The sequence below is a fragment of the Rhamphochromis sp. 'chilingali' genome, assembly GCF_963969265.1.
Source record: "Rhamphochromis sp. 'chilingali' genome assembly, chromosome: 8".
Classification (NCBI taxonomy): Eukaryota; Metazoa; Chordata; class Actinopteri; order Cichliformes; family Cichlidae; genus Rhamphochromis; species Rhamphochromis sp. 'chilingali'.
The window spans coordinates 298,349-368,064 of NC_137935.1; the positions used below are offsets into that span (position 1 = coordinate 298,349).

Here is a 69,716-nt window from a genome sequence, read left to right on the forward strand (position 1 = left end):
TGGATGAGTCCGTGTGTTTGCTGGATGTCCTCGCCGTGGCTCGTCTGGGATCCAACGTGAAGAAGACGGTCCTTCTGTGTTCGCCGGGGCCAGACGCCAGGGTCTGCTACACGTCGCTTCAGTGGAGCGGGATGATTTAAACCCGGGGGACAGGACAGACGGCGCCCGCCGGCCCATGTTAAGGCAGGTCCGCATCCTGCATCTAAAACCTGTTTCTGTAAGTTTGAGGCTGAAGAACAACTGCAGGAGGTCATGTGACTGACAGGACGGAGCAGGGCCGCGGCCTCTAAAGGACAGTAGAGCGTGATCGGTCTGCTCTTTGTTTCTGCGTGGCGAGCGTCACAGAGACAGCTCTCTGCAGCTCAGACTCATCCACGCGGTTTCTCTGATGAAGCCTGCCGTGCAGCCGAGTCCAGCTCTGACCTCCGAGCCGTTCGACAACTTTGTCTTAAAGCAGCGTGCTGGAGGTGAAAGGGCCCCGACAAACCCCGCCCACTTCTTTATTTCTTTTCATTAGTGTCAGTGCGAGGAAACAAAGGACAGCTCTCCTTTTTTCAAAGATTGTATTTTCTCAGTGAGTCATTGTGTTGAAATAAAAGTGATGTGGCATTGATCTGTGATTTCTGCCCTGACCGGCAGACCTGCTGTGAACACGAGCCACACGAGGCAGTGACACTGAACAGAGGATGATCTGATATCCTCGTGTTGTTCCCACATCATCATAATAAATGTTGTCCCAGGTTCAACATTGCAACTGACCAATCACATTGTTGTGATGTCATACTTTTGCAAGCCAAGCAATTGATTCATTTATGACATTCCAGTGTTGCAAGGACAGCATGTGTAATGCTTACGGTTTATTAAAGAACAGTATCCTGAAATGCAAAGAATTACAGCTGCTGGATCGGCGACAGCGGCGGTTTCTCGCAAGTTCAGTAGATTTTTTTTATTTTTTTTTTCAGCGTTTTTTCCGAAGTCACAAAAGTATGACGTCACAACAATGTGATTGGTCAGTTGCAATGTTGAACCTGGAACAACATTTATTATGATGATGTGGGAACAACACCAACACGAGGATATCTGTGCATGAACAGACGTGATAAAAGGTAACGACGCCAACAAGGATCAGAGCCGAGAGAAAATCAAACACACCCAAATTTACTGCAAAGTTTATAATAATAAAAAGCTCTGGGAGAAGGTAGGGCTCCTCAATTAATTGAATTTTAATCACGATTACAATCTGGGCTTTCAACGATCATTAAAAATGACTGAGCCGATTATTAGCCCCTCCCTCGTGCTTTACTCTCACGCTGCTCCGTGTGGCAAATCGAGCGCACCTCTCTGCATTTCGAACACGCGTCACAACAATTAAGAGGACCCGAGGGAAGCTCGGAAAGCTAAGCAGAAGTTATTTGGAGAGGAGAGTGACTGCTGTTGGTTGAAGAGGTAAAAAGCTTCAGTGGTGTGGAAACATTATGGGTTCAGTCAGACGTGGATCAAGTAGACACAGTGTGTAAACTTTGCTACAGTAGCTGCACCACAGAGCAACACTGCAAAGTTCACTAAACACAGATGTTTACATTTTTCATTGATTTCTTATATTGCAAACATTTGCACTGTTATCAGTATTTGCACACTATTTTATATTATTTTTTAAAGTCATTATTCAACACATTGTTATTGTTAAATAAATATCGTCAAATAATCGAGATCTCAATGTCAGTGAAAATAATCGTGATTATCATTTTTGCCATAATCGAGCAGCCCTAGGAGAAGGTATTGATCAGTCTCTGTGCACTTGACCCCACCCACACCAAAGTGATCACATCTGTATGTCTCTGTTTCACGCATCATTCTGTTATCAGCAGCTGAATGTCAAACAATCACCTGGATCCAGTGATGATCAATAATTATAGATGTTTTTAATCTTCTCTTCTTCTTCAGAGTATTAGAAATAATTTACAACTACCTTTGATGTCACAGTCTTTATGATAAGAACCAATCGCAGCAGCTCTCCCTGAAGTCATCAATGACCTGAGGATCAATAATTTTTATTGATCTCACTGTCGATGATGTTCTGACTCAGGTGGTTACCAGGTTAGGCTCCTGATTGGCTCGTACTGCACGGTTACTGTGTAACCTTGGTTCTCTTAGTGAGAGAATATCTCTCCACACTGTTACATATTCCATATGTACGGGGTACCTTGGTCGTGGTGCGTGGATACTTCTTTAAGATGCTTCGGCACGCCTGGCCACGCCCCACAGCTCACGTATAAAACAGTTGTGCAGACGTCACGCCGGTGATAGAACGCGTCTCCCAGCAGCCTGATGGTGGAGAGATAGGCTACGTTCACTCTGCAGGTCTTGATGCTCAATTCTGATTTTTTGATCAAATCTGATTTTTTTTGTCTGCTCGTTCACACTACAAATAAAATGCGACAGCAAACGCGCTCTAGTGTGAACCCTCAAAGCGGCCCGCATGCGCAAAAGAAGACGTCACACACAACGCGCTCTGTTTAGACCCATAGCAAACAATGTTTGACTGACGGCCTTAATATAAAGACTTCGGACTTTACATTTCCCAATTTTTGCTTTAAGTTATTTTGTTATTTACATAATAATGTAAATAACCTAATAATGATCCTTGTTGCTGTTTTAGAGGAGCGGTGCTTCAAAGGATAGCTGCAGATTTCTGTCAGAATCTGCAGATTATACAGTACAAATAAAATGTTCACGTTGTCTTCCCAACAGTTTCACTGACATCTACCATGGATGTCCAGGAAGCGTTCACCATGTCTGCTCCACCGCTGATAATTGGCGTCTGTCTTGTGTCAGTGACGTAAAAGACGGATTTAATGCGACATGACCATCAAACAGCAGGTTTACTAACAAAACACCATATTTCTGTCATTATTTTAAGGATGTGGAAATGTACATACAATCAATATCAGACTCCACCAACAAAAAGGCTCTCAAAACAACTTGTGTATGTGGATTTTTGCGTGTATTCTTATAATTGTTACCTTTTTCTTTTACCCCTGGCTTTGTGTGTTCATGTTCTGTTGTTTTGTATACTTCATCTGTTCGTATGTTTTTGTTTTTGTTTTGACACTTTTTATTTGTTTAGGAACATTTTTATGCAACAAGATAAAATAGAAAAAGAAAAAACAGAAACAGTATGAGGTCATGGGAAGATAACATACACCTGTACATACATCTGCACATCCACACATACATACGTCAACAAGTCTGCATTACTAATTCTATGCATCAAAGGGTGCTGCCACAAGCTGTAAAGTCCAGCCATTTTCTCCACCGTCTCCTTCCCAAATCTCCCTGCAGTCGCAGAGTGAAAGTCATACAGTCCATCAATTTGACGTCTTCCACTATAGAGGTAAAAAGTGTTACAGTGGGAGGATCTCTACAGAGCCAGCGTTTTGTTATGGCCTTCTTCGCAGAAGCCAAGAGAACTTTCAGAAGGTAAACATCATCTGCAGCTAAATCGTCTGTAAAACATCCCAGATACAATGAGGTAAATGTACAAGACACGTGGAATCCCAACACCTCTGTAATTATCTTTATAACTTCCGTCCAGAAGGGTCGTATGAGTGGGCAGGACCAGAATATATGACCGTAATCAGCCATGACTTCCCCACAATTCCTCCAGCAAAACGCAGGTGTAGCACTGAATTTAGACTTCTGTTTAGGCGTTATGAAATAGCGTATAATGTTCTTCCAGCAGAAGTCCCGCCACATGTTGGAGTTAGTCGTGGTAAACTGTGTCTCCCAGATCTGTGCCCACCCATCTTCTGTAATCACAATGTCCATTTCTTTTTCCCATTTCTGCTTTATGTAAATCGTTGAGTGCCCTTTGAGCTTAGTCAGACATTTATACAGTTTACTTATCAAGGCTCTGTTACTCCCAGAGTCATAAGCATCAATGAAAATATTAACAATCGAGAAGTCTCCACGGACACAGCTCTCCAGTCTTTTGCCAATATAGTCACGGAGTTGCAAGTATCGAAAAAAGTCTTGTTTCTCGAGATCGTAAGTCTTGCATAGGGTATCAAAAGCCATAATTTTAGATTTTACAATAACCAAACACCCAGCAGTGATTCCATGCCACACCCATTGTTTAAATCTACTATCGTGGGAAGCAGGTAAAAAATCAGGGTCATACGCTGGCCACCTCAGAAGTTTTATCTCTTCCTGGAGTTGCGCCTGCTTGACCACTCCCCTCCATATTTTTAATGTAAAAGTGACCCAGTGGCTGGGCGTCAAGGTATCGTCCAAATCAGAAGCTGCGTGACCAAGTCTAGACTGGATCGGCGTGTCTGAGAGAGACATCTCAATCGTCTTCCACCTCGCACAAAAAGATGGATTACACCAACACACCAAGGACCTCAGCTGAGCAGATAAGTAGTAATTCCTTAATGAAGGTAGAGCCAAGCCCCCTTTGTCTTTCGGCAACTGCAAAGTAGAGAACTTCACCCGTGGTCTTTTGTTAAGCCAAATGAATCTCGAAATCTGCTTATTCCATTCCCTGAATTGCTTCTCTGGAATTTGAATAGGTAAAGCAAGAAAAAGAGTAGTTTGGGGAGAATATTCATTTTAATTATCTGTATCCTGTTGCCAAGGTCGAGAGGGAGCAAGGCCCAAATGTTGAGATCGCTATATATTTCTCTATTAATACGACTGTAATTAATATCGTACAGTTGTGTCAGATCTCTAGGCAGAAACACTCCCAAATATTTGATAGCAGTTGCCTCCCAATTAAACTTGAATTTTGCCAGTAGTGTCTGGTCCGGAGAAAAATTAAATGACAGAACTTGAGTTTTTTTGACATTAAGGACATACCCTGAATACAGGCCATATGTTTCCAACATCCCCATTAACACTGGTATACCTGAGCTGGGATCCATGATTGTCACCAAGACATCGTCTGCGTATAAACACACCTTGTACTCGTCCCCTCCTATTACAATCCCTTTCAACGATGTTTCCTGACGTATAGCCTGGGCTAGAGGTTCGATAAACAAGTTGAAGAGGTAGGGGCTTGCTGGACACCCCTGTCTACATCCTCGTTCTAAAAAAATAGTATCGGAGAGGCTACCGTTAATTTTTATTCTGGCAGTAGGGAGAGAATAAAGAGCTTGGAAACATCTTATAAACTCGCTACAGAAACCAAATCTTTTCATCACTAGGAAGAGGAAGTCCCAATTCACTGAATCATATGCTTTTTCAGCATCTAAGCTAAGAATAATTGAGCTTTTTTTCTTATTATTAATGTGTTCGATGATGTGTAAAGCTCGTCTAATATTATCGTGGGTTTGTCTATTTTTCAAGAAACCCGTTTGGTCTTCATCAATCAAAGAAGGCATTACAGCATCCATTCTTCGCACCAAAATAGTTGTGTATAGTTTATAATCTGAGTTCAGGACACTTATCGGCCTATAAGATTTGCAGTTTAGTCTATCCTGTCCCCCCTTTGGCAAAACCGATATGAAGGCCTCCTTCCAAGAGGGAGGTACCAGACCTCCTTTCAAAATGTAGTTAAAACTAGTTTCCAACAGGGGAAGAAGGCTTTCCCTCATGGTTTTGTACCATTCGGCAGGGAGCCCGTCGGTACCTGGTGATTTATTGGATTTAAGGCTGGAGATAGCTTTAATTATTTCTTCCCGAGATATTAAGGACGTTAACTTACTATTTGCTTCTCGACCAATCGTAGGCAGGTCTAAGGAATTCAAAAAGTCAGTCATCTTATTTACATCACCCTGAGTAGATTGACTATATAAGGATTTGTAATACTTTTCAAACGCTTTTTGAATTTTATCCAGGTCAGTTACAACATTGTTACCAACCGTGTCTCTAATCTTATAAATATTATTTTCAGCTTGCTGTTTTCTAATCCGCCACGCCAACTGCTTCGCCGCCTTAGGCCCCGCCTCATAATACCTCTGTTTCATGAACCTTATGTTTTTCTCTACTTCTTCGCTCAATATCTTATCTATCTCCTGCTTAATCTGTCTGATCTGGTGGGTTACTGTAGTATTTTTATCCTTTAGACCTGACTGTTCCAAGGCCATTAATCTATCCTGCAGTTGTAACAATTCTTGTGACTTTTTCTTTTTAATCATGGTCGACCACGCAATTATTTTTCCTCTGAGGACAGCTTTGGCTGCATCCCATACAATACTGTGATTTGTCTCTCCATTATTGTCCTGCAGGTACAAGTTAAGATCGGCTGTCATTTGTTTCACAAAAGCGGGGTCATTTAACATACCGGTATTTAGTCTCCACGAAGTTGTCTTCCGTGTCCTGTCCAAATGTAACGTTATATAAATTCCACTGTGGTCAGAGACATCTCTTGGACCTATTCTGCAATCTTTTATCCTGTGTAAATCCCTATTAAACATAAAACAGTAATCTATCCTCGAATACACTGAGTGTCGAGCAGAGTAAAAAGTGAATCCTGACGCTGACCCATGGATAGATCGCCACACGTCAATAAGCCCTAATTCCGTTAACATTCCTTTAACCCGTTTCCCTCCAGACGTGCTTTTCTTGGCCCTATTATTTGAGTCTAATCTGGGATTTAACAGTAAATTAAAATCTCCTGCACAAATAAGAGTTCCCACCGTTTCCTTAGAGATCAAATCAAATATCTTCTTAAAGAAGCTTGCGTTGCTTCCTGGGGGTGCATAGACATTTAATAGTGTCACCGCCTTATTCTCTATTCTACCTTTTACTAAAACAAACCAACCTTCCTTATCACTTATAGTAGATATATGTTCAAATTTTATTTTATTTGAGATAAGGATAGCTACTCCTCGTTTTTTCCCGGCCCTATACGATGAATAGAATGTATGTCTGAAACCCATCTTTTTTAATTTCTCATGTTCTGCATTATCTAGATGAGTTTCTTGCCAATATGCCAAATCTACTGTCTCCTTTTTCAATTTGGCAATTAATTTGCTTCTTTTAATAGGGCTATTCAGGCCATTTACATTTAGTGACAGCATTTTATAGAAATTATAAGCCATCAAGTGGATATGTGGAATACAACATAATCCTCGGCAGCTTGGGTCACGGTATTATATAGGACATTGCCTGACGCATAAAACACTCGCATCTTACTTAGTGGTGTCTGGAAGCGGATCCCGCTGTCCTTCAAAGCCTTCTTAACTGGGATATATTCCCGTCTCCTTTTCTGCACTTCCAGGGAGTAGTCATGATCGAAATACACCCGTTTGTTTTGGATATGTACCCCTTTGTTCCACGCCGTGCGGAGAATCTCTTCTTTAACAGAGAACCGGAGGAAGCGCACTATTATTGAGCGTGGTGGGGCGTTCGGGGGTGGTTTTGGTCCCAACGCGCGGTGTGCGCGCTCAATGCTGAGGGCACGGTCCGGGCCGAAATCTTCGCCTAGGTGTTCTTTGATCAGATTTTCGACAAAGGTAGTCACCGACGAGCCCTCCGAGTTTTCCGGTACGCCGTAGATCCGGATGTTTTTGTGCCTAGCGCGGCCCTCCATATAGGACACCTTTTCCTGAAGCGCCCGTTGATTTTCCAACAGCTGCACAAGTGTATCCCTAACACCAATGTCCCAGCGTTCCGAGTCAGCCATGTTGTCCTCGACGTGCTTTAGCCGACCAGTCATTTCCTCCACCTGATCCGCCATCTCGTGTAATCTTTGATTCAATTCCTTAGAGAGTTCGGCCATTTGCTTCTTTATATCCTCCCGAAATTCCGTACCGAATGCTTTGAAGTCACTTTTCAATTCGGTTCGCAATGTAGCCATTTTGGCCACCAGTACGCTACTCATAATTCAATTCAATTCAATTCAATTTTATTTATATAGTGCCAAATCACAACATAAGTTGCCTCAAGGCACTTCATAGATACAGAGAAAAACCCAACAATCATATGACCCCCTGTGAGCAGCACTTTGGCAACAGTGGGAAGGAAAAACTCCCTTTTAACAGGAAGAAACCTCCGGCAGAACCAGGCTCAGGGAGGGGCGGGGCAATTTGCTGCGACCGGTTGGGGTGAGAGAAGGAAGACAGGATAAAGACATGCTGTGGAAGAGAGACAGAGGTTAATAACAGATATGATTCAATGCAGAGAGGTCTGTTAATACATAGTGAGTGAGAAAGGTGACTGGAAAGGAAAAACTCAATGCATCATGGGAATCCCCGGCAGCCTACGTCTATTGCAGCATAACTAAGGGAGGATTCAGGGTCACCTGGTCCAGCCCTAACTATATGCTTTAGCAAAAAGGAAAGTTTGAAGCCTAATCTTGAAAGTAGAGATAGTGTCTGTCTCCTGAATCCAAACTGGAAGCTGGTTCCACAGAAGAGGGGCCTGAAAACTGAAGGCTCTGCCTCCCATTCTACTTTTAAATACTCTAGGAACAACAAGTAGGCCTGCAGAGCGAGAGCGAAGTGCTCTAATAGGGTGATATGGTCCTACAAGGTCATTAAGATAAGATGGGGCCTGATTATTTAAGACCTTGTATGTGAGGAGCAGGATTTTGAATTCTGGATTTAACAGGAAGCCAAAACAGGAGAAATCTGCTCTCTCTTTCTAGTCCCTGTCAGGACTCTTGCTGCATTTTGGATCAGCTGAAGGCTTTTCAGGGAGTTTTTAGGACTTCCTGATAATAATGAATTACAGTCGTCCAGCCTGGAAGTAATAAATGCATGAACTAGTTTTTCAGCGTCACTCTGAGACAGGATATTTCTAACTTTAGAGATGTTGCGCAAATGGAAGAAAGCAGTCTTACATATTTGTTTAATATGTGCGTTGAAGGACATGTCCTGGTCAAAAATGACTCCAAGGTTCCTCACAGTGTTACTGGAGGCCAAGGTAATGCCATCCAGAGGAAGAATCTGCTTAGATACCATATTTCTAAGCTTTTCAGGGCCGAGTACAATAACCTCAGTTTGATCTGAATTAAGAAGCAGAAAGTTAGCGGCCATCCAGGTCTTTATGTCTTTAAGACATTCCTGCAGTTTAACTCATTGGTGTGTGTTATCTGGCTTCATGGACAGATAGAGCTGGGTGTCATCTGCATAGCAGTGAAAATGTATGCTATGTCTTCTAATGATGCTGCCTAAGGGAAGCATGTATAATGTAAACAGAATTGGTCCTAGCACTGAACCCTGTGGAACTCCATAATTAACCTCAGTGTGTGAAGAGGACTCTCCATTTACATGCACAAACTGGAGTCTATTAGATAGATATGATACAAACCACTGCAGCACAGTACCTGTAATACCTACAGCATGTTCTAATCGCTCTAATAGGATATTATGGTCGACAGTATCGAACGCTGCACTGAGGTCTAGCAGGACAAGCACAGAGATGAGTCCACTGTCAGAGGCCATAAGAAGATCATTTGTAACCTTCACTAAAGCTGTTTCTGTGCTGTGATGAGCTCTGAAACCTGACTGAAACTCTTCAAATAAACCTCTGCAGATGATCTGTTAGCTGTTTGACAACTACTCTTTCAAGGATGTTTGATATAAAGGAAGGTTGGAGATTGGCCTATAATTAGCTAAGACTGCTGGGTCTAGAGATGCTTTTTGAGTAAAGGTTTAACTACAGCCAGCTTGAAGGCCTGTGGTACATAGCCGATCATTAGAGATAGGTTGATCATATTTAAGATCGAAGCATTAATTAATGGCAGGACTTCTTTGAGCAGTTTTGTAGGAATGGGGTCTAAAAGACACGTTGATGGTTTGGAGGAATTATTGAAGTTAACTCAGAAAGATCAATTGGAGAAAAAGAGTCTAACTTAACATCAATGGTACTAAGAGTAGCTGTAGATAATATTACATCTGTGGGATGATTACTGGTAATTTTTTCTCTAATGATAAAAATTTTATTTGTGAAGAAGTTCATGAAGTCATTACTAGTTAACGTTAAAGGGATGGTTGGCTCAACAGAGCTCTGACTGTTTGTCAGCCTGGCTACAGTGCTGAAGAGAAACCTGGGGTTGTTCTTATTTTCTTCAATCAGTGATGAATAGTAAGATGTTCTGGCTTTGCGGAGGGCTTTCTTATAAAGCAGCAAACTATTTCTCCAGGCTAAATGATGATCCTCTAAATTTGTGACACGCCATTTCCTCTCCAGATTACGAGTCATCTGCTTTAGGCTACGTGTTTGAGAATTATACCACGGAGTCAGGTACTTCTGATTAGAGACCTTAGTTTTCACAGGAGCTACAGTATCCAGAGTCGTACGTAGTGAGGAGGTGAAATTATTAACAAGATGATCGACCTCTGTTGGGTTCAGATAGCTGCTCTGCTCTATGTTGGTACAGGGCATTGGAGATGATAACAGTGGGTGGATTATATTCTTAAACTTAGTTACAGTGCTTTCAGAAAGACATCTACTTTGATAAAGTCTACTCTCCACCGCTGTGTAATCAATTATTGTAAATGTAAATGTTATCAGGAAATGATCAGACAGGAGAGGGTTTTCAGGAAACACTGTTAAATGTTCAGTTTCTATGCCATATGTTAAAACAAGATCTAGAGTGTGATTAAAGTGGTGGGTGGGTTCTTTTACATTTTGAGAGAAACCAATTGAGTCTAATAACAGATTAAATGCCATGTTGAGGCTGTCATTTTTAGCATCTACATGGATGTTAAAATCACCCACAATAATTATTTTATCTGAGCTCAGAACTAAATTAGATATAAAGTCTGAGAAATCAGACGGAAACTCTGTGTAAGGTCCAGGTGGACGATAGATGATAACAAGTAAGACTGGTTTCTGAGTTTCACAGCTGGGGTGGACAATGTTAAGCATCAGGCTTTCAAATTAATTAAAAGTCTGTCTTGGTCTTTCATTAATTAATAGGCTGGTGTGAAAAATTGCTGCCACACCTCCCCCTCGGCCTGTGCTTCGAGGTTTCTGGTAGTTAGAATGACTCGGGGGTGTTGATTCATTTAAACTAACATAATCATCCTGCTGCAACCAGGTTTCTGTAAGGCAGAGTAAATCAATTTGTTGATCAATTATTAAGTCATGTACTAACAGAGACTTGGAGGAGAGAGACCTAATATTTAATAATCCACATTTCACTGTTTTACTCTTTGGTTCAGATGTGGATACTGTATTGTTCTTTCTTTGTAATTGTTTATGTTTAAGTTGTTTGTTGATGGTTTTTAGTTTGTTTTTTGTCTGTTTGGGAGCTGACACAGTCTCTATGGAGATGGGTTTTTGGGGGGTAGCAGGAGGAGAGAAGCTGCAGAGAGGCGTGTAAGACTCCGACACAGCATCCCGAAGCCAACCCAGACCTTCTCCTCGGTCGCCATCTTGTCCCGATGCGAGGCTTGCCTCACTAGCCGCGGCGTCCTTCTCCATTTCACAGTCAAGAATGTTTTGTAGCCCGTATCCTCCCTTTTTAGATTTATCCCCACTCATTCTTGCGTCGAAAAATGGCAGTGTAGCCCCAATACAGCTCTCGAGTCCGGGGAAACACACGGTTGGTGCCGGAGGTCACTCTCTATGCGGCCATGCGGTGCTACGAGCCACCGGAAGTCCCCATCTGTTCGTATGTTGTATACTCATTGTTTGTTAAATAAAGTTTATATAAAAAAACAAAAAAAAACCCCATCAAACAGCAGTCGCTTTCTAAAACATCGGATTCAGCACCACGTACGAAAGTGACCCAGGTCGGATTTGAAAATATCGGATTTGTGCCGTTCACACTGTCACACCATGATCGGATATGGGTCGCATAGAAATTCGATGCGCTTTCGCCTGCAGTGTGAACGTAGCCTAAGAGGACCCAGGTTACACAGTAACCGTGCGATCTCTAGCTGGTCGCATAAACCTATGACATGTGGGAAATACGCCAGATAGAGAGATGGCGCTACAGGCTGGAGAGCTCTCACTCGCCACAGCGAGGGCCGACTGACAGAGGAGCCTCAAGAGTCAACTTGAGGACGATACACTCGTGCACAGCTGGCGCCGCAGGCTGGAACACACACGCTCGCTGGCTGACGTATCAGACACAGCGTGGTGCGGCTGGCGCATAAACCAGCAAAGTTCGGGCAAGACGCCAGGGGGAAACAGCATGCAGTTGCATGAGCAGCAGTAATAGCAGTGGCTCAAGCTGCAGAGGCGAGGAGCCGCCCCACTCGAGCAATGACAGGAGCCCCGCTGGTCATGTGAACCACGCACGTGAGCTGTGGGGCGTGGCCTGGCACGCCGGAGTGTCTTAAAGAAGTATCCACGCGCCACGACCAAGGGAGATCGTACCCCGTACATATGGAATATGTAACGGTGTGGAGAGATAGTCTTGATGTGCTAGAGAACTCCAGGGTTGAAGTTTTCGTGTTTCAATCAGCCGCGTTCGAGCTTCTCGGGTGTCGGTCCGTCCTACACACAGGCAGCTCTGATCACTGCTGGCTGAAGCTTTTAGACCTGAACAGAGTTGAGAGGTCGGAAAGTCGGCTCTGAAACACAGACTCAGGAACCTCGAGCTCACTTTAGTCACCAGAACTTTTGCCTGAGAATGTTGTAACCTTGGATAACTCCGACATTGCTCCATGCTCCCGTATCCAGCTGCTCGGTTTACTGTAACGCTGTTTCATCTTCAGACATGTGACCACAGACCTGTGGCCACGGTGCTGAAGGCCCTTCTATCCTTTGTGTTGGCCCCAGTGTGTTGATGCGTGCTGTATAAATACAACAGTAATGTGCAAAAGTCTTGAGTCAGATGTTCTTGTAGTTTTTAAAGTGCCCTTGAGCAACAGCTCTCCAGCAAAGAAGCCGTTTTAAACTGTCTTTAGGCTCTTTGTCAGCAGCAGCCTGTCATGCCAAAGGTAAAATCAGAGGAAGCTGATCATGTTCACTGAAGCCTCGGACGGCTTTCAGGAAGCCGTGGGCCTCCTCAGAGCCGGACCTCACTGAAGCAGTGTGACAGGGAACAGAAACCTCCAAGCCCGGAGATCACACCAAACAAACACAAGTTTCCATGGATGTTTAAACATGAGTCAGATTTATTTCTGTTACATTTCAAAGGAACAGAAGACTTTCAGCTAAACGAAGATCAAACAATTTAAGATGAGGACACGAGACTGAAACATCATCAAAGACAAACACCAGTTTGGTTCAAAGGTTAAACGTTGGGCAGACGTGACGCTACTACAGAGCCGCCTTCAGCTTCACCCAGAAACACGGAGACAAGAACAGGAAGTCGTCAGGGTCTGATGACAGAGACGAGTCCAGAGGACAGCAGGGAATAACGTGAGATGCAAACAGGCTGGAGTCTGGATTCATTTTACCTCCAGACGCTCTGTTTGTGCTCGGCTGTGTTCGCTGATTCGTCAGTGACCACGGTGACCTCGCCAACACCTCTGGTCCGAATCATCAGTGGTTACTGAAGACGTGAGGTTCGTAACGGGACTTTTAACATCTGGTTTCCTATAATGGTAAAAACAGTCGGGAGTGCTGTGACGACCGCAGACCAGTGTTTGTGGTGATGTTCAGTAGAAGGGGGAGGTGCCGTTCCAGGCGATCACAGCTCCGTCCCACTTGGTCCTGATGGTCATCTCCAGTGAGGGAAACCGTTTCTCTGGATCTCCTCCATCTCTGGACGACGCCTCCCAGTGGTGGGAGTGAGTATCTGTACAGGAAACAGGAAACAGATGGTGGATGAAGCACGAGAGGGATCCCGGTCAGACCTGCAGACGTGCGACCGCAACGCTCACCGACTGTCAGCCTGGCCGTCACTGTCTGCGAGCTCTGCCCACAGTAGTAGTACAGCTGGAACAGATGCTCCGCCCTCCAGTCTGACAGCAGCGAGCGTGTGGCGCTGAACAGGACCGAGCAGCTGCTGTTGATGCTGCAAACCCACACCGGGAACCTGGGAGTCTTCAGCATGCTGCCCACCTGCAGACGGAGGGAGACAGGCAGGGGGCGCTCTTCTGACTGTAAGAACTCAGCTGTTTAACTTAAAGAGCCTCGTGGAGAAAGTCTCTGATGTAGGTGGAGGTGGTTGGTCAGTGCCTAATGGCACCTGTTGGCTAATATTAGTTTTTGGTTTTGTTTGAAGGTGGAGAGGGTGGAGTGCTTGGATATCAGCTAACAGGGAGTGTTTAGCAAGCTGCATCCATAAAATGATGAAATCCTAGTATCGCTCTCACCCAAATTAACGGTACACCCGCATCAACGAGGCCACGCCCCTAACAGAATGATCCAGGTGGATGAGTGATAACACATTATCCACAGGTCCTCAGTCATGGTTATCGTGGAAAGAAAAGCATCTGGACTACTTGGAGGCGTTTCATCTGAGAAGCTTCTCCAGCTCTGAGGCAGAGGATCAATAGGGGATCCACGACCCTCTTAGGGACACTCCCCATAGGGCCACCATCTGCTCTCAGAACTGAAGAAGCTTCTCGGATAAAACGTCTTCAAGAAGCTTAAAGAAATCCAGACGCTTTTCTTTCCTTGCTCCTTAGATCCACCCTATTAGAGCACTTCGCTCTCGCTCTGCAGGCCTACTTGTTGTTCCTAGAGTATTTAAAAGTAGAATGGGAGGCAGAGCCTTCAGTTTTCAGGCCCCTCTTCTGTGGAACCAGCTTCCAGTTTGGATTCAGGAGACAGACACTATCTCTACTTTCAAGATTAGGCTTCAAACTTTCCTTTTTGCTAAAGCATATAGTTAGGGCTGGACCAGGTGACCCTGAATCCTCCCTTAGTTATGCTGCAATAGACGTAGGCTGCCGGGGATTCCCATGATGCATTGGGTTTTTCCTTTCCAGTCACCTTTCTCACTCACTATGTATTAACAGACCTCTCTGCATTGAATCATATCTGTTATTAACCTCTGTCTCTCTTCCACAGCATGTCTTTATCCTGTCTTCCTTCTCTCACCCCAACCAATCACAGCAGATGGCCCCGCCCCTCCCTGAGCCTGGTTCTGCCGGAGGTTTCTTCCTGTTAAAAGGGAGTTTTTCCTTCCCACTGTCGCCAAAGTGCTGCTCATAGGGGGTCATATGATTGTTGGGTTTTTCTCTGTATCTATGAAGCGCCTTGAGGCGACTTTTGTTGTGATTTGGCGCTATATAAATAAAATTGAATTGAATCCACAGAGCCCAAACGGTGTGTATCAGGCTGTAATATAATGGGTAAACCAGTAAAGGACACAGTTTTACTGGTTTCTGCTGTAGTGAAACGACCTCACAGCACCACGAGCTGCTTCCCAGCCTCAGCTCACAGCTGCCGGCCGTCAGCTGTTTAAAATGAGAAACTGAAGGACTGAAGACTGATGAGAGCAGCATAGACGGATGTAACACACACCTGAGGCACACCTGAAAGGTTACTGTGAGTATCCTGATTACATCAGCTGTGCTCTGCTGCTTCCTCATGTCACCGAAAGACCTGTAATCAACACATAGCTGTGAGTGTGTGTGTGCCATCGGTGCTCGGTTACAGGTCTCTACCTGCGGCAGCGCACCGCGCTCCATCTCCTCTCGACTCCAGCGCAGATATCCTACATCGCTGCGGGACAGGACGCCCTGCAGGGGGCGCTGCAGAGGCAGGCCGTCCTGCCCGAAGTGCCGCATCCCGTTGAAGAGGTGCGGGCTGGCTCTGCCGGTCAGTAGCAGGTTCAGCAGAGCCTGCATACACAAGCAGAGACCTGGAGGCTCCTCCCACTTTGCACTCTACAGGTGCGCACTCTCGCAGACGCTCTCAGGCTAACAGAGACGCTCTGATCGTTGAGCGGTCAGCACAAGAGCTGAGGCTGACGGAGGCGACATCAGCAGGAAACACAAACGAGCATCCATGTCTGATGATGTCACTGTCAGCTGTTTAGCCCCCCCAGCAGATTTTTACTTCCCATGGTGCTCTCTGATTGAGACATTTTTAGCTGAACACAGAGCGACGAGGAAGCTGCTGAGTGAATGACATGAGTGGGCGGAGCACGCATGTAAAACGACACACCTGTGACAGGTGCGGGCCTGGTATCTGATAGTGCACAGGTACAAACGCCTTACACAAAGATTTCTAAATGAAGTCTGGCAACATGAGTCAGGTGAGCTCTTACCTGCCGACAGGCAGAGCTGCCCGGGCTGAGGTGCAGCAGGTATGACGTAGGAGAGTCTAGGTCCTGCCTCAGCCTGTGAGGAAGAGGACGCACATGGTCAACGGCTCAGTTAACCAGCGGGCTGTAACAGACTGTTTCCTGTCGGGGGCGCTAACATCGCAGAGCTTCGCTGTGTGGTTACCTCTCGATGGTACGGGAGCAGATGAGGCTGTAGAGGAAAAGGATGACGCCATGACTGCCCTCCTCCTGAAACTACAAGACAACAGGTCATACCCCATGCACAGGGCAAACAAATTTTATTTGATTAACTTATTGATATTATTGGCCAAATTTCATATACATAAGTCGAAATTTTCTAACGCAAAACCATCCTTTCGGTGCTTTTTAAATGAAACCAAACAATATGTTAAAACCATAAACCTATGTTCCCTGTTCAATATCATGTGATTCTATAATAGACTGTGTCTATTTTGCTTTTTTATACGAACCCCCTGACATTGTGTTTGCTATTTTGTATTTGTATATCTGTATTTTGTGCTTTGTCAATAAAAAAAACAAAAAAACAAGACAACAGGTCACGTCGCACGGCGGGCTCCAAACCACCCGAAACCTTTCCGACAGCGGGCCGACGGAGCTCCACGTCCGATCGCAGGCCGTATTTTTGTGTAGTCGTGTCACGTGCGTAAAGATCAGTGCTCGTTTTTCTCACCTGAATCCGCATTAATGCAACAAGCTGAAGAGTTAGCGCTAAGGTAAAGTGACCTGATTCTGGCGTCCTGATTGGATGCTGTACTCACGCACTGGATGTGGTCGAGGATGAAGTTGGTGATGGCGTCCTTCTCGCTGAACGTGAAGAGCTGCAGCTGAAAGACATGAAAGAACAGACGTGACGAGATGCTGGGGACGGAGCAGCGGTCACAGCGCTGTGAGGAAGGGCGGTACCCTCTCTGTGAAGGTGTCCAGTTTGTTGTCCAGGTGAGATGTGATGCAATAGTCTTCGGTTACCAAGGTGACAGTCGCGCTCGCCTCCTGGCCGGCCAACCAGAGGCTGTCGCTCAGGGCAGCCGCCAATGCTCTGTCCTGCTCCCGCCGTCCTACCTCTGTCAGACTGGAGGGTGGACAAAATAATAGAAACACATTAGAGTTGTGGGGAGCCGAGGACACCAAAGGTCAAAGGTGACGCAGGATGCTGGGTGCTAAACTGACGCGACTTCAGAGAACCGCTGGGCACAGAGAAAGACCAGTTACCGTCCCACTGTTCCCATTTTCTGTCATGTTCATTTTTCATCATGTGACATCTCACCTTTACCATTTCCACGCCAGAGAGGCCTCACCTGTGCAGCGTCTGTCCGTCTGAGGTGCTCTGTTGGGTGAACAGCAGGTGCTTAATGATGCGAGCCTGGACGACCATCTGAATGGCCCGAGCCCCACCCTGAAACACACACCTGACCTTAAAAGATGTAATATTCTGGGCGGGGCTTGATGCTGATGGGTTAAAACTGCCAGCCTATCAGGAGTGAGATGACGCTCTTAGTCGTGTCCGGGAAATTCTGGGCTTTTAATGTTTGCTTTGAACTCTTTTTGTTTACACTATAAAAACCAAGTTAACATTTATTCTGTATTTTCTCTGATCTACAGGGTCAAATGTAAACACCCACTCAGTCTGCTATTAAGTGGTGCTGAAGCTTCTGCAGCACAGAGGTTGGTTAGAGGACGTTTGTTCAAAAGCAACACGGTGAGCGCATTCTGTAGTCTACCTGCCCTTTCACACGGGACGCGGCACGCACCGCGCTCTGAAGCCCGTTCATTTCTATTGCTCGTGCTGCACAACAACGTTTTAACGCTGCGCTGAGCCAGGAGTGCTCACACAATCAGCGGGTGAATTTTGACCACCGCGCGCTGTGACGTACCTTCACGCAGCCAATAAAAACGAAGCCTACAGCTGCGCTACGTTCAACCACGCAAAGGAAAACGTTGTGTGGAGCTTGGTAAACTTTTAGGCCCAAGTGTCCGTGCGTTCCTTTCAGCGGCTCTGGGCACCTTGGGAGGAAAGCAGTGTTGTGGAAACGACACACGTAGTTACCTTCTTCTTTATGAACGAGTGATACATTTTTTTAATAAATTTGAGAGGGTCTTAACAATTGAATCAGCTGTGTGACAGTGAAAGTAAGAACGTTCAACATTATTTATCAGGTACATCACTGAACTGGAGGATAAATAACACTCCTGTATTATATAGAATATTATAATGTAAAATTTATCAAAAAATTAAGAAAGGTTAAAAAGCTAAAGGTTTAGTTCGAGTTTCTGCTTTTCTTTTCCTGATATTCATATAACATTTGTAAGGAAATATTAATTCCTCCGTTCCCTTTCTCTCTCTTTCCTGATTTACTTCTTCAGACTTCATCTGGATGCAGGTCTGGAGTTGGTGTGTGAGAGAGTTCAGCATCCTGACAGCCTGATGGATGAAGCTGTCTCTCCGTCTCAAACAGCTCTAACTACATGCTTTAGCAAAGAGGAAACTTTGAAGCCTGATCTTAAAAGCAGAGTTGGTTTCTCACCCCATCAGCCTTCAGAGCGTATGCGAACTCGGAGTTTGGTTCCCTGAAGTGGAAGACTGCTTTCCTCCACTCGTAGTCGAAGACACGAAAGTTTCCACCCAGAAGAATCCTCCTCAGGCTCTGACATCAACACAGAGACAGGTCATCGGTCAGTCGTTTGTCCTGAATGCAGCCTGACGGGGAACAACAGGTCAAAGCAGCTCTGAACACTCCCTGCTCTGTTCAGACCTTCTGTTTGCTACAGGCAGCCAATGATAATAAAACTAGTGTAAAGGAGGAGGAACTAAAACTGTTTGTTTCAAGCAGAAGTCTGACTGCATAAAGATAACATCATAGAGCTGGAGTTTCAGCACCTGCACACCTCCATCCTGGTATCCTCATAAACCCCGCCTCCCTTTAGCCAAGTGGAGGAGTCGCATAACACGGCTGATCTGTGGTCAGGTGAGCTCATCGTGTTTACAGGAAAACAGGTCACCTGACACCGCTGGGTGTCAGGTGACCTGTTTCTGAATCCTTGTGTTTACCTCAATCAGTTGGGGGGTGACCGGCATTCCCCCGAGCCCCGCAGAGATGGCCAGCCTCCGGGGGATAGAGCAGAGGGCTTGAAGGGTCCTCCGGGGTGGAGGGGCTTCCTCCTGCTCCTCCTCTTTCTCCACATCCAGCAGCCTCTGAGGAGAAAGCGAGACAAACAGCTGCCTTCGACCATTCAGTCACAATGAAAAAAACACTTCCCACAGCTTCAACGCTGAACAACGGAAACATCAGATTTACAGCAAACCTGCAGTCACGTTACTCAGGAAGGCGTTTACCTTTGTCTCCCCTCAGTGCACACACCAAAATAAATCAATATGAGCTCCTGGACAGCTGATGAACAGAGCGGAGCGTGAGGGTGACACTGATCAAACACAGTACGTGGTGGTAGTAAGTGCAGTAGTATTTTCTTAGAGGTGACTCACGTGAGGATTCCTGCTCACTTCCTGCCAGAGCAGCTCGATGTAGTCCAGCCTGCGGTCTGACATCACTGACTACAGCTGAGGGACGGCCCTTACTAACACTACAGCGGAGCCACGGCGAGGATGACGAGCTGCTCCTTCATCCTGTCTGAAGCTGCAGCCTGACAGAGTGTTACACAGTCAGCTGAAAACTGACCTGAGTGCAGTGCAGCAGCACCACCAACAGAGGGCAGAGCTGATCTATCTATCGCTCTATCAGGCGTGATGGATGCTGAGAGAGGGTCTCTGAGTTACTGTCAACATTTCAAATTCATTTCTAGTTACAGAAACAGAAATATGCTTTCTTTTGGAAACAGTGGCAGTCTGAGTCGAACCCAGACTTTTGAACCATCAGCTGAAGAGCTGTTAGCTGAAAACTCTGCACACCTCAGCATGCTGTGCATGGATATGTATGCTCACCGTGACAGCCGTCTTATTTTCCTGTCATGTTTTTGGATATGCGCAGACTGATGTATGGAAGGTGTCTAAGTCCTGCCATTAATTAATGCTTCGATCTTAAATATGATCAACTATCTCTAATGATCGGCTATGTACCACAGGCCTTCAAGCTGGCTGTAGTTAAACCTTTACTCAAAAAGCATCTCTAGACCCAGCAGTCTTAGCTAATTATAGGCCGATCTCCAACCTTCCTTTATATCAAACATCCTTGAAAGAGTAGTTGTCAAACAGCTAACAGATCATCTGCAGAGGTTTATTTGAAGAGTTTCAGTCAGGTTTCAGAGCTCATCACAGCACAGAAACAGCTTTAGTGAAGGTTACAAATGATCTTCTTATGGCCTCTGACAGTGGACTCATCTCTGTGCTTGTCCTGCTAGACCTCAGTGCAGCGTTCGATACTGTCGACCATAATATCCTATTAGAGCGATTAGAACATGCTGTAGGTATTACAGGTACTGTGCTGCAGTGGTTTGTATCATATCTATCTAATAGACTCCAGTTTGTGCATGTAAATGGAGAGTCCTCTTCACACACTGAGGTTAATTATGGAGTTCCACAGGGTTCAGTGCTAGGACCAATTCTGTTTACATTATACATGCTTCCCTTAGACAGCATCATTAGAAGACATAGCATACATTTTCACTGCTATGCCGATGACACCCAGCTCTATCTGTCCATGAAGCCAGATAACACACACCAATGAGTTAAACTGCAGGAATGTCTTAAAGACATAAAGACCTGGATGGCCGCTAACTTTCTGCTTCTTAATTCAGATCAAACTGAGGTTATTGTACTCGGCCCTGAAAAGCTTAGAAATATGGTATCTAAGCAGATTCTTACTCTGGATGGCATTACCTTGGCCTCCAGTAACACTGTGAGGAACCTTGGAGTCATTTTTGACCAGGACATGTCCTTCAACGCACATATTAAACAAATATGTAAGACTGCGTTCTTCCATTTGTGCAACATCTCTAAAATTAGAAATATCCTGTCTCAGAGTGACGCTGAAAAACTAGTTCATGCATTTATTACTTCCAGGCTGGACGACTGTAATTCATTATTATCAGGAAGTCCTAAAAACTCCCTGAAAAGCCTTCAGCTAATCCAAAATGCTGCAGCAAGAGTCCTGACAGGGACTAGAAAGAGAGAGCAGATTTCTCCTGTTTTGGCTTCCTGTTAAATCCAGAATTCAAAATCCTGCTCCTCACATACAAGGTCTTAAATAATCAGGCCCCATCTTATCTTAATGACCTTGTAGTACCATATCACCCTATTAGAGCACTTCGCTCTCGCTCTGCAGGCCTACTTGTTGTTCCTAGAGTATTTAAAAGTAGAATGGGAGGCAGAGCCTTCAGTTTTCAGGCCCCTCTTCTGTGGAACCAGCTTCCAGTTTGGATTCAGGAGACAGACACTATCTCTACTTTCAAGATTAGGCTTCAAACTTTCCTTTTTGCTAAAGCATATAGTTAGGGCTGGACCAGGTGACCCTGAATCCTCCCTTAGTTATGCTGCAATAGACATAGGCTGCTGTTGTGATTTGGTGCCATATGAATAAAACTGAGTGTAAATGAATGTTGATACTTACAACCACAGACTGTGACTGCAGCCTGCAGGAAGAACACAACAGGATAAATCCTTCAGTCTGAAAATATCTGTGCAGTTGTCTCTCTGAAAGCCTTCACACACCTGACACATAAAATCCTACAAATATTTTATGTGTTCTAAGTGTTTTTGGGACTCATCTGTTCATGCAGCAGCAACAAAGAGGCTCCATGTTTCTGATTGTCACATGTCGATGTGTCTCTCACAGCTCTACACACACTGATACTGACACAGTAAAATAATTGTGTTTGACCAGATTCAGCTCCAGGCTGTGCCACGTGCTGATATGCGGAGCAAAGCTTCAGCTCCTGGACCAGACCAGGAAGTCCTCACTGATGCTGCTGACGCTTAGAGGACAGAAAAATGCCGTACTCAGTGTGTACGAGTTGCACGGCCAGTTCAGAACCAGAAAATTCAGGATTTTGTGGTGTTTCTTTGGCGGTGTGTGTAGGCCTTCAGATTTGGGGAGCAGATCGGATTTTTTGAAGCAGGAAGTGAACTTTCCTTTGGTGCTGCAGCTCCGACACCTGGACCAGGATCTGCTGAATCTCTGCCTCCATCTGAACACACATCAGTTCATCAGTTTACAGGAAACACCACAGCTTCAGTTCCTCTCCTGACAAATCCATCTACACGCTTCACTGTTTTCACAGAAACTAAGCAGGAAGTATTTAAAGTCTAAAGCAGACACATCTGCTCGACACTGAAATATCTGCTCGTTCTGAACTCTCCATGTCTGGACTGAGACCAGATGTTCCTCTGTGCTGCTTGTGAAACAAACAATACAAACTTATATACATTGTATTGTATGTATTGTAAGTGTCACAGAAATGGCTTATGTATAAAGAAGTTTAATAGATGGTTCCAGCAGTTAAAATGTTCTTGCTTGTACGTTTCTGCGGTCAACATTGTAAGGGTGTGTTTATCTTGTCACAAAGAGCAAGTTTTTGTTACACCGCTATTATCGCGAGATTTGGGCGTGATAGTACAGGCTGTGAGCCCACGTTTAATAATCACGCTAAGGAGTCCAGCGAGCTATCTGCAAAGGCCTGGTTAGTCTACCAGCGGTACAAGGTATTTGTCATTTGCCATAACTGTATTGTAATATTGTGAAAATTTGTAATGTGTGGTGTTCTAATTATTTTATGTTTTAATTTAGAATGCACAAGACTGTAAAGCTATTCTTCTAGGACCTCCGAAGTGGCAGGCGGCCACGAGGTAATTTTTGTTGTTAAAGCACAAGTGTTACTTTTGATAGACTGAAGCGCTTAAAGCCTTTGTGTTTTATGTTTGTAGTTTTCACGGCGTTCAATAAATGCAGCAAAGTGCCCGTCTTGAAGAAGCCGTGCCTGTGTTGTCATTTCGGAGTTACATGTATCTTACATGACATATTTTCTCAAATATTTATTTCCAAATCATTTTAACTTTTTCTTGTTAAACAAAGACAAATTAAAATAATTTTAAGAAATTTTACAATTTTAAACATCAAGAACAGAAAATTGAGAGAAAAAAATGAAGAAAAAAGTTAGTAAATTAGAAAAAATATTAAATAAATAAATAAAATAAAGTAAAAATAAATAAAATTAAACAATAAATAAATACAAATAAAAGAATAGATGGGGCGGGGCTTAAATCCTGTGCCTACCTTAAAAAAATAGTAAATTTCAAATTCTTTTCAATCTAGTTGCAGGTGGGTAAATCACATTGTTCTAAGGAAAAGATCTGAGATATTCCACAAAGTGTGTCCACTTGTGGATAAATTTAGCAGGACTACCTTTCACTGTGAGTGAGATCGTCTCCACCCTCAAGAATGTCCGGACAGTATTAAGCCATTGCAATGCAGATGGAGGCGTAAAATACAGCGTCTAGCAAGAAGGGAACAAAAAGCCACGATCTCAGTTTGCTGGGGAGTTATATTAAGAGGGTCTTTGGAACTCCAAATATGGCAGTCAGAGGGTCTTCTCGGATCGGATCCAAAAACCTCTGAAAACCCAAAATGTGTTCAAACATAGAAACTTCTTCTTCAACAGAAGAAAACATATGGATTGCAGGGGGAGGTCACATTGATCTATAATTGAAGGAAAATTTTAGATAAACGGGATTTTGAGAAATGGACTCTGTTTATTACTTTACACCAGGGGTCGGCAACCTTTCTGATGACGAGTGCATCTAAAATTCCCTCAGCAGTCAGTGTGCCATATGATGCATTAGCAATAAATTTAATAACACTCTACACGAACAGTTACACACTATATAAACTTTACAGAATGATATTTGTTCGCAGATGTTGGCAGCTGTCAGCGAACAGTTCTCAGCTATTTTGAAACAAAACAAACACTTTTTATCCATAAATCCAGCTTCGTGTCTTTTCCTTTGTAGCTGAAGTTCGGGAAAAACTGCTCCTTTTCAGCTCAACACGAAACGCGTAATATTTTCTCTGAATACGAGACGATTGTTTTTTACGGGACGTGTGTTTGAATTACGGCCCAAGGGTTTTCACAGATTTCTATTTGTTTTATTTACACGTCACCACGTCCTGATCTGCAGGACCCTCAGTGACCCTCCGACAGTAACGGCAGCTGCACCGTCAGTCACAGGAAGCCTCTTGCTTCTTCTCATGAGAGTAACATCTGCTACCAGCAGCACCGTCTAACTTCAGCAACAAGACCATCATCGTCACCTTGACCTGCTCCAGCACACACCAAAGTGCACCTACATGTCATTGTACATATATCAGCGTGATCCTGAATCTTCGGAGCTCTGCTGTCAGAGGAAAATCGGGAGTATTACCTGTGAATCGGAGCTCGGCGATCCCGCTGTGAGGAAGCGTGTTACCTGCAGTGGTCTGAGTGACGGGAAGCTGTGTGTCCGAGGCCGGACTGTCTGAGCGGGCTCTTTTTACCTCCCACGTCTGACTGCCATCCCCAGGGTCAGCCAATTAACTGTGACAGTATCCCCTCGGGCATTGCGCGCATCACTCCCTGTTCATTCACAAACGGCACAGAGCTCATCGGTGTTGCTCTCACTCCCTGGGGTGTTTCAGGCTTTCCAGCTGATGACGTCTCCGTGTTTGACTCCCTGACGCGTCTGCAGCGTTCAGGCCACCAGAGGCGCGCTCACGGGTTTCGCAGTCGCACGTGCTCATTAAGCTGCAGCTCTTCGGCCAGCAGTAATCACACCCCGTGTCCTGCCTGGACTTCAGGCTGAACATGGTTAAAGTTTAAAGTCCTTCTAAAAACAGCAGATCCAGTTTTCTCCAGCTGAGCTGCCGTCTGCCATCATCATGTGTGCGATGAAATCCTGGCCTTTAATTGGCCGGCTGCTAAAGAGGATGCCACCATTAAACACACAGTGGAAACAAGAGGACAACAGACAGTCCAGTCTGCTCTGTCAGCACGTCCAAACACGGAGGGCGGGCTCGGTGTCACTGCAGGGGGCGGGCCTCATCACAGCGCCCTGCAGCACCGCCAGCTTCATGGCCCCGTTAAAGCCAACACACGCCATGAGGTTTCAGTCCAAAGGCTCTCAACGCTAATGCCGACCCGATCACAGGCTTCCTGAAGCACCTCGCTCACCGCTGTCGCGGGTTTTCTGCCACGTGCGGCTGAAGCTGCTCAGGATTCAGCACGCTGTGTGAACGCTGCCGAGGGTTTCGGGATATTTCTGCTTTCATGATGATGTGCAAAAATGAGAACATCACCATGGCAACTGATGGCTTTCTGTATTTGGACCAGTAAACAACTGATCAGCCACAGTTACAGGTCATGTCACAGAAAAAAAATAAACTCTGGTCTTTTATATTGTAAAAAAATGAAGTCCTACGTTTGTCTCCTCATCAAACCCGTCAAAGGCGAGGACCTCCACAGGGAGCGTAACCTCCGACCTCCAGGCTCTGCTCTCTGCTGGTGACCTCTGTCCTCGTCATGTAAAGCCCTCAGAAAGATCTCAGAGGAGCAACGGACCAGCAGCTGGTCAGAGATCAGTCACAGAGAGCTGCAGGAACAGAAGAAATCCAGACGTGAAGCCACCAAACAATCAGTCAAACCCAGAAGCAGACGCTCAGATACAGTTTTATTTTCCTAACAGGCACATTTAGCTCGTGATGGTTTGCACAGAAACACACTTTGTCAATGATTCACTGTCCAAAACCTTCCTCTGCGTTCAGCGATCACGTTTGCTTTCCCACACAGCAACACGGCAGAGCCGAGGCATCGCCTGTCCTCAGAACCAAAGAGCTCGGATCAGGACGGGCTCGGCGCCGGATGCGTGGTCATCGTGATCGGTGAAACACAAGAAGCTAAAGGACGAGTGAGCCAGCGAGGACCTAAACATCACAGATCTGCAAAGAAACGAAGACACAGAGGAGCTCGACGGCGTCATCTACCACAGAGTAACATTTCAAATCTATGAACTGTTCGTAGTTTCAGCGTCAGAGTCACGATCGTCGCTGTTACTGAGGGAAACGCCCTCACGCTGGTGAAGAGCGAGGGTTCGGCTTCTTCAGTGTGGAACAGACTGTGAAGGAAAGCCGTCTGACAGAGCTGCGGCGACAGGAAGTGGCGGCTGATGAAGTCTGGCGTTCAGGCCATTTTCCCGCTGAGCCGTGCTCCTCTCCTCTCAGTACATGAGGTCGGCCGCCCCGCCGCTCAGCTCCACCTCTTTGTTTTGTTGAAAGGGAAACTGGATTCCCGCCAGTCGGACCAGCAGGGCGTTCAGTCCCTGAAGGAGGAAGATGAGGAAGAAGAGCCAGAAGCATCGGTCGTAGCGCTCGGTGTACGTCTGGAAGATGAAATTCCCCTCATTGAAGTTGGCGATCCGCTCGGACAGACGACTGAGCTTTACCTCCGACACAAACAGGACCATGACGAGGCAGCTGCCGACACCTGCAGGAAACACAGACAGGAACCATCAGGCTTACCTCTGACCTCTGACCCCATCACCCTTAGACACCACCTCCACCTCTGAGAAGGCCAGAGGAGGCGAACCAGACGCCACAACAGAAGGAGTGATGATGTCATCAGAGGAGCTCAGGCGGTGAAAATAAAACCCGTGATGGAGCTTATGGTAACGTGGCTCAGCTGAGCTCAGGTCACATGACTGACAGGCGTCTCCAGTCTGTGCATCACTGGTTCCCCATCCAGGGTTTGGACCAACCATCCAACTGTGAGGAGCACAGGCTCCAACACTGCAGTTCCTCCCCCGTCCAACGGGGGCAGCAGTGAGTTCGTCCACACAGACCGCTGCGTTAAGATGCTTCAGCCTGATGCATAAGCTGTGTGGTGTCTGTGAATATTGAGCCCTCGTAACACCTGTTTCTACTACACACCTGCATAAACTGTGTTAAGGTTCAAGTTTGCATCGTTAGGGGCGTGGCCTCAGACAGGTGCCGTGGCGGCCTGCTAGGCTTCTGCGGGCCTTTGTGAGTGAAACTGGAGTATTTGTGGGGACGCTGCCCGGCACTAATTGGGGTCTGCGGTTGCAGGCACACATTGGACGGGCCGATTAAGTGAAATGAACCCGGAGAAGGAGGAAATGAGCGGAGGATCGTTGGGTCTTAATGCTCGGCCAGGCCGCCCCCCGCCTGCTTTATCCCTCTCCTGCCCTGGGCTCTGTTATCAGGCTGTTTGTCTGTGATCCTCTCCGAACTCATTTCAGACCATCCATATTTTATATCTCGTTACAGGCTCACAGGGAGCCCGCCAACTGTCCCAGCATGCATTTCAGTGACACTGTCCTTCCTCTGCCCCCCCCCATCTCTAACAGTCGTGCTTTTGGTCGTATTTTAGCGAACAGCTGTTCTTATCTTATCAGCCCTTCTTCAAATGATGACGTATTTGGCTGTGCTGGGGGCAACCGTGAGGACGGTTATCTTTGACACACGTTACAGTACAAACAAAAGCTTCCCGTGGACTGGCAGGTGAAGCTGTGAGGGTGTGGTTCTCACAGGTGATGAAGGTCCACAGGTAAAGTCCCACGGGGCCTTGCAGCGTCTCGTAGGGTCTGCCGAAGGCGTTGAAGAAGAAGAAGCCGGTGGCCACGGAGGAGAAGAGTGTCACAACACCACAGAAGAAGATGACGGTGACGTGGAGGCCCGTGGGGATGGCACTCAGGAGGTCAGGAAAGACTGGAAGACATCAAGAGACAGACCTGCAGTGAGAGGCGTGTCCGGTCTGCAGCGACCACAGAGGTCACCGAGCCTCGGGACACACAGCCAGCACTTCCTGTTAGAGGGTCAAACAGCAGGGCGAAGACACGCTGACACAAAGCAGACGAGACCGACACAGGAAGAGACAGAAACATGAAAAACAGAATCAAGAGCGCCAACGTGACAGAAAATCTTCTGTAAACTCACAGAGACAGGAAGTGTGCAAAACAGACACAAGAAGTGAACATTGTCAGATATTTAATAAGAGATTTAAAACCAGAGAACACGAGCTGCTGGAACCTGGAGCGTGCTCCACCTCCCCACTAAGTTCAGCTGTGACAGTAACACCCCCACTGCTGGAACACCCACGAAGGCTGACAAACGTCCCACAGAGACGCTGACGTGAAACAAAAAGCTCTGCACTGAAGCAGAGACGCAGGTCCTGCAGGGACAGAGCGGCTTTGTCTCTGCTCGCAGATCCCACGCAATCAGGCGGAAACCTCATTAGTGCCGCGCTGCCCAGGACCTCAGAGGGAGCTGCTTCCTGTCCCAGCGCTCAGAGTCACGTGACAAATGTTTATTCGCCCGTTTGGAAAAGATTATCTGACAGTGGTTTCACATCTGCAGCTGTATTCATTTAACCTTTAATTAACCTTATTTATGAAGGTCGCCTGCTGCTGGCCGTGTGTCCGAGCCAATGAGACGAGCTCAGCCTGCGTGACTGTGACGTTCACGCACAGTCACGCAGGCAGAGCTCAGCGTTTGTCTCAAATCAGCATCAGGGTTCAGAAATCATTTTTCTGCCACCCCGGTGACAACAGAGCTCCGGCTCCAAAACCCCCAAATCAGAAATGCTGATGCTGATCCTGGTCTCAGTCCTGGCTCTTCAGTTTATGGAGTTCTGGTTACTATGAAATCTCATCTGTTTGACATCTTGAACTTTTTCAGTTTGCTGTCCCAATTGAATCAGTGTTTTTATTTTTATAGTTTTTAGTTTTTTTCAGCTGAAATATTTTCTGTCACAACAATAATGTGATGACAGCAGTCACTGCAGATCAATGAACAGGGTTATTGATTAACCTGATTATTATTAATGCAGAGTTGTTGATAGAGCCGTGAGCAGACTCGCAGCAGCTCGTGCGTGAATTACTGCTCGTGCGCATGCATCATCGGCGATCACTCACAGGAGAAGCGCGCCGCGCGGCCCCCCAGCCCGCACTGCTTCACGCGCTGTCCGTGGAACAGCCCGTAGCTCAGCTCGCCCACGAACTTGTCCAGCTCGGCCCCGGTGGCGTTGACGAGCTCGGCCCCGGTGCGGCACAGCACGGCCCCGCGGAGCCAGAGTGGCAGGCCGGTGGCCACCGCGGCCGTGAGCGCACAGGAGAGGCCGAGGAGCCCGCACACGGAGAAGAGGAGCTGCTTCTGTCTGCCCGGCATGATGGAGGAGGAGGAGCCGGGGGAGGAGGCCACCACCACAACGCCCCCGCCTCCACCTCCGGGAGGAGGGGGGACCGCGGGAAACGTCAGGTGCCAGCGCACACCTGCGCTGGGTCCATGGCAACAAGGGCTCGGTTTACAGCCAGGAGGTTCGAGTTCTCATTAAAGACGAAGCACGAGACTGTGATGCGCGCGCCCGCAGCAGACTCATCTTTCTTTCACAGCAGAGTGAAGCTGACCCCCCACCCACTTGAAACGTAAAGGCAAATAGGCGGAGCGGTTAGTGCTACGTTTGTGCAGATTTGTGCAGGTAAAATTAGCGTTTGTGCTGCTTCTGTTTTAAAGATATTAATGAAAATGTAAAGGTCAAAAGGTCAACCAGCCCCCCCACATTACCCAAATCCAACAAAAGTGGTATCAAACGTTTGTGCTACGTTTGTGCTGGTTTGTGCTGCAAAAATGTTTGTTTGTGCTGCTAACATTTTAAAATGTTTAATAAAATAATGTCTTGATGCGTGCTTAATCATCCAGGTAAGTAAATCCCAAAAGGTTGATTCTGTTCATCTGGACATTTTCAGTTGGAGAAACGTTTCGTCATCATCCAAGTGACTTCTTCAGTCTCAGCTGACTGCAGGTTTCACCAACCTTATAAACAGTACATTTGCATAGTGAAGGAAACTAGCGCCACTGAATGAACAATGTGCCGGGGGGTTAATTCCATGATTGTTAGTATGCAAATTCTTATGACCATTGATCAATGACAACTAATCAAAGCCTATTGATCAATGGCCATGAGTACCATTCACAGAAAGTGGGGAATGGCTACAATCACAGCATTGTAGGATGGCGAAAGATGTACCCTTGGGCCCCCCTTCTCGATCCAGAGATGGTCAGCATCCTGACAGCCCGATGGACGAAGCTGTCTCTCAGTCTGCTGGTTCTGCCCCGGAGGCTCTTCAGTATCCTTCCTGATGGCAGCAAACTGAAGACGCTGTTGAAGGGATGAGTGGAGTCACCTGTAATGGAGACGACCTTCCAGATGAGGCAGGTGCAGTAGATCTCCTGGGGAGGGAGGCAAGAGAGGTCCCCACAATGCTCTCGGCTGCTCTCACTACCCGTTGTCATTTTTTCCTGCAGAACCCAATGCAGGAGTCATACCACACAGTGATGCAGCTGGTGAGGATACTCTCAACTGTGCCTCTGTAGAAGGTGCTCATAATGGGGGTTGAATCTCTTGTGCTTCTCAGTTTGCAGAGGAAGTAGAGTCACTGTTGGTCTTCTCCACATTCAGGGACAGGTTGTTGTTGCTGTACCACTCTGGCAGATGGTTAACTTCACCCCTGTAGTAGATCTCGTCGTGGGTCAGCAGAGTGAAGAGAAGGGGGCTCAACACACATCCTTGGGGAGCCCCCGTATTCTGTGTTCTTGGGCTGGAGGTGTTGCTGTTGACCCGTACTGTCTGCTGTCTTCCTGTCAAGAAATCTAGCAGCCCGTTATACAGCAAGGTGCTGATCCCCAGCAGATCCAGTTTGTGAATGAGTTGCTGGGGAATGATGGTGTTGAATGCTGAACTGAAGTCTATGAACAGCACTCTGACATATGAGTCTCTAGTGTTCAGATGTGTGAGGGCTGAGTGAGGGGCAGTTGAAATTCCATCATCGGTTGAGCGTTTTGACCGGTATGCGAACTGAAATGGATCCAGGTTGGGGGAAAGCAATAATTTGATTTGATGCATGACTAACCGTTCAAAGCACTTAACTTAATAATGATGGAGGTGAGTTTGACAGGACGGTAGTCCTTAAAGCAGGAGATAGATGACTTCTTGGGTTCAGTAATGATGGTGGAGGGATCTCCACACACTGTCTGGGGATTGTGTCACCACGGTCTGTAGAGTGGGCTTGTAGTCTGTGATGGTTTGTATTCCTTGCCACTGCCTCCAAGTATCTCTGCTGTCGCTGAAGCTTTGCTGTAGCTGATGCCACGTGACAGGTTTGCCCTTGCTGTTCTTAGACTCACCTAATTCCCGGCTCTGAAGGCTTGCATTTTTCAACTTTAGGAGCATTTAAACCTGACCTGTGAGCCATGGTTTCTGATTGGCCCAGACAGTGATAGTCCTGGTCTCTGTGACATCATCGATGCATTTTGGGATGTAGGCAGTGACAGTTTCTGTATATTCCTGAAAGTCTGTGGTGTTGTCGTGTGTGGCGGCCTGTGGTGGAAAAGCAGTGCCTCTGAGGACCCTTCTGGCCACACCTGTACCTGCTTACGAACTGGTTTGGTGACTTTGACCAGGGGCCTGTGGGAACCCATGGCACACCTAGATTTCTGCCTGTACTGACCCTTATGCAAAATAGGTGGAATTAAGACAGTTCCAAAAGCAAACACAACTGATCAGTGCTGAGAGTGGTCCTGTTGCTGAGGTTGGGATGATCCTGTAATCTCTTATGAACGACCTCCAACGCTTCTATGACTGGGATGCAAGTGAAGACAGATGTAACATCTCTCTCACTGTACATGTACTGTTTATAAAATTAGGGAAACATAACCTGCACAAACAAAATAATTTGCAGGACAAATGTTTGACATCAATTTTGTTCGATTTGAAGAAGGTAGGGGGGGCAACTTCACTCACGGGTGTTTATATGGTTGGGGAAACCTACAGTCAGCTGAGACTGAAGAAGTCACCTGGATGAGTGACGAAACGTTTCTCCAACTGAAAATGTCCAGATGAACAGAATCAACCTTTTGGGATTTACTTACCTGGATGATTAAGCACGCATCAAGACGTTATTTTATTAAACATTTTAAAATGTTAGCAGCACAAACAAACATTTTTGCAGCACAAACCAGCACAAACGTAGCACAAACGTTTGATACCACTTTTGTTGGATTTGGGTAATGTGGGGGGGGGGCTGGTTGACCTTTACATTTTCATTAATATCTTTAAAACAGAAGCAGCACAAACGCTAATTTTACCTGCACAAATCAGCACAAACGTAGCACTAAAAAAGGAGACCATTTTGGCCCGTTTTGGAGCAGTCTGGGGGGATGGTGACCTTTGAATGACCTATAAAATAAAGTTTAATATCTCAGAAACCGTAGCAGCACAAACGCTAATTTTACCTGCACAAATCTGCACAAACGTAGCACTAACCGCTCCGCCTATTTGCCTTTACGTTTCAAGTGGGTGGGGGGTCAGCTTCACTCTGCTCTCCTAGCAACCTTACTGCTGAGCGCGGTTTGTGGTCACGTGGGACCTTTTTCAGCCTAAAACCGGCTCTGTGACATATCACGGAGGTGGACAGGAAGTGATGCTGAAATATTCAGATAACGTCTGGAATAAGACTGAAACAGAGGCGGGGAAGGTTTCAGCACACCTGAGTCACATGAGCTCATCACCATGCCTCTGCAGAACTTTTTAATTTAGCCTTTTAAATCAGCTGAAAACTCTAAAACCAGGCTGCGGCCTGGAGTTCCTGACCACTGGTCTAACAGGTAAAACACTGAGAACGGAAGTGAGTGACTGGAGCAAGAAGCAGGAGATATCGCCATCTTTTACATCCAGTCTGTTTTCTTCTATGACACTGTTACACCCCGGCCTAGGCAACCGGAGTGCAACACGAAAAAAATAGAAATAAGGGAACAAAGGCCCCCAAGGTCACTGCTCTTAAGGAGGGCGAACTCATAAAAAAGACTAATACGGGCTAGCGCCCGCCTCTCTCTGCGCAGTGACCTGCTGGGGGAGCAGATCCACGGACAGGAGCAGGGTTGACAAACTGGTGCGGAGATCTAGCTCTGTGCTGGGATGTCCTCTGGAGTCTGTGGAGGTGGTGGGCGACAGGAGGATGTTAGTAAAGCTGACATCCATCATGAACAACCCACACCACCCTCTGCATGAGTGTGTGAGTGGGCTGAGCAGCTCCTTCAGTCACAGACTGAAACGCCCTCACAGATCAGTCAGCAGCAGTTAGCCTCCTCGATCATGATGTCATGAGTCACGTGGACAACCACAGTCACCGCCACATGGATAATGCACCTTATATGTATGGACGTGTGCATGTGTATATATATGTGTATATTTGGTGTGTATGGATGTATGTGTATTTGTACGTGTGTTTGCACGTACATATCTATCCTTATGGATTTCTTAGATAGAAGAATAGCTGAAATGAATTTCTTGCATGTTTTTCTCCGTCACACACACTGTTTGTGCGTGTGCATAGAACCTCAGTTACCGTGGTATATATTGTATTATCTTATTGATTTTGTATTTTTGGGCTTTGTATTCTTCTGCTCTCTGTACCTGAGCTGTGGGAACGCACGCATTTCCCCGCCGTCAGGTCAATAAAGACTCATCTTATCTTACTTCTTAACAAAGAGGTTTTATTGTGTAAAACCACAGGAAGTGTCTGTGCTGTCATTAGTGCTTTTACTGTGAAAAGACATGTGAGGAAAACGCTGAGGGTCTTCAGGTGAGCTAATGATAGGTCACGTGTTTTTCCTTCGTGCCAGAGGCTGATGTACTGCAGTACTGCATGTAAAAGTACTTTGACTGCGCCACTGTTACACAGGCCGGATGTACTTTTTACTTTTACAAGTGTACATCTCTTAAATCGGGTCTTTTCTGACTGGACTCTGGCAGCTGCTGCAGTCAGGAAACAGGAAGTTGATTAACTGTGACGTAAAACAGGTAAACAAACAAACGGACTTCAGTACGAAAAGAATCACTTTGAGCCCCAGAGGGCGCTGCTGTTCCTCCAGGCTGCTTCGGCATGGCACGTGATGACGTAAGCCTCTCGGTATACGTCACGCCGGGGTGAAACCCGGGGGTCGGTGTCCGGAGGAGCACAGAGGAGCGGAGGAGCCGCCGAAGGAGCTGAGAGGAGCTGCCACGTCCAACATGAGGTAAGGAGTTTCGGGTCACGTGATTGCAGGTTCTTGTAGTCGGTGCTGATCAGGATCGATACTCAGACTCACTGACGGACGCGGTGTAGCGGAACTCCAGGTGATCAGGTGTCATAAACGCGCCGCGGGGGCGTGGTCCCGCAGCTCAGCGCTCACGCAGGTGGAGGTGATGAAGAGGGAGGATGAAGGTTTGTGCGCTTGGGTCTCAGAGTGAAAGGAGCTGCGGGCCACTGCTGGCTCTGTCATCTGATTGGAGGAGATTTTACCGTTCAAGTATGTCTGTGAAGGTTCTCAGTCATCCAGGTCATCGTGGTCTAAGGAGCTTGCAAAGAAAAGCGTCTGGACTTCTTTAAGTTGCTTGAAGACGTTTCACCTCTCATCCGAGAAGCTTCTTCAGTTCTAAAGTCAAATGGTGGAGAGTCCCAGATATAAACCTAGCGGGAGTATCCCCCCCACAGAGGGACAAAAGGACCCCCTGATGATCCTCTAATCGCCTGAGCCAAGGTGTGAAACCGGGTGTGGGTCCCAATCAGCCAGAGTTTCAGGTGAGCTTACTGTGAAGGTGGGGGTCAGGTTTCACAATGGCACAGAACTGAAGAAGCTTCTGGATGAGAGGTGAAACGTCTTCAAGCAACTCAAAGAAGTCCAGACGCTTTTCTCTGTAAGCTCCTTTGACTAGTGCTCAAGTACAAAACAAACAAATATTTCCTAAAATGTGTTTGTTTTTAAAATTTCAAATGTTGTGTAACAAGAGTTTGTTTCCAATCTCTTAACCAGTGTTGGTAATCGATTACATTACTGCCCATCTCTGCTCTTCACTAACACATGGGTCTGTGCACACACACGCAGCACTGCGGCTGTCGTTGTGTTTGTATGCAACAAACTGCACATAAGTGCGTGCATGAGTTTGTGAGTCTGTCACTGCACTCACACAGCCTCAGCATGTTTGTGCTCTCTGCTCATGTTGGCTTCAGATTCATCTTTTTTGGCTTTTTAAAGAACTTATTTTAACAAAAAGTCACTTCAGGGGTCAAAGTGCATTATATTTCTGCACATCAAGGTACGGGCAGCGAGTGGCCCCCAGGCCACGGTTTGAGACCCCTGGGTTAGGGTGTGAGTTTACTGTAGTGGCTGCACATGTCACTGAAACCGAGGAACAGCTGAAGCAAAGCGGTTATAAAATGTGAAACTATCATCGGCCGGGCGTTTCCTTTCCAACATCCAGCGAGCAGCAGATGCCTCGCTAAGGTCAGAGGTCAGGAGAGCGGACAGGCTGCTGATAGGAAGCAGCCTTTCTGGAACCTGACTGACGTCCAATCAGGTGCTAACCAGCTGTACCAAATAAAGTGTCAGGGGGGCAAGGCAAGTTTATTTGTACAGCACAATTCAACAACAAGGTGATTCAAAGTGCTTTACAGAGACATTAGAAACAAGAACAAATAAAAAGCATGATTTAAAATTGATTAAAACAAACAAACAGAACAGTAGATAAAATCAGTAGTTAAAATGTAAGTTTTGAAATTTAAGCTTAAAAGTAAAACAGTGTGGATTTGGTGCTTTATTCAAATGCAGCTGAGAACAGGTGAGTCTTCAACCTGGATTTAAATAAACTGAGTGTTTCAGCTGATCTGAGGCTTTCTGGGAGTTTGTTCCAGATATAAGGAGCATAAAAGCTGAATGCAGCTTCTCCGTGTCTGGTTCTGACTCTGGGAACTGATAACAGACCGGATCCAGATGACCTGAGGGATCTGGAAGGTTCATGCTGGGTCAGGAGGTCACTGATGTATTTTCATTCATTCATTTCATTTATTTGTTCATTTTCAGGAACAACAAATACCTATATTGAACATAAAATGCACAAAACAAAAAACAAAAATTGCCTGAAAAAGGAGTGGGACGAAGAAAACTTATTAAATCCCACCCCTATACTCACTCATCAACAAAAAAAACAAACTTCCCGCAGCTACGCCCATCATTGCATACAGTCCCATCAACAGCCCCGGGCAGATACAAGCATCTAAACTGCAGCTCGCAAACAACAATTAGAGCCTTCATAACTGAATACAGAATATATAAATTATAAATTGCATTACCACAGGTAACAGGCAGTAATAACTACAAGTAACAAACACACACATACACACATACATATACATACATATATATCTACACACACATGTACATATATGTACATACATACGCACACTCTTTTTTTTTTTTAATCCATACCAGCAATGGTAAGAGGACAGACATTACAGAGCACACTAAAAGCATCATTGAGTATACTGTGACCAGACCAACTGTTTGTAGAGAAATTTAAATCTATGAATATTTTTGCATTGTTTCAATTGTAAACTCAGACTGTTCCAGATTTTCACACCACATACAGACACACAAAAGCCTTTACGGGTTGTTCGAGTTCTGGGTAATTTGAATTCTCCAAATCCTCTCACATTATAAACCTTTTCTCGAATTTCAAATCTAGTTTGTAAATTTGCCGGTAAAAGTTTAGTAAAAGCTTTATACAAAATTATGGATGTATTGTAATTAACCAGATCCTGGAATTTAAGTAACTTTGCCTGAAGAAAGAGTTTGTGAGTATGATCTAGATAACCAGCCTTGTGAATAACACGCAGTGCTCGTTTCTGTACTGTGACTAATGGATTAGTTGTATTTTTATATGTATTTCCCCACACTTCCACACAATATGTAAGATATGGAAGAACCAGGGTACAGTACAGAGTACGAAGTGCATCTTTATCAAGGTATGGTTTCACTTTGTTCAAAACTGCGAGGCTTCTGGAAATTTTGGTTTTTATGTGTCTGACGTGGGGTTTCCATGAAATTTTATTATCAATTACGACTCCCAAAAATTTGTTTTCACTCACGTTATCAATTGGTACACCTTCAATGATAATTGGTAATTCTATATTATATTTTAAATTACCAAAAAACATTGCTTTAGTTTTATTTATATTTAATGATAATTTATTTATGTCCATCCATTTTTTTATTAATTTTAGCTCCCTGTTTACGGTCATTACAAGATCAGTATAATCATCGCTACTGAAAAATATGTTGGTGTCATCTGCGAACAGTATGAGTTTAAGTACTTGAGAAACATCAAAAATATCATTTATGTATACATTGAAAAGTTTTGGTCCCAACACTGACCCTTGGGGAACACCACATGTAATACCAAGTTTCTCTGAATGGTAATGCCCTATGCTAACATATTGTTCCCGACCCGTTAGGTAACTTTTTAACCAGTTACCAGCTTTCCCTCGAATACCATATCTTTCCAATTTATCCAATAATATTGAGTGATTGATTGTGTCGAAGGCCTTTTTGAGGTCAACAAAAATACCAACTGCATATTTATTTTTATCCAGTGTATCAGTAATTTCTTCTACTGCCTCAATTATCGCCATTGAAGTGGTTCTTTGTGTTCTGAAACCATACTGACCAACATTTATTATTTGATGTTTTTCAAGGAATTTTTCTAATCTTGAATTAAAAAGTTTTTCTAGAATTTTTGAGAATTGAGGCAGTAGAGAAATAGGCCTATAATTGGTAAAACTGTGTTTGTCATTACTTTTATATAGTGGTATTACTTTCGCAATTTTCATTTTTTTTGGAAAACAACCGGACTGAAATGATAAATTACAGATATATGTTAAGGGACTAGCAATATTCAGAATAACCTGTTTAACTACAGACATATTTATGTCATGATAATCCATTGAAGACTTACTTTTACATTCTAATGTGATATTTATTACTTCTTGCTCATTTGTAGCTGAGAGGAACAGTGAAGAGGGATTTGATTTTATATTACTGATATTTTCATTTTTATGACACGGGATGTCCGCTGCTAGTTCAGGGCCAACATTTATGAAGAATTTATTGAACCCATCGACAATATTACTCATGTTGTGATTTTCACCATTTGCATCAGTAAAATATTCAAAATATGATGTTCCAGAAGATCCTTGTTTAATTAAGTTGTTTAACACATCCCAAGTTCCTTTTATATTGTTTTTATTTTCATATAATCTTCTTCTATAATAAAGTTGTTTGCTCGTTCTTATAATATCAGTCAATTTATTTCTATATGCTTTATATCTTTGTTCCACTTCTTTTGTTTTTACTTTGATAAACTGTTTATACAGATTGTTTTTCTTTTTGCAAGCATTAATAATTCCTTTTGTGAGCCAAGGACTTTTTATCTTTTTTTTCTTTGTCATGTGTTCGTTTACAGGACAATGTTTATTGTACCACATAGTAAAAATATCTAGAAAATTATCATAAGCCTTGTCCACATCTGACTCTTCATACACCGAACTCCATTTTGGTCCTAAACCATTCAGAGCTTTATAGACCAGCATCAGGACTTTAAAGTCTATCCTCTGACGGACAGGCAGCCAGTGTAAGGACCTCAGAGCTGGACTGATGTGGTCCACTTTTTTGGTCTTAGTGAGGACTCGAGCAGCAGAGTTCTGAATGAGCTGTAGTTGTCTGACTGATTTTTTAGGTAGACCTGTAAAGATGCTGTTACAGTAATCAAGCCTACTAAAGATGAATGCATGGACTAGTTTTTCCAGGTCCTGTTGAGACATCAGATCTTTTATCCTTGATATATTCTTGAGGTGATAGTAAGCTGACTTTGTTATTGTCTTAATGTGTTTTTCTAAGTTTAGGTCTGCATCCATCACTACACCCAAATTTCTCGCCTGGTTTGTGGTTTTTAGATGTATAGATTGAAGTTCTCTGGTGACCTGTAATCGTTTTTCTTTGGCGCCAAAGACTATTACCTCAGTTTTGTTTTTGTTTAGCTGGAGAAAATTGTGGCACAACCAGTCATTGATTTCCTCAATGCATTTACCAAGAGCCTGTACAGGGCCTCGGTCTCCTGGTGACATTGTGATATATATTTGTGTGTCATCTGCATAGCTGTGGTAGTTTATTTTGTTCTTTATAATCTGTGCCAGTGGGAGCATGTAGATGTTAAACAGAAGGGGTCCCAAGATGGAACCTTGGGGAACTCCACATGTGATGCTTGTCTGCTCAGATGTGAAGTTACCTATTGATACAAAGTATTTCCTGTTTTCTACGTATGTTTTGAACCAGTTTAGTACAGTTCCTGAAAGACCTGCCCAGTTCTCCAGTCGTTTGAGTAATATGTTGTGGTCAACTGTATCAAATGCTGCACTGAGATCCAGTAAAACTAAGACTGACATTTTTCCACTGTCTGTATTCAGACATATGTCATTAAACACTAAACAGAGCGGTTTCAGTGCTGTGGTTCTGTCTAAAACCTGACTGGAAGGCATCGTAGCAATTATTCTGTTTTAAGAAGTAACTGAGCTGTTGAGAAACTGCTTTTTCAATGATCTTAAAAATGGGAGATTTGAGATCGGCCTGTAGTTTTTCATTTGTGTCTTGTCAAGATTGTCCTTTTTCAGTATAGGTTTGATTACAGCAGTTTTTAGTGATTCTGGAAACACACCTGATAATAAAGAAAAGTTGACGATCTGTAACAGGTCTGACTCTAAAGTCTTTGAGACCTTTTTGAAAAAACTTGTTGGCAGGACATCTAAACAGCAGGAGGAGGAGTTCAGCTGACCTAAGATGTCCTCCAGGTCTTTGCTGTTAATAGGTTGAAACTGTTTCATGGTGTTTAAACAGTTTTTCGGTGGACACAGTACATATCCTGGATCTGCTGTTGATGTACCAATTGCTTGTCTAATTTTTTGGATTTTGTCAGTGAAGAATTTGGCGAAGTCATTGCAGGCCATGGTCGAATGAAGTTCAGCTGCCACTGACACAGGAGGGTTTGTTAGCCTGTCAACTGTAGAAAATAAGACCCGAGCATTATGGCTGTTTTTAGTGATGATGTCAGAGAAGTAGGACCTCCTTGCATTCCTCAGTTGTAAATTATAATTGTGAAGTTTCTCTTTATAAATGTCATAATGAACCTGGAGGTTTGTTTTTCTCCATCTGCGCTCAGCTTTCCTACACTCTCTTTTTTCATTTTTCACCAGTGTGGAGTTTCTCCATGGAGACTTTTTCCTTCCAGAGATAACCTTCACCTTAATGGGAGCAATAGTGTCCATTACATTTAACATGTTAGCATTGAAGCTATTGACGAGCTCATTGACTGACCCTCTGGACAGGTCAGGTGTTAATGGGAAGACCTGGTTAAAGATCTCACTACTGTGTTCAGTTATACACCGTTTTGTGATCACTGTTGTTGATACATTTGTGTGGGCTGAGATTTTACTTTCAAAGAAAAAGGGCGTGTTTACTGATGGTGCTGGGTGGGAGCAGGCTTTCACTGAGCATGTGCAATAGGAACAGGCTGGTGTGCGTGTAACGTTCGCAGAAGGATGCGTGCGGGCCTGGTCCCAGGCCTCTGATGAGGAGGGGGCCGGACCTCTGTGACGTCCTGACGAGTGTCGCTTTGCTTCCTCTCAGACTCATCCTCATCTCGCTGCTCTTCTCGCTCGGACTCGGTGCTCAGCAGCTGTCGCTGTCGGGGATGTACGGCAGCCTGTGCTCACCAAACTTCCCGGAGCCGTATCCCCGGGACATGCAGCTGCGCTGGAACATCAGCATTCCTGACGGCTTCCAGATCAAGCTCTACTTCAGCCACTTCGACCTGGAGCCGTCTTACCTGTGCGAGTACGACTACGTCAAGGTGAGACACAGGATGCCAGTTTTTGGTGTGTGTGTGTGTGTTTGCGCGCCACAGTGATGTCACAAACTATGGTTCTCTGTCTGCAGGTGGAGGCTGAGGGGGAGGTGCTGGCGCTGTTCTGTGGGAAGGAGCAGACGGACACGGAGGCGGTGCCGGCTCAGCAGGCCCTCACTTCCCCCAGAAACTCCCTCAGCCTCCTCTTCTCCTCCGACTTCTCCGACGAGGAGCGGTTCTCCGGGTTCGTGGCTCACTACAGCGCCGTGGGTAAGAACCAGACCCAGCCCGCCCGAGCAGACGGGTTCGGTCTCTCGCCATGACGTCTCCTCTGGAGCCGGAGTTTGGACCTTCAGGTGTTCATCGGAGTTCTGCTCGGTGCTGGTCTGAAGGTGGGACCGAGCAGAACTCTGACGAGCAGTGAGCGAGTCTGCGGACTTCCTGTTTCAGTGCGACTCAGTTTCAGAGGTCACCTGACAAAAAGGCGCAGTTTGTTTGCGTTTCTCATCTGATGCTTGTTTCCTGTCTCCTCTGGTCCCGCCTCTGGCCCCGCCCCTCTAGACGTAGACGAGTGCAGCGAGCGGAGTGGCGAGGACGCGCTCTGCGATCATTTCTGCCACAACTACATCGGAGGATACTACTGCTCCTGTCGCTATGGTTACCGGCTGCACTCTGACAACCACACCTGCAGAGGTGAGCGCAGACATCGGCTCGGGTGTCATAATCCACAGCACCCACAGCTGATTGCTCGCGTTCATCCACAAGTACAGTAGCGTGCGCTGCGGGGCTCTGCTTTCCAAAGATATGAGCCCCACATGAACCACGGGTGGGGGAGGAATGTGTGGGTCCTCACGTGTCCTGACAGATCAGTGCTGTGGACCGTGACCCCGCTGTGACTGATAGCGGCGCCTGATCGGTGGTAAATATTTGCGTGTTTCTGTGTGGGGGAGGCAGGCTCTGTCTGAGTTCTGCCTGTGCGTGTTCACGTCTGAGGGTTTGCTACAGAGCGACGACCTCTCGGTGACCTCTGACTGATTACAGAACCATTATAACACAACACACTGAGTGTGCAAAAGTCTTGAGTCTCACCTCTTTTCTTTGCTTCCGGTTAGCCACGCCCCTTTAATGTCTCATATTTTTTCCCCTCCCAAACATGGATGCAACAAATATGATACAAAACACAGATATACAAATGAGTATTTAATCCACTGTGATCGTTCAGGAACATCTGGAAACATCTGACTATCAGCATGACAACAGTGCAAACACAAAGCTGTGCATTAAAGCACAGCTGGATAGAAACACACAAGCCTGTGAGAGCCGAACATCAGTGTGGGAAGAGCTGTGAGTGTCCTTCAGGAAGCCTGCAGATCCTCAGAGAGCAAATATACAAACTCAGTTTTTGACTCTGCTTTTCTGTGTGTGTGTGTGTGTGTGTGTGTGTGTGTGTGTGTGTGTGTGTGTGTGTGCGTGTGTGCTAAAATGCACTACTGTAAATGATGTATAGACAATCATTCTGTACAATACAATAATTATAGTTCTACAACTGTTTATTAATAGTAGCAATTGTATCTCTACAATCTCAAATAGTTTTCATATTTTAACCATATTTATATCCTGTTCATAGCTTGTACACTCACTGCAGCCAGTACATACTTAGAGCATATTCATAACATGCCTTCATACGGTGTACATTGTAACATACCTATAATAGATCCATATTTTGTAATATATCAATATTATTGCCAAAGCACTTTCTGGATGGATGCAAACTGCATTTCTGTTGTCTTGCACTTGTGACGTGTGCAATCACAGTAAAGTTGAATTCTATTCTGTTCAGTGGAGTGCAGCAGCGATGTGTTCAGGGAACGCTCCGGAGTTCTGAGCAGCATTGACTTCCCTGCTCCGTACCCAAAGAGCTGCGAGTGCTTGTACCGCATCGAGGTGGAGGATGGCTTCAGGCTCCGCCTCCAGTTTGACTCACACTTTGATGTGGAGGATCACCCTGACGTCAGCTGTCCCTATGACTACATTAAGGTGAAGAAAACACACACACAGACACACACTCGGGTGACGTGTTGGAGCTGTTAATCAGCTGTTTTCCTGTCAGATTAAAGCAGGAAGTGCTGTGTTCGGTCCGTTCTGCGGCGATCGATCTCCAGGAGTCATTCAGACCGACAGCAACGTGGCCTCCATCGTGTTCCACAGCGATAGCTCTGGAGAAAACCTCGGCTGGAGGCTCGGCTACACGGCTACAGGTGAGTCCATGTCCAGGTGATGCAAACAGACACACAGCTGGGAGTTATAGCTTTTATTGTCTCCTGACAGGAAGTCAATGTCCCGTGCCCAATACTCCGCCCAACGCCCTGATGAACCCCTTCCAATCAGAATACTTCTTTAAAGACCACATCCTGTTCACCTGTGAGCCTGGATACCACCTGCTGAAGGTAGGGGGCGTGTCACATCAGCTGAGTTTGGTCAACCCAAATGATGTTTAGTTTGTTTCAAAAACAGCGGCGCTGCGCACGTGAAGGAATGGGCCAGCGCACTGGCGTCCGTTTGACAGATCGAACTGTCAAACGGATCGGTCACGCAGAGCGCGAACGCGGCGTGCGTCCGAGCTATGCGCCACAGGTGTAGATCAGCTGTGCGGGTCACATGGTCTGCAGTGATGCTGCTTGTTGCTAACCTGGCTGCGCTGTCTCTGCTCAGGACGGAGGTCACCTGGATCACTATCAGATCGACTGCCGGGCCGATGGATCGTGGAGCGACCGTCCTCCTCCGTGCCACAGTAAGACTGCTCGACCTTTGACCTCTCCAGAGTGTTTGTGTTTCAGTGTCTCCCGTGTTTGAGTCTGGGTTACTGCTGCTGCAACCTGTTTCCTGGAGCACACACGCCACCTGCTGGCTCTCTGCAGACTCTACAGGAGCGTCACAGTAGTGCTAGTTAGGCTTTCGTTTAGTAAACCTGAAGCTCCGCCTTTTCTGATGCTCTGTTAGTACAGTAGTGACCTCACAGCAGCCATGTTATTGGTCACATGATGTCATTAAAAGGCTCCAACAGCACAAACGCGGCCCACGGGTCCAGCTCAGGTGAAGTTAGTAGCTACAGCCACCTGTGTCACCATCCACATGTCAGTCGCAGAGGCCACGCCCCTAATAATGCAAACAGGTGAGTTACGACTGACATGTTTATTTTACCACCGCGGGGAGGGGGGGACTGGCTGACCAGGCCGGTCGTGCTGTGGTAGGCAGGCACCGCCGTGGCGTCCTGCAGATCAGTTTTGAGACTGACAGGTAGCTGTCTGTGCAGGTGCTGAGAGACAGTTCAGGTCTGCTCACACACTTTCCTCTCGCTCTCGTTTCTCTGCAGACTCCAGGAGGAAGCCAAGCTCTCTGTCCAGCATCCGGACCAATCACAGCCTAGCTTAATGAGCAAGCCAGTCTCATTGGCTAATAAAGATACTGCAGGAGCGAACAGTGTTGATGTGTCTGTATTTTCCAATAAAGCGTAAAACCAGAAGCTTCTGTCGAGTGTCTGTGACTCACATTCAGGGATCGCGGCGCTGATGTGTTTCTGTCACACGTGTTCGCGTTCTTTGTCTCGATGCGTGTTCCCGTGACGCCCCCTTCAGGACACGCTGACTCTTCAGCCTGTCGGGTCTCACGTTACGTTGAGATGAGTTTCAGATTAAAATCACGTCACACTCACGTGTCTGGATCATTGGAACACGTCAGTTCTGATTCGTTGTCGCTGTCGGTCAGCTGTAGTTTGGTTCTGGCTCATTCTTCCTCCTTTCTGCTCAGACTCAAAGCTGATTGGTGTTTTTGTCCTGTCTGTCACAGTGGTGGATTGTGGGAGTCCAAAGATGGTCGACATGGCTGACGTGGTATTTGGTAACCATGACAACAGCACACTGTTCGGTGCGACCGTTCAGTACGTGTGCAGGGAGGGCGGCGTCCAGCTTAACAGTAAGAGGTCTTCCTGTTTGGTTTCCTTCAGTGGTTGCTGTGCAGTGACAGCTCATCCGATTATTGGCTGAACCTTGTTGTTCCTCGAGCTCTGTGTCTGGTTGTAGTAAGGAAATGTTTTTATTCATTTTTATTATTTTGTTCTCATCTTTGGGCAATTTGCTCCTCATCTGTTTTTAAACATGTTGATAAAAACTGGACCTGCTATTGATAACCAGAGGCCTCCTCACACTCCGGTTACTGTTTGTAGCTTCATACAGGTGTGGTCTGAGTGGAGACTGGGTTGATTCAGAAGGAAGGAGCACAGTACCCACCTGTCTGCCAAGTACCTGCCCGTCTGCCTGTTCACCTGTCTGTCTGTTAACCCGTCTGTCTGTTAACCCGTCTGTCTGTTAACCCGTCTGCCTGTTCACCTGTCTGTCTGTTCACCTGTCTTTCTGATAACCCGTCTGTCTGTTAACCCGTCTGCCTGTTCACCTGTCTGCCTGTTCACCTGTCTGTCTGATAACCTGTCTGCCTGTTCACCTGTCTGCCTGTTCACCTGTCTGTCTGATAACCTGTCTGTCTGTTCACCTGTCTTTCTTTTCACCTGTCTTTCTTTTCACCTGTCTGTCTGTTCACCTGTCTGCCTGTTCACCTGTCTGTCTGATAACCTGTCTGTCTGATAACCTGTCTGCCTGTTCACCTGTCTGTCTGTTAACCTGTCTGTCTGATAACCTGTCTGTCTGTTCACCTGTCTTTCTTTTCACCTGTCTGCCTGTTCACCTGTCTGCCTGTTCACCTGTCTGTCTGTTAACCTGTCTGCCTGTTCACCTGTCTGTCTGATAACCTGTCTGTCTGTTCACCTGTCTTTCTTTTCACCTGTCTGTCTGTTCACCTGTCTGCCTGTTCACCTGTCTGTCTGTTCACCTGTCTGTCTGATAACCTGTCTGTCTGATAACCTGTCTGCCTGTTCACCTGTCTGTCTGTTCACCTGTCTGTCTGATAACCTGTCTGCCTGTTCACCTGTCTGCCTGTTAACCTGTCTGCCTGTTAACCTGTCTGTCTGATAACCTGTCTGCCTGTTCACCTGTCTGCCTGTTCACCTGTCTGTTCACCTGTCTGCCTGTTCACCTGTCTGCCTGTTCACCTGTCTGCCTGATAACCTGTCTGTCTGTTCACCTGTCTGCCTGTTCACCTGTCTGTCTGTTCACCTGTCTGTCTGATAACCTGTCTGTCTGTTCACCTGTCTGCCTGTTCACCTGTCTGTCTGTTCACCTGTCTGTCTGATAACCTGTCTGTCTGTTCACCTGTCTGCCTGTTCACCTGTCTGTCTGTTAACCTGTCTGTCTGATAACCTGTCTGTCTGTTCACCTGTCTTTCTTTTCACCTGTCTGCCTGTTCACCTGTCTGCCTGTTCACCTGTCTGTCTGATAAACTGTCTGCCTGTTCACCTGTCTGCCTGATAACCTGTCTGTCTGTTCACCTGTCTGCCTGTTCACCTGTCTGTCTGTTAACCTGTCTGCCTGTTCACCTGTCTGTCTGATAACCTGTCTGTCTGTTCACCTGTCTTTCTTTTCACCTGTCTACCTGTTCACCTGTCTGTCTGTTCACCTGTCTGCCTGTTCACCTGTCTGTCTGTTCACCTGTCTGTCTGATAACCTGTCTGCCTGTTCACCTGTCTGCCTGTTCACCTGTCTGTTCACCTGTCTGCCTGTTCACCTGTCTGCCTGATAACCTGTCTGCCTGTTCACCTGTCTGTCTGATAACCTGTCTGTCTGATAACCTGTCTGCCTGTTCACCTGTCTGTTCACCTGTCTGCCTGTTCACCTGTCTGTTCACCTGTCTGCCTGTTCACCTGTCTGCCTGATAACCTGTCTGTCTGTTCACCTGTCTGTCTGTTCACCTGTCTGCCTGTTCACCTGTCTGTCTGTTCACCTGTCTGTCTGATAACCTGTCTGTCTGTTCACCTGTCTGCCTGTTCACCTGTCTGTCTGATAACCTGTCTGCCTGTTCACCTGTCTGCCTGTTCACCTGTCTGATCACCTGTCTGTCTGTTCACCTGTCTGCCTGTTCACCTGTCTGCCTGTTCACCTGTCTGCCTGATCACCTGTCTGCCTGTTAACCTGTCTGCCTGTTCATCTGTCTGTCTGATAACCTGTCTGCCTGTTAACCTGTCTGCCTGTTAACCTGTCTGCCTGTTCATCTGTCTGTCTGATAACCTGTCTGTCTGATAACCTGTCTGCCTGTTAACCTGTCTGTCTGATAACCTGTCTGCCTGTTCACCTGTCTGCCTGTTCACCTGTCTGATCACCTGTCTGTCTGTTCACCTGTCTGCCTGATAACCTACCTGTCTGATCACCTGTCTGTCTGTTCACCTGTCTGCCTGATAACCTGTCTGTCTGTTCACCTGTCTGCCTGTTCACCTGTCTGCCTGATCACCTGTCTGCCTGATCACCTGTCTGCCTGTTAACCTGTCTGCCTGATCACCTGTCTGCCTGATCACCTGTCTGCCTGTTAACCTGTCTGCCTGTTAACCTGTCTGCCTGATCACCTGTCTGCCTGTTAACCTGTCTGCCTGTTCATCTGTCTGTCTGATAACCTGTCTGCCTGATGTCTCTGCGTGTCCAGCCTGCGGCCAGCCATCCCGCCCTCTCCCCCCTCAGATGAAGCGGATTGTGGGCGGTCGTAGCGCTGAGCCTGGCTTCTTCCCCTGGCAGGTCCTGCTCAGTGTGGAGGACCTGTCCAGGGTCCCAGAGGATCGCTGGTTCGGCTCTGGGGCCCTGCTGTCGGAGTCCTGGGTCCTCACAGCTGCCCACATCCTGCGGTCCCTGAGGAGGGACACCAGTGTCGTTCCCGTGGCCGCTGACCACGTCAAGGTTTCTGAAGTTCTCTCCTATATCTGTGATCAGCTTTGTGTCTCTGCCAAACCGTGGGACGGATGCTTATCGGCTGTAAGTGACCTGCTTGTTCTGTCCTTCAGGTCTTCCTTGGTCTCCATGATGCCAGAGACAAACGTCGGGCCACCAACCTCTCCGTAGACCGGATCTTCCTCCACCCGGACTTCCAACCCAACAACTACAACAACGACATCGCCCTGCTGAGGCTGAGTGAGCGGGTGGAGTTTAACCAACTCATCCGTCCAGTCTGTCTCCCACTGCCTCACACACAGGTGGGTCACAGCTCCAGCTGAGTCTGCACAAAGCCGTGTTCACTTAGGTGTGATCTCCCAACACAAAGGTCAGAGGTCACAGGGAGAGGACCTCTGAGCTGACAGACACAAAGGTTATCAGACAGACATGTTAACAGACAGAATTAAAATCCTTGTAAGAGACTGAAAATGTAAAACTAATAATAAAAGTCTGCTTTATAAAAAACTAGAATGACTTTAAAAGGATCTCAGTGATTAGGTGGAGTTAGCTTTCCTGAGCTCTTCAGGCAGGAAGACCCGGTTAAGGCCTCCTTACCTGTACAGGTGTCCGTGAGTCTGCCAGAGTGTGCTTGGCAAAGTCGGGGTAAAAACAAAGCATGGTGCTCAGCAGCAGTGCATGAACGTGAAGCCGAACCTCACCTATGCTGAGCTTGCTCCAAAGGTCAGCTGGTCCCCTCATTAAAGACGGGGGGAGGAGCTACTCCTCGACACTGAGGCTGTGTCCCATTTCAGGGTCTGCACACTTGAAGTACGCATTTCAAGTGCGGTTACGTCACCGCCACACGACGACGGCTGTCCCAATTCGAAGTGTGCTTCAAATGCCCCCCCCCCCCAACCAATCACAGCAGATGGCCCCGCCCCTCCCTGAGCCTGGTTCTGCCGGAGGTTTCTTCCTGTTAAAAGGGAGTTTTTCCTTCCCACTGTTGCCAAAGTGCTTGCTCATAGGGGGTCATATGATTGTTGGGTTTTTCTCTGTATCTATGAAGCGCCTTGAGGCGACTTATGTTGTGATTTGGCGCTATATAAATAAAATTGAATTGAATTGAAATGCATACTCCAAATCCGCCGTCGATTTCCCCAAATATCAAGCGTGGTCCGGTGCACGCTTTGTGGTCCCATATATCCCACAATTCAGAGCGCGGCGGTGGGTGTGGATTATTTTGCCGCAAAATACGGCAGACGGGAGCGGCCAAAGAGGTTTTTTTTTTTCTTTTTTTCCCAAACTTTATTGAAATTATAAAGCGAACAGTCAGTCATTCCAGTTCAGTTTGTACAGTAGACATACAAGGCAAATAAGAGTAACAATATACAGTACAATGAAATAAATAAAGGATAAAAAAGAAAAAAAAAGGGGGGAATGTGACAGACTTCATAACAACTTTGTACTTGAAAGTTGTGACAGCTCATTCGTTGAACATTTCTGAATGAATTTCAATCAATGATAAACCTTTTATATTGGAAGTTAATTTAAGAGAGTTTAAGTAATATTCAATTTCAATCAAAAACAAATTAAATGATGGGGTTGAGTTTTGAAATTTACATTTATGTATGTGGAATTTCCCTAATAAGATGGAGCGGCCGAAGAGTGAACTGTCAAAAGTACTGAATATGACGTCACTCATTTATGTGCCAATGTGTAATAATTAAAGTCAGTCATATATCCACAAACACAACAAGCTGAAAGTCAGTGATATATATATATATATATATATATATATATATATATATATATATATATATATATATATATATATATATATATATATATATGATAAACCGGATAAACCGCCCGCAGGGGCGTGCTGGGTGTTTTTTTTATATATATATACACACACACACCCAGCACACCCCTGCGGGCGGTTTATCCTTCAAGCTCGGGTCCTCTACCAGAGGCCTGGGAGCTTGAGGGTCCTGCGCAGTATCTTAGCTGTTCCCAGGACTGCGCTCTTCTGGACAGAGATCTCCGATGTTGTTCCCGGGATCTGCTGGAGCCACTCGCCTAGCTTGGGAGTCACCGCACCTAGTGCTCCGATTACCACGGGGACCACCGTTACCTTCACCCTCCACATCCTCTCGAGCTCTTCTCTGAGCCCTTGGTATTTCTCCAGCTTCTCGTGTTCCTTCTTCCTGATATTGCTGTCATTCGGAACCGCTACATCGATCACTACGGCCATCTTCTTCTGTTTGTCTACCACCACTATGTCCGGTTGGTTAGCCACCACCATTTTGTCCGTCTGTATCTGGAAGTCCCACAGGATCTTAGCTCGGTCATTCTCCACCACCCTTGGGGGCATCTCCCATTTTGACCTCGGGACTTCCAGGTTATACTCGGCACAGATGTTCCTGTACACTATGCCGGCCACTTGGTTATGGCGTTCCATGTATGCCTTGCCTGCTAGCATCTTGCACCCTGCTGTTATGTGCTGGATTGTCTCTGGGGCATCTTTACACAGCCTGCACCTGGGGTCTTGCCTGGTGTGATAGACCCCAGCCTCTATGGATCTTGTGCTCAGAGCTTGTTCTTGTGCTGCCATGATTAGTGCCTCTGTGCTGTCTTTCAGTCCAGCTTTGTCCAGCCACTGGTAGGATTTCTGGATATCAGCCACCTCCTCTATCTGCCGGTGGTACATACCGTGCAGGGGCCTGTCCTTCCATGATGGTTCCTCGTCTCCCTCCTCTTTCTTGGGTTTTTGCTGCCTGAGGTATTCACTGAGCACTCGGTCAGTTGGGGCCATCTTCCCAATGTATTCTTGGATGTTCGTTGTCTCATCCTGGACTGTGGTGCTGACACTCACCAGTCCCCGGCCCCCTTCCTTCCGCTTAGCGTACAGCCTCAGGGTGCTGGACTTGGGGTGAAACCCTCCATGCATGGTAAGGAGCTTTCTTGTCTTTATGTCAGTGGCTTCCATCTCCTCCTTTGGCCAGCCTATTACCCCAGCAGGGTACCTGATCACGGGCAGGGCGTACGTGTTGATGGCCCGGATCTTGTTCTTACCATTCAGCTGACTCCTCAGGACTTGCCTGACCCTCTGCAGGTACTTGGTGGTTGCAGCCTTTCTAGCGGCCTCTTCATGGTTCCCATTTGCCTGCGGGATCCCCAGGTACTTGTAACTGTCCTCTATGTCTGCAATGTTGCCTTCTGGTAGTTCAATCCCCTCAGTTCTGACTACCTTCCCTCTCTTTGATACCATCCGACTACACTTCTCCAGTCCGAACGACATTCCAATGTCATTGCTGTATAGCCTGGTAGTGTGGATCAGTGAATCGATGTCTCGTTCACTCTTGGCATACAGCTTGATGTCATCCATGTACAGGAGGTGGCTGACAACTGCTCCGTTCCGTAGTCGGTATCCGTAGCCAGTCTTGTTAATGATCTCACTGAGGGGGTTCAGGCCTATGCAGAACAGCAGTGGGGACAGAGCATCTCCTTGGTAGATCCCGCACTTGATGGTGACTTGTGCTATGGGCTTGGAGTTGGCCTCTAGTGTTGTACGCCACATCCCCATTGAGTTCCTGATGAAGGCTCTTAGGGTCCCATTGATCTTGTACAATTCTAGGCATTCCAGTATCCAGCTGTGGGGCATTGAGTCATAGGCCTTCTTGTAATCAATCCAGGCAGTGCACAGGTTGGTCAGTCTGGTCTTGCAGTCTCGGCTGATTGTTCTGTCTACCAGTAGCTGGTGTTTTGCGCCTCTGGTATTCTTGCCAATTCCTTTCTGTGTCCCACTCATGTATTGACCCATGTGCCTGTTCATCTTAGCCGATATGATGCCTGACAGGAGCTTCCATGTAGTACTGAGGCAGGTTATTGGTCGGTAGTTGGAGGGGACCGGTCCCTTCTTGGGGTCCTTGGGGATCAGGACCGTCCGGCCTTCAGTTAGCCATTCCGGGTGTCTCTCGTTAACTAGCAGCTGGTTCATTTGTGCTGCCAGACGCTCGTGGAGTGCAGTCAGCTTCTTCAGCCAGTAGGCGTGAACCATGTCGGGCCCTGGTGCTGTCCAACTCTTCATACTGGAGACCCTTTCTTGGATATCTGCCACTGTGATGGTTACTGGACCCTGTTCAGGGAGGTCGCTGTGGTCTGCCCTCAGATCCACTAGCCACTGAGCATTGCCGTTATGGGTTGCGTCCTTCTCCCATATGCTCTTCCAGTATTGCTCCGTCTCCAGCCTTGGTGGTGCTGTTCTCTTATTATTGTTCCCTTGCCACTGAGAGTACACCTTTGCTGGTTCTGTGGAGAACAGCTGGTTTATTCTCCTGCCTTCTATCTCTCTGGTGTACCTCCTCAAGCGGCTGGCCAAGGCTGTGAGTCTTTGCTTGGCAGTTTCCAAGGCCTCAGGTATGGACAGCTTGCTGTATTTCTTATGCACCTTCTTTGTCGCACCTTTCTGCAACTCCGTTAGTTGGCTAACCTCCCTCCGTGCTACTTTGATCTTGCCCTCTAGCCTCCTTCTCCATGGAGGGTACTGCCCCTTGTGGCTGTTCAACTTGTAGCCAAGCATCTCACTGATCACTGCTGCCGTATTGTAGATCAGCTTGTTAGTGTCGGTAATCGTGGTTGTAGGTATTGTCCGTAGTGCTGCATTAACATCATCTAGCAGACCTTCTGAGGGTACTTCACGTAATCTTGGTAACCGGCTACGGGGGATCCAGGTTTCAAGCTTGGCCATTATCCTATTTTTCAGGTCAGTTCCTCTCGCACTCAACGATCCTTCTCCTATCACACTTGGGGCTATGTACCCAATCTCGGGTGGGGGTGATGATATCTCCCCCCTGACCTGGCGTCCTGACTCCTCCTTGCCGTAGCATTTGTGTTGTACCTCGTCAATCTCTAGCTGTGAGAGCAGTCCCTTCTTTCGAATGTTGGAACACTGAGCTACTAGTTGTTTCGCCGTCATTGTGGATGTTGGGTATCGAAGAATCCATAGGTCCCTCATCCTATTCATGTAGCCCCTGCCGCCGGGGTTACTTGCGTAGTAGCATTCCAACAACGCCCTGTTTTCGTCTCTTGCCCACCGATGCCTTCTTGTTCCAGTAGCCCACTTTTCGTCAGGGTGCCCTGGTTCCTCAACACCTGACGCGGACCTTGTTGATCCGGGCGACGCCTTCATATTTATCTGTCTCGCTCATGTCTGCGGTAGGCTCGCTTAGCATAGGGGGTCTAGCCTTAGGACCCTTACTGGATACAGATGCCCAAGGCAGGAATCGAATTTGCGATCCTGGGTTCCAAAGGCGTGTAGTCTAACCACTACGAGATATATATATATATATATATATATATATATATATATATATATATATATATATATATATATATATATATATATATATATATATATATATATATCTCATAATAATCTGACAATACTATAACATTGGCCATATTATATTTACATTAACACAGTGAGATGATTTTAGTCTCATGAACAACATTAGCTAATTGTTATTTACTAACTAATCTTAAATGACTGTTCAGCAATGACGTCTCAGACACGTCTGCTTTGGGCTCGATGTGGACACGTTTGCTTTATTTCCAGTATTTTTGAATCACATGTTTCTTTATTTTTACTGGTGATGTCATCGCCTGTTTGAGGCAGTGAGATCAGATCGACTAAGGATGTAAATATTTTACTGATCTGTCTGCTGCTTGACCTCTGACCTCTGTCTTTACCCCAGGATGACCCCCTGGCACCTCCCCCCAACTCTCTGGGTGTGGTTGCTGGTTGGGGAATCTCCAACCCCAATGCCTCTGCTTCTTCCTCCCCCTCATCCACTCTGACCTTTGACCCTGTGTTGGACACCGACCTCGAGATGACCTCTGACCTCCTGCAGTATGTGAAGCTGCCTGTGGTCTCCCAGGCCGAGTGTGAGGCGAGCTACGCCTCGCGCTCCGTCAGCTACAACATCACTGACAACATGTTCTGTGCCGGCTTCTTCGAGGGGGGGCGGGACACCTGCCTAGGGGACAGCGGGGGTGCATTTGTAATGGAGGACGAGGTCAGCCGGAGGTGGGCGGTGTTTGGGTTGGTGTCCTGGGGTGGACCAGAGGAGTGCGGGAGTCTGAGAGTGTATGGAGTCTATACCCGAGTGGCCAAATACGTGGAGTGGATACAGAGCCACCTTCACGCTGCCCCCTGGTGGTGATGCTGGGTTTTTTAACACTTTGTTTTTATTGGTAGTTTTGTATATTTTTTACAAAACATTCAGACATTAACAAGTACAGAGCACTAGGCTTGCAAAGATGCATTAAAAAAAAAGGTATCCATTTATGGTACAATCAAATCAAACAGGTGAATTACAGCGATGATACTTTTGGTACCAGAATTTATAATATTTTTCCATTCAAGTAAAGGTCCCATTTTTTCCATTACTTCTCAAATTTATCAGCAGCAAGTCTTAATGAAAAAGTCTCTCCATTGTGTAAATTTCCTTGGTAATGCCTATCCAGTCCAAAAATGACGGTGGAGCCACGTTTAGCCATTTGCGAGTTATGGTTTTCTTTGCACCAGCCAGTAGTTTTAATAAAAGGTATTTGTCCGATTTCCTCAGTCCTTGGTATGAGGGGAAACATCAGCGAAAGGCCTGCTCAAAATGACACCCTTGAGCGACAGTTGGAAAACATCGCGGAACGGATCACTGCAGTTGTGAGGTCTCAGAATCAAAAGACTGACAACACCATGGAACAGAAGTTTGATACCATCATGGGGAGGCTCGCGGCTCTCCAACGGGAGATCGAGGGACCAGTGTCAGAGGGCTAAATTTGAGCTGCTCACAAAGGAGAAATCAACAATATTCAACATTTGGACACCACGGCGCCAGCTGCTAGGCCCAAGGCTGGAGCCCACCAAAACAACTCCCAACTCCCTGATAACGACTGTGTGATGACTATTCTTCCCGTCCCATGAAGGCCACCTGGGTTGGCTGGCAGACTGTTTACTTAGCCTGATAGAGCGAAGGACACTGTCTCCGCTGAACTATGGACACGCACACACATACACTTACACTGATAGGCACTCACTCATCCCCCCTCCCTTTCCAACGCCTTCGATGCTTGTTTCCGGCGAGGGAACACGGCGGGTCTGTGTGCCGCGCTGGAATGATAGCGCTGTGCAGGGTGGCTGCTGTGTTTCTTCGGATTACTCCTCACCCCCCACCCACCCCTGTGGCTTGTCATGTCTTCACAATGTTGTGCTGTGGACATTTATGTGCTTTTTTGTGCAAAGGAGTTTTTTGTTTCCTGTTCTCATGCTGTCCTACCATGGAAGCACAGCATGAGTAGGGGTCTCTTTTTTCCTCTTGTACTTTCCCCACTGTAGTGTACATTTCAATGTTTTTTCTCTGATTCTACCAATCTCCGACCTGTATCCCCATGTAATGTTTGTGCTATATGTGTAAGGTCGGGGGGGGGGGGGGGTCCCATTTCACTGCAGGGCAACCTGCATGTGACGAATAAAGCTTTGATTGAAGATCATTCCAGCAGTCAGACAGTCAGACAGCTACTGATTTGATATTTTTTATTTTGTTTACTAGAACGAGAGCCCGCCTCACATCATCGTGAGTTTGTCCGTTTCGAACAAAGCCTGTTTGATCTGTATCTGCTAGTTCTGAAGTTATAAATTCCAACTGTTTAGCTAATAGTGTTGCAAATATCCTGTAGTCAATATTCACGACTGATATGGGTCTGTAGGAACCACGTTCTGTTTTGTTCTTACCCGGTTTGGGAATTACTGAAATACCTGCTCGTTTCCAGGATGGGGGTATCTCCCCCTGTAAGCACATGGTTAAAGCAAACCCTCAGCAGAGGGGCTACGAGATCTCTGCTTGTACCACTCTGCCGGGTAGCCGTCCTCACCGGCCATCTTATTTGAAACGGCCTGGTTAATCTCCTCCGCAGTTACTGTTGGTGTTAATCTTTTATTTTGTTCCTATCGATGGTAAATCAAGGAAAGAAATGCATTAACAGAGGGCACATCTGTCGTGGTGGGTTCTGCGTACAGTCGGGTATAATAGGTCACAAAAGATTCTTTATGCTTTTCATGTCATATCTTATCATTTGCTGGGTTTTTAATTCTCTGAATAAATCTGTCAGCCTGCTGTTTCCTCTTGGCTTCTTGGATTTGGGACCATTTTCATAATAATTCTGCATGAATTTAGCCCTTTTCTCTATTTGGTCATCATATAACCTGTTTAATATCTGTTGTGCTTCTTTCATTTGTGATAAGGTGTCATCATTGTTACTTTTCAATGAGGTCTTTTAGATGTTTCTCTGTTTCCTTTTTTTATATGAGGACCACAAAACTAGATTCCCTCTAAGAACTGCCTTTGCTGCATCCCATAAAATACTGAGAAACATCACCATTGTTATTATAGTCCATGTATTCCTTAAATTCTTCTTTTACAAACCTTTTGAATTTTACATCCTTTAGTAGACCAATATGAAGCGTCCATGAGTGCAGATGGAGTGTCAGGTACACGCCTGCATGGTCCGAAATATCTCTCAGCCCTATATCACAATTTACAATCCTGTGCTTATCAAAGTGTGACATAAAAAATAGTCCAGTCTTGAATACATATGGTGGGAATGTGAAAACCAACCCTTCTTCTTAAGCATCCTTTTAACATATAGAGCTTCTGATTGTGACACTTTAGTTTTACTGGACGTGTCCAGAAATGGATTCAAGTGAATATTCCAATCTCACCACATATTAATACGCCTGATGTTTCTGTTGCAATTAATTCAAAAAGGGTCCTGATCAGATCTTTATCAGTCCCTGGCCGTCTGTACACATTAAACATGTAACTTCCTTGTGATCTGTGTACCCTTTAGCCAGCATATAACGCCCCTCCTCATCTCTGATTTGTGAGGAAAGCTGGAAATGTACTTTGACAATAAGGCCACTCCTCTAGAATGTTTTTTTTTTATATGTGAGGAATAATACAGATTTTAAACCCCATTTTACACAATTTTTTGTGCTCGGTGGCAGAAAGATGTTTCCTGCCAGAAAATGGTAAATGGTCTGTATTTATATAGCGCTTTACACATCCATTCACACGCACATTCACACACTGGTGATGGCAGCTACATTGCAGCCACAGCCACCCTGGGGCGCACTGACAGAGGCGAGGCTGCGGACATGGCGCCACCGGGCCCTCTGACCACCACCAGTAGGCAACGGGTGAAGTGTCTCGCCCAAGGACACAACGATCGAGACTGGCGGAGCCGGGCTTGAACCGGCAACCTTCTGATTACAAGATGAACTGCCAACTCTTGAGCCACGGTCGCCAGAGGCGGAGCCAGACATTTGAAACACCCGGGGCTTAGCCCAAAGAGTAGTATGCATGTGGGATTTTTTTTTTTTTTTTTTTGGGGGGGGGGTGTAGAAATGACTGAAAGATTAATAGGCTCTGTTCAAAAAAGAATGACTTCATATAGGGAAAAATATATATCACATGTGCAGGACACCTTAAACTAGTTTTTTAATTAAGCAGCAAGGCAGAACAAGGTCAGGGCTGCATCAAGACACGAGGACTAAACCCCAATTCAACCAGACCCAGAACTGATCCAGAATTAAAACAGGACTACAACAGTTCAAAATCAGGACTACTGAGGACTTAACCAAGACAGAACCAGAATCAGAACTAGATGATAGCACTAAAAATCATCATAGACCTGCACTACACTTATTTTTTAATTCTACCAAAGTCCACTATTTAGATTGAGAAAAGTTTATATAATTATTTAGCCTTGTTGTGCAAACAAGCCTGCAGAACTTAATAAATACAGAATTTGAAAAATAACAAACCTAAAAAGAAACACTAGGTACGAGATACATGAGGACCTGTGATACGGTGATACTTTTGGTAAACAACCATTTGACTAACATGTGTGTCTCACCTGCTCTTGTTCATCTGTTCTGTCCTCGTTCTCCTCTCTCTCCCTCTTTGTGCTGACAATCATCAAATATACAGTTGAAACCAGATATTTACTCTTCAGATAAAAACACTTTTTTAATTGTAACATCAAATCAGACTAAATGTTTATTTTTTTAGATTGATAAATATAAAAACATATTTGTTAACTTTAAGAGTAAAGAGAGAAACTATCTGTATTTCTTAATTGCAAATGGCACCAAATTGTATTCAAACTTGAGCCACACTTATGGAGCTCCACAGTTCTTTTCCTGGTGTTTTGGTTGATATCTCTTGATTTTCCCATGTCAAAGAAACAGGCTCTGTGTTTTGCCTTATATGCATCCACAGCTGTGCCACCAATTTACTCACATGGACTCTACTAACCTATCAGAAGCTTCTTCAGCTCAGAATGGAATCGTCTGGAGTTTTCTTATTAATTAACAATAAATTTAGTGTACATGTACTCCTAAATTTGATGAAAGTGATAAAAATAGCTCTGTCTCTCTTTATTCTGAAATTTAACTAATTCAAAATATATTTCAATATTTATCTAAAACAAAAATTTACTCTAAATTGATGTTGTACAGTAAAAATGTTTTATGTTTTCTCCCTAAAGTGTATGTAAATATCTGGTTACAAATGTGAATATCCTGCTGTGTACTGAAATCCCTCTTGTTTTGCATAGAAATATACTGAACAACATACAAAGCATAATATATAAAATAACATTTACCTGAGTTTTTTCTTTGAAAGAACCCTCTAATGTCCATTCTTATATTTCAGTACATAACTGAAACCGATTTAGTCGGGGAGGGTAAGAACTGAGAATATGAAATAAACACACGTAAGCTAAGACTCTAAAAAAAAATAGCATTTGTTCGGCTTTTCATTTCGCCATTTGTTGATTCACTTGAAGAGCAAGTAACGTAATATTGGTCAAGTGATCAGTTTCATATCAATCTTTCGTGATGCACCGTCATATTTACATTATTTGTACGGTACGAATGATTTGCTTTGGTACCTGGTCAAACTTAAGCTCTCCTTAGTATGGCTGGCTCCGTCTCTCCAACAGCGCACTCACGGGCAGCAGCTGCCCCGCCCCCTCGCTCAGTCGCTTAGTGCCTGAGCTTGGATCATACCAATATCAGGGGGGGATTCACGCACAGTCGTAAATTCCCACAGTGTGCACTATGTGCTTCGAATATTGTGTGTACTTTTTGTTTTATACAGTTGTCAGCCAGACATCTAACTATGAAAAAATTACACTCCAAAATACCCTGGGCTTCTGACAAAACAACCCGGGCTTAAGCCCCGTAAGCCACCCCCCCGCTCCGCCCCTGACGGTCGCCCCCCCCCAAAAAAAAAAAAAGAGTCCCAGAGAGCCCCTCGTAGTGCTGCTTGGTAATCTCGGCTCATCATAGCAGCGCTCTTGGAGAAAGCCAGTAACATCCCATAACTGCGGTCAAACCTGTTACTCTTATTTTACAGAGGAGAACTGCAGTCTTAGGTGCGGGGAAAAAATTAGGTGTTACTATCCATACGCTTGAATCTGGAGCTTTTCCTGGATGTATTTCATCCGGGTCTGCCGCGGCGCCCCGCTCGCTCTTTCCCAGAATGGCGTCCGCTGCTTGGGTACGGGGATGCGTGGTATTGGGTCGTCTGCTCCCTTTTCCATCAACTTCCTCTTCTCCAGGTCTTCGGATGCGTCGTAAATCACGAGCCCGTTTTCATAAAACACACGCAGTCTGGGACAGTGGCGCGGCTGCCACTTCGTACCTCGCTAAGTAAGTTAGCTGGATTTGATTGTTGACGATTTCGCGTGATCCTGGATCGTTCGGTTCCCCGAAGCTCATCCGGGACTTGCTGTCATAGCAACAGAGCCGTAAGCGTAAACCTGCTCGGGAGCAGGTTTACTTTATGTAAACAGGATTAGATCGCGGCCACGCAGGTATGTCCGCTTCATTTATACGAAAGCAACAGCGATATTCCACCACTGTTTCACCATAAATACATATTATCAATGTAACTGAAGATAATGCAGCACCTGATCCTTTTATTGATGTCACACAGATACATACAGGTCATTTCCTAAAAAAGGGAAATGTACTATTAACATTCTATTACATGTATGTGATTATTACAGATGTAATTCATATTTCAGAGTAGTAATTGTAAATTACTTCGTGTAATCAAGATGAGAGACCACGGCTATAAAAGCGAAGGTGGATTTGGGAAGCCTGTCGCAGCCATGTCCTGTCCGTATACGCGAGCAGCCCATTGCGGAAGGTGCAAGATTGATAAGGAGAGTCCTCAGAACTCAGCGTATATTGCGGGACAGACAGGATCCTTTAGCTCAGCGCGACAGTGTGCTCATTGAGAGATATCGATTTTCCCGTGAGGAAGGGGTTTCTGACAAAGAGGCGGAGAACGTCAGGGTTAGTTGAAGTAAACCTGCTAGGGGGCAGGTTAGCTTCACAGAGTGTGTCGTCATAGTAACTCACTCAGAATTAATCTAAACTCGCTTTGTGAAACCGGAAACCCAGAGTTTCCGTTAACTCAGGGTATACTTACTCAGAGTTTGCACTAAACCGGCTTTCTGAAATAGGGCCCAGTAGGTGAAAGGACATGAAGACACAAACACCGATCACAGTCAGAAACAACCAGCCAGTACAAAACAGCTCCTCTCATAAAGCAGGCAGACACCAACTACTGAAGGAAACCACCACAAAGTCAAATTAAACCCTAAACAAACACAGCGGGGGGGCGAGGCACCCTCAAACAGCTTTCAGGTTTAACAATGGGAATGAAAATGAAGCCATGAGGGCCAAACGGCACCCTCTGCTTGCAGCTGCCCCCTCAGCCTGCGTGCAGGTGTGTCCAATCAGTCGCTCAGGGGTCTGGTTTCCCTCTGCTGGACCAATAGGCTTTCACTGGAGGTGCAGGCCGAGGGTTGGTCTGTGTTTCCACAGAGACTTATTCATCATGAAGAACACAAGACAGAACAACCAACTCGCTCATGAGGGAAGTTTTGGGTCAGAACCAGCTCTTGGAGCTCACGCTGCTCACCTGACTGCAAATCCTTCAAAGAGCAGCTTCCTCGTAGCCTTTTTATTGACAAACACAGTTGCAACACACAGCACAAGCACCTCCCTCCGTAAAACCCCCCAATGGTTCTAAGACAAGGCACTGTGTGTGTGTGTGTGTGTGTGTGTGTGTGTGTGTGTGTGTGTGTGTGTGTGTGTGTGTGTGTGTGAGTGACCTCCTGCTGACCAAAAGGGTCATAAAAGCAGGAAGCAACAACAGAAGAACAGATCTGTCAGACAGGATGTATCTGCGATAAAACCTCCCCCAGCACACAGTGTCTGGTGGTCAGAGACAAAGGAATGTCTTGATCCTGTAGATTGAACTCAGACTTCACAAATTTAAGAACCACAATGACAACATTCAACAATCAGACTTAACACTGAGCAGTCGTCAGGCCAGTCTACATCACAGCAACCCTGCAGTATCTGTAAGGCAAGGCAAGGCAAGTTTATTTGTACAGCACAATTCAACAACAAGGTGATTCAAAGTGCTTTACAGAGACATTAGAAACAAGAACAAATAAAAAGCATGATTTAAAATTGAATAAAACAAGCAAATAAACTAACTAACTAATTAACAAACAAACAAACAAACAAACAACAGTATATAAAATCAAAACAGATAAAATCAGAACAGTAGATAAAATCAGTAGTTAAATGTAAGTTTTGAAGTTTAAGCTTAAAGTGTGGATTTGGTGCTTTATTCAAATGCAGCTGAGAACAGGTGAGTCTTCAACCTGGATTTAAATAAACTGAGTGTTTCAGCTGATCTGAGGCTTTCTGGGAGTTTGTTCCAGATATAAGGAGCATAAAAGCTGAATGCAGCGTCTCCATGTCTGGTTCTGACTCTGGGAACTGATAAAAGACCGGATCCAGATGACCTGAGGGATCTGGATGGTTCATACTGGGTCAGGAGGTCATTGATGTATTTTGGTCCTAAACCATTCAGAGCTTTATAGGCCAGCATCAGAACTTTAAAGTCTATCCTCTGACGGACAGGCAGCCAGTGTAAAGACCTCAGAGCTGGACTGATGTGGTCCACTTTTTTGGTCTTAGTGAGGACTCGAGCAGCAGAGTTCTGAATGAGCTGTAGTTGTCTGACTGATTTTTTAGGTAGACCTGTAAAGATGCTGTTACAGTAATCAAGCCTACTAAAGATGAATGCATGGACTAGTTTTTCCAGGTCCTGTTGAGACATCAGATCTTTTATCCTTGATATATTCTTGAGGTGATAGTAAGCTGACTTTGTTATTGTCTTAATGTGTTTTTCTAAGTTTAGGTCTGCATCCATCACTACACCCAAATTTCTCGCCTGGTTTGTGGTTTTTAGATGTATAGATTGAAGTTCTCTGGTGACCTGTAATCGTTTTTCTTTGGCGCCAAAGACTATTACCTCAGTTTTGTTTTTGTTTAGCTGGAGAAAATTGTGGCACAACCAGTCATTGATTTCCTCAATGCATTTACCAAGAGCCTGTACAGGGCCTCGGTCTCCTGGTGACATTGTGATATATATTTGTGTGTCATCTGCATAGCTGTGGTAGTTTATTTTGTTGTTGTTTATAATCTGTGCCAGTGGGAGCATGTAGATGTTAAACAGAAGGGGTCCCAAGATGGAACCTTGGGGAACTCCACATGTGATACTTGTCTGCTCAGATGTGAAGTTACCTATTGATACAAAGTATTTCCTGTTTTCTACGTATGTTTTGAACCAGTTTAGTACAGTTCCTGAAAGACCTGTCCAGTTCTCCAGTCGTTTGAGTAATATGTTGTGGTCAACTGTATCAAATGCTGCACTGAGATCCAGTAAAACTAGGACTGACATTTTTCCACTGTCTGTATTCAGACATATGTCATTAAACACTTTGGTCAGAGCGGTTTCAGTGCTGTGGTTCTGTCTAAAACCTGACTGGAAGGCATCGTAGCAATTATTCTGTTTTAAGAAGTAACTGAGCTGTTGAGAAACTGCTTTTTCAATGATCTTAAAAATGGGAGATTTGAGATCGGCCTGTAGTTTTTCATTTGTGTCTTGTCAAGATTGTCCTTTTTCAGTATAGGTTTGATTACAGCAGTTTTTAGTGATTCCGGAAACACACCTGATAATAAAGAAAAGTTGACGATCTGTAACAGGTCTGACTCTAAAGTCTTTGAGACCTTTTTGAAAAAACTTGTTGGCAGGACATCTAAACAGCAGGAGGAGGAGTTCAGTTGACCTAAGATGTCCTCCAGGTCTTTGCTGTTAATCGGGTGAAACTGTTTCATGGTGTTTAAACAGTTTTTGGTGGACACAGTACATATCCTGGATCTGCTGTTGATGTACCAATTGCTTGTCTAATTTTTTGGATTTTGTCAGTGAAGAATTTGGCAAAGTCATTGCAGGCCATGGTCGAATGAAGTTCAGCTGCCACTGACACAGGAGGGTTTGTTAGCCTGTCAACTGTAGAAAATAAGACCCGAGCATTATGGCTGTTTTTAGTGATGATGTCAGAGAAGTAGGACCTCCTTGCATTCCTCAGTTGTAAATTATAATTGTGAAGTTTCTCTTTATAAATGTCATAATGAACCTGGAGGTTTGTTTTTCTCCATCTGCGCTCAGCTTTCCTACACTCTCTTTTTTCATTTTTCACCAGTGTGGAGTTTCTCCATGGAGACTTTTTCCTTCCAGAGATAACCTTCACCTTAATGGGAGCAATAGTGTCCATTACATTTAACATGTTAGCATTGAAGCTATTGACGAGCTCATTGACTGACCCTCTGGACAGGTCAGGTGTTAATGGGAAGACCTGGTTAAAGATCTCACTACTGTGTTCAGTTATGCACCGTTTTGTGATCACTGCTGTTGATATATTTGTGTGGGCTGAGATTTTACTTTCAAAGAAAACACAGTAATGATCAGACAGGCCCACATCAGACACAGTAACCTTTGAAATGCTCAGGCCTTTGGAGATCAGTAGGTCAAGAGTGTGTCCTCTATTATGTGTGGCCTCTGTTACATGCTGAGTCAGCCCAAAGTTGCCCAGAGTGTTACTCAGGTCTTTAGTCCCTTTGTCCTGAGGGTTGTCCACATGAATGTTAAAATCCCCAACAATAATTACACAGTCAAAATCAACACAGATCACAGACAGCAGTTCACTGAGGTCATTAAAAAAGTCTGTGCAGTATTTGGGAGGCCTGTAAACATTAAGAAACACAACTTTGGATGGGGCCTTCAGCTGTAAAGCCACATATTCAAAAGACTGAAAACTTCCAGGAGATAGCTGCTTACATTGAAATGATTCATTAAATAAGACAGCGACCCCCCCTCCTCTCCTGCTCACCCTGGCCTCACTGATAAAACTGTAGTTAGGAGGGGTCGTCTCGATGAGAACAGCTCCACTGTTACTTTGGTCCAACCAAGTTTCAGTTAAAAACATAAAATCAAGGCTGTGCTCAGTGATTAAATCATTAATTAAAATGTTTTCCCAGCTAGAGATCTAATGTTTAATAAAGCCAACTTAAGTGTTTTAGAGGCATTACTTGTCCCCTCGTGTTTGGGAGCAGTCTGTGGCACACAAGGTATGTTTACTATGTTTAAAGATCTTTTAGAGTGCAGCTCTCTGTGTTTTGACCAGGCCACATGTCTCCTGTCACCTAAAAGTACAGAGATTTTAAAACCTTCTAGTAAACAGGGTCCCAGCTTCTCCTGGGAAAAGTCATCACTGCCATAATCCTCACAGCCCGGACCCTCCACACATCACACATCAGACTGCGGAGACAGAGCATGAAGAGGAACTAAGGGGGGCGAGGCTGGGCAATGTGACTTCGATTGCTCTGTTGAGGGTGGGGCTCGATGGCGAACCTTTGGCTGCTCTGGTGGGGGGTTTATGGGGGACAAAAAGGGATTGGGACGGGGGGTAGATCTGAGCCCAGCATTGACCCGCTCCATCATCTCCTCAGTGAATTTCAGGTGTGGGGAGGAGGGAGAAAGGGAGGGGGAGGAGGGTGATGGCCTGTCAGGGGTTTGGGGGACTGGGGAAGGTCGTGGTCCCTGGTCCTGGTCGTTGGTGTTGTTGAGAGAGTTGGAGGCAAATAGGGACCCCTCTTCTTGCCTCTTCTTGCCTCAGATGTCTCTCCTTTCTGAGGCTCTTCCCGGGTGGGGGCAAATGGAGCTCCTCCTCAAGGTTTCTGCTGGGCTTTGTCTGTTCTTGGAGTACTGTTTGTTCCTCTTTATGAGATAACTCCTCGTTTATCTCAGCCTTGGCACCAAGGATGGATGACGTATGGAATAAAACAAGTTGGAGGTGAACAGTTTCACCCCTGACTTGTTAAAATTAAATCCATTTGCTTTAAACAGATGCCTGCGTTCCCAAAAAATATTAAAGTTGTCGATAAAGTGCACTGAGTGGTCAGCACATGCTGATATAAGCCATTTATTCAGTGTAAACAACCTGCTGAATCTCTCGCCTCCTCCTCTGACCGGCGGTACAGGCCCACTGATGAATACAGCTGCATTCAGAGAGTTTACAGTATTTAATAATCCAGTAAAGTCCCGTTTCAGAACCTCCGACTGTTGTTTGGACACATCGTTTGACCCTGTATGCAGAACAATGTTTGTCACAGTCGGATATTCATCTGCAATTTGAAGAATTCTCTCCTTCAGGTTGTTGACCATATCCTTAGGAAAGCAGAGGACTTTAGTGTTCTTACCGCACATCCTTTGTACATCCTTTACGGCAGAGTCACCCACAATCAGAGTTTCAGGCCTAGCCTTTAGCTTTCCCTGTGGCCTTTCACTTTTCAACAGATTTTCAGACCTTATTTCGCTGCTTTTAGATGGATGGTTGTCTGATATAGATCCAGGGTCCTTTGATAGTGGAGCAAATCTGTTCTGCAGTTTCACATTCAGTTGTTTTGGAGGTTTGTTGTTAACCTTCCTATTCACGGTTGTCCAGTCCTGTTTCCTCCCGTATACAGGGGTAGAAGAGCTTCTCTGTCTCGTAGGAAGTGAAGGCCAGTCGGTTTCAGAGATTTCAGCTCGCTGTGCCCTGCCTGTGATACGTCCTCCCCCTTCCAGGAGACATGATTTATGTCTTGGTTTGCACCAAGACAGTCTAAGGGGGGATTATCACTTGAGGATTTATAATAATGCACAGAGTCTACTTTCTTGGTCATGTCATCTGTGCTCCTTAGCTGTGTGCTAGCTTGCTCATCGCCATTGTTTTGAATCAAAGGCAAGGTTGTTTCATTTCCACACAGTCCATTTACCTCCACGTTTACTTCTAAGTATCTGTACTGCAGTACAGATACTGCAGTACCACGTGTACTCTGTTCAGCAGGCCCTGCACGTGTCGCTGTCGGTGCTCTGAAGGTTATTCCAGAGTTGGCTCCGTTCCTCTTAAGCCTTTGGAATATTTTCATGAACAGCTGCTTCCTACAGGATCATCAAAAGGTGCTGTGACCTTTGACCTTTTCACCTTTACAGGTCAGCAATGAAAATACTCCAGCAGAACAGAGTTCAGACGTGTTGTCGTCTCTGCGGCTGATGTGACATCTGCGTGTCAATATTTGAGCTGTGGTTAACCATCAATCCGTCAGCTGCTCCTCCATCCTCCATTTTGCCCGCAGCCGTCGGACAGACATGCTGCCGTCCACAGCCGTGACTCTGAGCGTTGGCGCTCTGCTCGTCTGCTCTGCGCTCATCCAGTGTTCAGGTGAGACACACCCACGCTCGTGTTTTCCGCCTCTGCGGCACAGTCTGAGTGTTTCCGTTTTTCTGTCCACCCCTCAGTGTTTTTGGATCGGTCGGCGGCCGGCCAGATCCTGCGCTCCTCCTCCAGGAGGCGACGAGCCAACTCGCATTTCCTGGAGGAGATGCTGCCCGGGAACCTGGAGCGGGAGTGTTACGAGGAGCGCTGCTCACTGGAGGAGGCCACAGAGATCTTCCAGACCCAGGAGAAGACGGTACGAAGCCCACCGCCGCCCACGCAGCAGGAGATTACCACCGTGTTACTTTATTTAAACATATATTAAAGCAAAGTCAGCACCACAGACCCGTGCTAACCCAGAGAGGACCGCTTCGTCCTGATTGATGATGCTGGGCCCAAAACCTGACCCTCAGCGGGTGGAGCTAAATGCTTAAATAAGGATTTCGACGTAGTTCTAGTCAAGGGTGTGTAGCTAGCAGAGTGTGTGTAGAGGAAGCAGCCGAAATGATGGAAGTCATCAGAAAACATCACCCTCGTTCATCCCGGACACGAATCAGGACGATTACAGAGCAGGAGATCAGCTTAGCTGCGCACACACAGGATGCAGAGCGTTGTCGTGTCTGCAGACTCTTACACAGTCGTTCAACATAACCACAGCTGCAGTCACTAACTCTGAGTCCTTGTCCCACAGATGGAGTTTTGGTACAGATACACAAGTGAGTACGAACAACCCAGTCACTCAGTTTGTGGCAGCTCAGCTGGATGTGCTTTAGTCTGACTACAGTCTGAAATCTTATCAGGTGTCTTCTACCAATGACTCAGCTGAGTTCCTCACCTGTGTGTCTTAGATCTGAACCCCTGTGGGACCAACCCCTGTCTGAACGGAGGCATGTGCACCCTGGACCGAGGAGACTTCACGTGTCTTTGTCCTCCCCAGTATCAGGGCAAGATCTGCAACACAGGTAACAAACACCTGAAACTCAGGTACACCACCTTTAAATCGAGCAAATGACACCTGACAAATGAAATATTTATGAAAATTGCCTTGGGTAGTGGTGTTGGAGTGCCACTATAGAAATGGTGGCTGTATGCAGTACTGCAGAGACCTGGCAGGTGGCGCTGGAGTTCAGTGTGGCTGTGCTGACGGATACTTCCTAGAGAGTGACAGACAGAGCTGCTCCAAGACCGGTAACACTCCCAGGACCCACATTGTATTAGTATTACTGCACATAATACTACAGTAAGTGCAGACGGGATTTATTACTTCCAGGCTGGACGACTGTAATTCATTATTATCAGGAAGTCCTAAAAACTCCCTGAAAAGCCTTCAGCTGATCCAAAATGCTGCAGCAAGAGTCCTGACAGGGACTAGAAAGAGAGAGCAGATTTCTCCTGTATTGGCTTCCTGTTAAATCCAGAATTCAAAATCCTGCTCCTCACATACAAGGTCTTAAATAATCAGGCCCCATCTTATCTTAATGACCTTGTAGTACCATATCAGCCTATTAGAGCACTTCGCTCTCGCTCTGCAGGCCTACTTGTTGTTCCTAGAGTATTTAAAAGTAGAATGGGAGGCAGAGCCTTCAGTTTTCAGGCCCCTCTTCTGTGGAACCAGCTTCCAGTTTGGATTCAGGAGACAGACACTATCTCTACTTTCAAGATTAGGCTTCAAACTTTCCTTTTTGCTAAAGCATATAGTTAGGGCTGGACCAGGTGACCCTGAATCCTCCCTTAGTTATGCTGGGGAATTCCCATGATGCACTGGTGTTAATCATTATTCATATATTCATGTCTGTGTCTTTGTTGGTCTCACGGCTAATCTGAGCTGATTTCGTGATCTTTCTTTCCCGTTCCTGCTCAGTGGCGTTCCCCTGCGGCCGTCAGCAGATGGAGGCTTTGGATCGAGGTCGCTCTCTGCTGAGTTCCTTGGAGACAGACGATGCCACGTGGGATTACAATGCAACAGACAGCTGGCTACCTGAACTTAATTCAACAGAGGTGTGGACAGCGAACGCAACAGGGAGAGGAGGGAACCTGACGGACAGTGGAGGGGCAGGAGGTAGCGAGATGCAGCCTCGTGTTGTGGGTGGATCCCTGGAGAGGAGAGGAGGGAGCCCCTGGCAGGTTTGGAGGGATCAGTGGAATAACGAAGCAGAACCTTGTTCTGAGCTGTGTGAACGTGCTGACTCTGAGCGTTTCTGTTCAGGTTCTGATCCACAGGTCTGACGGCTTCGGTTTCTGCGGAGGGACTCTGGTATCTGACCGATGGGTCGTTTCTGCCGCTCACTGCTTTGAAGAGTCTGCAGACCACATTACGATAGGTGAGGCCGGTGGTTTACAGTGGACCTCACCCACTGTGAGCGGCAGAGCAGCAGGGGTGCTCATGTAAACACGCATACTTTGAATGCTAATCAGACACTGTTCACACATCTGTGTAGGCTTCTGCACGTCTGTAAAACCACTACACTCAGGTATGTGCCCTCTGCTGGCTGCAGCAGCGATTGCGGCATCTCGGTTCATCGATGCTGTCCCTTCAGTCTGAGCGCAGGAATGTGTGTGTGAGCTGGGTTTTCTGAGTGTGTGTGTGTCTGCAGGTGACTACGACAAGCAGCGTCCCGATCCAGGCGAGCAGCAGATAAAGATCCAGAAGGTCATCATTCATCCTCACTTCCACGCCTTCACCTTCGACAGCGACCTCGCTCTGCTCTATCTCGCCCGGCCTGTTCAGAAGGGGCCCACCGCAATCCCCGCCTGCCTCCCCGACACCCACCTCTCCAAATACCTGCTGAAGGTAAATTCATCGGAAATGATGAGTGCTGCAGCTGACTTGGCCCATCTGTCTGATGCCGACTGTGTCCGTGTGCCCAGGAGGACAACCACGGCGTGGTGACGGGCTGGGGGGCCACCGAGTACCTGGGCCGCTCCTCGAGGTTCCTGAGGAAGGTGACACTCCCAGTGGTCGGCTACAAAGACTGCATCAGCACCACCGAGCAGGTGATCAGCTGAGCGTCTGAGCCCAACCCCGCAGCAACTGCTGATCTATACTTAGTGTTTGAGAAAGAGCAGCAACACAGCAACAGGTGACGTAAACGTTAGAAAAGCTGCTGCATCCTCTGATAAACTAGACTGTTTATCAGAGGATCCGGGGGGGGCTACTTAGAGGGTTACCTGGTACGCCCGCTGTCGATAGACCGCCACGTTTGTGGTGAACACCGACGGGCTGGACAGTTTTTGGATGGAGGTCCACAGGTTAGCATGTTAGCAGGGGACTGCTGCACATTCGTCATACTTAA

At 46.0% G+C, this 69,716-nt stretch overlaps 5 protein-coding genes across 16 annotated transcripts in view; 3 read left to right on the top strand and 2 right to left on the bottom strand.

Moving 5' to 3' along the window:
* tsen34 (TSEN34 tRNA splicing endonuclease subunit) overlaps positions 1-613 on the top strand; it is a 2,916-nt gene extending 2,303 nt beyond the window's left edge. For all 4 annotated transcript variants that reach the window (XM_080890191.1, XM_080890194.1, XM_080890193.1 and 1 more), the window contains one exon: positions 1-613. This exon is cut by the window's left edge and continues 48 nt beyond it. In XM_080890191.1, the coding sequence (XP_080746317.1) occupies positions 1-140 (140 nt within the window). In that variant the 3' untranslated portion in view covers positions 141-613.
* A 12,300-nt stretch (positions 614-12,913) lies between these two features.
* Positions 12,914-25,597, bottom strand: mindy4b (MINDY family member 4B). Of its 6 annotated transcripts, none has more exons than XM_080890175.1 (12): positions 22,187-25,597; positions 21,667-21,687; positions 19,155-19,298; positions 18,631-18,750; positions 17,404-17,432; positions 17,012-17,177; positions 16,867-16,932; positions 16,251-16,277; positions 16,070-16,142; positions 15,465-15,641; positions 13,731-13,911; positions 12,915-13,645 (listed from the first exon to the last, which is right to left on the bottom strand). In XM_080890175.1, the coding sequence occupies exons 1-12, from the start codon at positions 22,253-22,255 to the stop codon at positions 13,444-13,446; spliced, it is 1,275 nt and encodes a 424-aa protein (XP_080746301.1). In that variant the 5' UTR covers positions 22,256-25,597; the 3' UTR covers positions 12,915-13,443. The 6 variants fall into 6 exon arrangements, with proteins under 6 accessions (XP_080746302.1, XP_080746301.1, XP_080746303.1 ...); XM_080890172.1 differs by having other exon boundaries at positions 12,917-13,645; positions 17,404-17,501; XM_080890173.1 differs by having other exon boundaries at positions 12,917-13,645; positions 16,251-16,321; positions 17,404-17,501.
* A 137-nt stretch (positions 25,598-25,734) lies between these two features.
* clrn1 (clarin 1) lies at positions 25,735-29,439 on the bottom strand. The gene is made up of 3 exons (XM_080890196.1): positions 29,013-29,439; positions 27,628-27,807; positions 25,735-26,566 (listed from the first exon to the last, which is right to left on the bottom strand). Exons 1-3 carry the CDS (start codon positions 29,263-29,265, stop codon positions 26,301-26,303), a joined length of 699 nt encoding a protein of 232 aa, XP_080746322.1. The 5' UTR covers positions 29,266-29,439; the 3' UTR covers positions 25,735-26,300.
* A 4,326-nt stretch (positions 29,440-33,765) lies between these two features.
* On the top strand, positions 33,766-57,032 carry masp1 (MBL associated serine protease 1). The gene is made up of 13 exons (XM_080890153.1): positions 33,766-34,170; positions 40,648-40,870; positions 40,957-41,134; positions 41,426-41,557; positions 42,705-42,901; positions 42,975-43,122; positions 43,193-43,311; positions 43,577-43,655; positions 44,711-44,836; positions 45,087-45,161; positions 47,447-47,694; positions 47,799-47,987; positions 53,424-57,032. Exons 1-13 carry the CDS (start codon positions 34,166-34,168, stop codon positions 53,889-53,891), a joined length of 2,187 nt encoding a protein of 728 aa, XP_080746279.1. The 5' UTR covers positions 33,766-34,165; the 3' UTR covers positions 53,892-57,032.
* A 1,995-nt stretch (positions 57,033-59,027) lies between these two features.
* LOC308401773 (coagulation factor IX) overlaps positions 59,028-69,716 on the top strand; it is an 11,659-nt gene continuing 970 nt past the window's right edge. The window contains exons 1-10 of one of the 4 annotated variants that reach the window (XR_013972603.1): positions 59,028-59,607; positions 66,201-66,429; positions 66,507-66,679; positions 67,115-67,139; positions 67,272-67,385; positions 67,477-67,611; positions 68,285-68,547; positions 68,630-68,744; positions 69,018-69,214; positions 69,292-69,503. Coding sequence is in view for 3 of the 4 variants with exons in the window: in XM_080890169.1 (XP_080746295.1) it covers positions 66,357-66,429; positions 66,507-66,679; positions 67,115-67,139; positions 67,272-67,385; positions 67,477-67,611; positions 68,285-68,547; positions 68,630-68,744; positions 69,018-69,214; positions 69,292-69,417 (1,221 nt within the window). In the remaining variant the exon portion in view is untranslated. The remainder of the gene's footprint in view (positions 59,608-66,200; positions 66,430-66,506; positions 66,680-67,114; positions 67,140-67,271; positions 67,386-67,476; positions 67,612-68,284; positions 68,548-68,629; positions 68,745-69,017; positions 69,215-69,291; positions 69,504-69,716) is intronic. The other 3 variants (XM_080890169.1, XM_080890170.1, XM_080890171.1) reach the window with 3 other exon arrangements.

Bases quoted from the DNA above. Each gene is read 5' to 3' on its own strand.
- clrn1 (XM_080890196.1), bottom strand. From the start codon at position 29,265: ATGCCGGGCAGACAGAAGCAGCTCCTCTTCTCCGTGTGCGGGCTCCTC. The intron at 27,808-29,012 runs GTGAGTGATCGC...GATGTCTTCCAG, and splicing joins CCGCGCGGCGCGCTTCTCCT to TCTTTCCTGACCTCCTGAGT. The intron at 26,567-27,627 runs GTGAGAACCACA...TGTTTCCTGCAG, and splicing joins CCTGTGGACCTTCATCACCT to GTGTCGGCAGCTGCCTCGTC.
- mindy4b (XM_080890172.1), bottom strand. From the start codon at position 22,255: ATGTGTGTTCAGATGGAGGCAGAGATTCAGCAGATCCTGGTCCAGGTG. The intron at 13,912-15,464 runs GTAGAGACCTGT...CTCCGTCTGCAG, and splicing joins AGCGCGGTGCGCTGCCGCAG to GTGGGCAGCATGCTGAAGAC. The intron at 13,646-13,730 runs GTGAGCGTTGCG...TTTCCTGTACAG, and splicing joins GACGGCCAGGCTGACAGTCG to ATACTCACTCCCACCACTGG.
- masp1 (XM_080890153.1), top strand. The intron at 41,135-41,425 runs GTAAGAACCAGA...CCGCCCCTCTAG, and splicing joins GGCTCACTACAGCGCCGTGG to ACGTAGACGAGTGCAGCGAG. The intron at 43,312-43,576 runs GTAGGGGGCGTG...GTCTCTGCTCAG, and splicing joins CTGGATACCACCTGCTGAAG to GACGGAGGTCACCTGGATCA.